The sequence below is a fragment of the Panicum hallii genome, chromosome 5 (genome assembly GCF_002211085.1).
Source record: "Panicum hallii strain FIL2 chromosome 5, PHallii_v3.1, whole genome shotgun sequence".
Taxonomy (NCBI): domain Eukaryota; kingdom Viridiplantae; phylum Streptophyta; class Magnoliopsida; order Poales; family Poaceae; genus Panicum; species Panicum hallii.
The window spans coordinates 22,041,280-22,111,838 of record NC_038046.1 but is presented as its reverse complement, the minus strand read 5'-3'; the positions used below and the strand labels follow the sequence as shown (position 1 = coordinate 22,111,838).

Sequence of the window (70,559 nt, the reverse complement as noted above, 5' to 3'; positions counted from 1 at the left end):
CCTTCTCGTGGGATCTCTTGGGCGCCATTTCCAGATCTGTTTGCCACGAGTTGCTCGGGGGCTGCGGAGATAGGGGTGGAGAGATTTGGCTAGTTTGGGAGTTCTCCAAGGGGGTGAAGTTGGAGCGCGGATTTGATTGGGGATTCGGAAATTTCTTGGTGGATTGAAGATTGGAAGCATGGATTTTACCTAGCGTTACCACGGGGTTAAATAACCAGCGGCCGGTTACAGGTTTACTGTTTCAAAGTTGAAGATTCGTCTCAGGGGATATTCCAAAGATGAGGGGTCGTTTGGTGGATTTTTTAGATACAATATTCGATTAATCATTTTTTTAGGGTTAATTGTCCCGAAAAAAGGGGTTTTTTGAATTCCAAATCTAACTTTCATCATCTGCACCATCACACCAATTATTTATCACGGGAACATTTTTTCACTGCATGCCACGACCTTTGGATCCTTATTTCCAAACCTGAGAGATTTGGATTCAAGGCTCGGGGGCTGCGGGATACGTGGCATCGATTACTTATTTTTCGAATTTATTTGAAAAGTAAGTAAGGAAGATTCAAGACTAATGTGACCCTCAGCTTGATTCTCTGATTCAACCTAAGGCTCGGGGGCTACTCCATATGGAGTGCGATTTTTCAATCGCACACCATACCAAAGAAGTTATTCGGGGCATGAGCACCTCATAGCTTCAACGCAACCAAGAAAGTACACGAAGAAGAACTTCAAGACGAAGCTTCAAAAAAAGCCGAAGACTACTTCGAAAGTACTCAAAGAGCCTGCAGTACTCAGCTATGAAGAGCTCGGGGGCTTGTTAGACCTAGGACTATGGGACTGTGTACATAACATAGTTCATACAGGATTAGGGGATAGGACTTGTCCTATACCTTATCTATGTTGTACTCTTCTCGTATGCGAAGTAGGACTAGTCGGTACAGAAGAAAACTACTCGAGCTGTACTCGAGTACGATTCCTTGGCTAGTATTGGAATAGAATTCATGTAACCCTATCCTCCCGGATATATAAGGATGGGCAGGGACCCTCTCAAAACATAACATGAACATCCAAGGCAATACAAACCACCATACAGGACGTAGGGTATTACGCACATCGCGGCCCGAACCTGTCTAAACCTTGTGTTCTTTGTACCTTCAAGTTCCTGATCTCGGTGTCTCCCAACCTAAACTTACCACCTTGGGTATACCCCTCAGTGGGCAGCCGGTAAAATACCGACAAGTACTAAACAAAGCGTTAACTACGCCAAGTCACCAGAAGTACTCGGGTCTGTCGCCGTGAGTCCTTTCTGAATGACTTCTTTTACACTTGCCCTACGGGCCAAAATGCAAAGACTACTTGCAACCGACTCCGACTACTTCAAGTACTAGCCTAATGGTTCGTAGGAACCAACGGCATGAGCCACTGCGAGAAAGTTGAAGAGGCTCCCATGCCTACAAAAGCAATCCAGCGTATTGCACGGTGCGGGCTAATCCTGATTCGCTTATTCTCCCTGTATGGGACTTTATGCTGGACTCCAAGTCATCGACTACCTCCAGAAGCGTGGCCTTCTGAGTAGTTCTGCATTGGGCATCCCACATTATTTATCTAAGTCCTATGATTTTTGGTATTAGTCTACAAGTAATTACACCGAACACATCAACAGGAAACAACAAATAAAACATATATACATGTAGAGTTGAATCAATCTCTGAGCCACCAGTTTTACTTCTTCGATATACCCTGAGAACTTCTCCTCAGAGTAATCAGCAGACATATCATCAACTAGTGGGTTCAGATTGGCCTTGAGCTAGTAGGACTATACGAGCCCAAGGATGTGCACTATATAAGTTTTGGTGGTCTCCGAGATGTATCCAGAAATCTTTTGTGGGGCATCACGGTGTCGCTCCAGCAGTGTCCTCTCATTGATTACCCCATCTTCTGGAGGATCCACCATGTCTACAACTACTTGCGCCGCACCCTTGAGCTCTTCAAGTTCCTTACCTTTCAACTCCTTCTCAGTGGCCATGTCCTTGATCTGAGTCATACACTCTACAAGTTGCTCATGTGCATCTTGGAGCGCTTTAATAAACTTCTCTGCATCATCTTTATATCTTATTATATTATTGAGTTCTGTGGGCAATCGACAATAGAAAGAACTCACACAAGTTCAGATACAAACAACTGGATAAAACAATGCAAGGCAAAAGCAATCAACAGATTGTTACCTTGGTGAGTTTTGGCCACACCTCCTGGGTACGCTCCTATTTCAAAGTATTGAGTTCATACTGAAGCTCAACATTTTTCATGATTTCCTCTCCAATTCGGCGGTCTTTCTCCTGCAATTGGTGAGCTCCATCTTCCACTTCCCTAAGCTTATCTGACTTGATCCTAAATTGATTGGCTAAGTCTGGAACTCCATCAAGGTCTCTGATGATAGCATTGGATCATCAATGAGTTCAGTCGGGATGGGATGTTGCCACTTGGGAGGTGTTACCAGAATACCACCTGAAGAAGGACCCACAGCGCTTTGATCTTCAGCGGCAGACTACTGCTACGGGTTATCTGAACCAGTGCGACTCGTAATCAGACATACGACGGTATCTATGGATGGAGGTGTTTCAATGTGCTCACCTGCAGGCATGATAGAAGGATGAGTCCCAATCTTTCGAGAGGTACGGTAAACTTGATTGGTGGAGAATTCGACGTTGATGAACAAAAACTCCGAACGAATAGAACCTCGCAATCACTACACTAATGCTCCGTTGGTTATCACCTGTGTCACACAAATGACCTCACCATGAAGGCTTATCCCTGCAAGCGCAATCAAGAACACAAGCAAGAACAGGAGATGCAATCAAACAAACTTGATTACGAGATGGGGTCTCACAAACCGATGCACGGCGACACTGTTTGATGATAGATTGAATCTAAGCAAAACCCAAAACCCAATATGGCGATGGCTACTGAATAAAAAGGAGTTAGGGGCGTGCAAGTTCCCTGGACGCAACTCTAATGGGTTCCAACACGGTACACGGGCCAACGGCCCAACAGACTGTGATATAGCACCCTGGTAGATTATGGATGCCCACTTGTGTCGACGATTCCTGTCGACTCAGAAGGAATTTTGAGGTGGTACTGGTTCCATTAGAAGCTCTATGAAATTCTGGTTCCAACTATATATAGAATGTCCAAATCCGACTCCGTATGTGGCCAGGACATCAATTTTGGTGAAGTCAGGTTCTGAAATCCGAGGTGGAGTCAAAGTCGAGTTGGACATGGACTCCTCCTTGGTGTGGACGTCCTAGCTCCTCCTCCTTTACTCCTTGGCCTTCTCTAAGTCCTTGCTGGTTCTCTCCATTTTCCCTAATCAAGAAAACATTCATGGAACCAGGCCTAACTTCTGAAAAACAATTGACAAGGTTAAAGCGTACCTGGAGATCAACCTGTCGCGCACTTGCTCTAGTGATCGGTCCTTGTATTGTATGCATTGGAGAGATGTCATCATCAAGGCATCTCTGGGTTTACGTCGCTGACCACAGGCTCTTCCTCGATGCCTGGCTGGTCTCCCGCTCCGATCGTGTCGAATTCAGCATCGGCAGACGTCGGGTTCTCGGGTGCCATGGTCACCGACACCGTGTCAGTTGCGGCAGCATCTAACATTTTCTCTAGCTCGGGGGCTAGAGTTCCCGTGGCATCGCCAGGTTGCTCCAGGCCTAGAGTTGAGGATTGCCTACACACAAAGAACAACTATGAGAGTTTTCACCTACAACAATGAACTACCATACACAAGGAAAAAGTAATTGGATACACACAGAGTGGATCTCTTCACTGATAATACTTTTGTTCTAAGTACCCTAAGTGCTGGAGCTGCACCTAGGGTACTCGCCAACACCGTTGTGCAGTCGAAGGTGGTGTCTGCCCCGGTGGGACAATCACAATGGTCACCATTGAACTTAAGCCAGCCGCGGGCGATGATTGCCCCAGCGCAGCCCCAACGGAACCTGACGACAGGTCCACTGTGATGGAGGGCACGCTCTGCTCCCTCATCGTATCATCCCCGGCAGCATCCTTGACCTTTTGCTTCGAGTGCTTGGGATTTGAGGAGCTACCAGAGCAGAGTCAGGAAAAAGGGAGATGTCAACAACACTCAACAACTGCAAATTGAGCAAGAGTACTCGCAAGTTTAGGAAAAGCTCTTACCTAGGTGTTTCTTCATCATTACCACCCGGCGAAGCGCTTGCCCTGCGCTTCCGGGTAGTAACCCGCGGCTTCTTTGGGTGACTCAGCAAAAGATCACCACCAGGAAAGCTTGCACCTTCCTAGGAGGTCTTCATGGATTTGCCCTTGATCACCTTAGCCAGGGTGCGGTCATCATCAGTTTCATCACCCTCCTCTTCCTCGCTTGATGCTGCGATGGCAAGAGGATGGGTGGAAGGCATCAAGTGGCTTGGGCGATCGATGTCCGGCATTGGAGGCATGCTTATATACACATTTACATCATCCTCTAACAGGTTTAAGTTATTGTCAGTACACGTCAACATCAGGGACTGAGAAGTACTTGACAGAAAGACACGACTACTTACCCTTACCTATTTGGGAGGATTTTTGACAGTGAACAACTTGGACGGCATATAAGGCACCGTCTCGGCATCAAGGAGTGCCCGGCTGACCTACCTCATGGCTTCAGCTTGATGAATTTTCTCTACAGAGAATGGAGACGGATCTTTGAGGCCCATGTAATCGAAACCAAAGCGAGTGCGCTGTTGCAGCGGTTGAATTCATCTGCCTATCCAAGAACACACCACCGAAGCTCCAATGACTCCCTCATCCCTGAGGACCATGATCTTTGTAAGCAGCTCATTGACATGGCTCAACTCGGGGGCTCTCTTTGTCCACCCACCAATTATCTTTGGGACTCCAGTGGTCCTCTCTAGGAGTGAAGGCGCGTGGTTCCCAATGTAGAACCAATGTTCTTTCCAGCCAGACAGGCTTGACGGAAACTTGTAAGGGATGTACTTTTTTCCATCCCCAACCTCAGTTGGAGACCAGCTCCTCCAACTACTTCTATCTGTTAGCACTGGGTTGAGCTCTCAGATGGAAAAGATGACAAAACAAGTCGAAATGGGGTTCTATCCCTAAGAAGGCTTCATAGAAATGTACAAAGATGGCTATGTTGAGGATTGAATTGGGATTCAAGTGGTGAAGCTGGATGCCATAGTGAAAAAGGAGACTGTGGAAGAAATCAGAAGTAGGCAATGCTAACCTGCGCTCAACAAAGTGCTGGAATAGCACTATCTCATCAGCCTCTTCGTATGGTCTCTTATCCCTAGTGGTGGCGCACCACTGGATGATCTCTTGGGACTGAGTCAATCCCTCGACAACAAGTGCTTTTAGAACAGCTCAAGAGCACTTACTTGTTCTCCATCCATCCCTAGCGGTGGTAGCGGGCTTGGATTCCTTCCCTTTCCCCTTGGAGGCGCATTTCTTGCCTACCATTCTTGATCACAAGATTTTTCACTCGCATACGCTCGGGGGCTGAGGACGGAGGCGGCAGAGATGCGCTCGGGGGGAGCAGGGGCTCTCAACAACTACTTTTCATACAGGGAAGGAGCTGGGAATAACCTAGAACTAATTCTAGGAGCGGCGGCGGCTGCTGGACACAGGAAGACAAAAGGCCAAGGCAGTAAGAATGCAAGCGAAGGGGTGAGTAAACCCTAAGTTACCGCATGGTTACATAACCAGCGGTTGCCCTGCAATTACTGTGTGGAATGCGAAGGGGTTTTTTCACTTGGGATAAGATTTATTTTGAGCGGTAATTTTAGGTTAATTTGGGAAAGTTATTTGCTTAACCATTTTTTTAGGGAGGTTATGCCAAAAAGGGGTTTTCGAATTTCTGAACTAATTTACTCATTTTAACCATCAAATTAAATTCTTATTTTTTCCACAATCTATGCCAGACTATTTGGATCCTTTTTTCCAAACTTTGGGATTTGGATTTAAGGCTCGGGGCTGCGGGACACGTGTCATCGATGGCTTATTTTTTGAACTTTTTGGAAGATAAGTAAAGAAGATTCGAGACTAATTTGACCCTCAACTTGATTCTTCGATTCAACCTAAAGCTCAGAGGCTACTCCATATAGAGTACGAGTTTAATCGCATCCCATATAAAAAAAGACTTGTAAACTATTTAGGGCTTGAGCACCTCATAGCCTTGATGCAGACAAGGAAGCACTTGGAAGACACCTTCAAGATGAAGTTCAGAAGAACTCGAAGACGCCTTCAGAAGTACTCGGAAGCCTGCGTACACGACTACGAAGAGCTCGGGGGCTTGTCAGACCCGGGGCCATGGGACTGCACACATGACGTGCATATTCTAGGATAAGGGATGGGACATGGCCCACATCCTAGACCAATTGTAACTACTCATACAAGAGTAGGACTAGTCGGAACAAAAGGAAACTATCGGAATAGTACTCCAGTAGGACTCCTAAGCTAGTATCGGGCTAGGACTTCCATGTAACCTTGTCCCACTAGACTTTATAAGTGCAGACATGGACCCCCTCCAAACATGACACATCTAAGACAATACAAACCACCACACAGGACCTAGGGTATTACGCATACTACGGCCCAAACCTATCTAAAGTTTCATGTTTCTTGCATCTTCGAGTTCCTAATCTGGGCGACACTCCACCTACAATCTATCACCTCGGGGGTATCCCTCGGTGGTCTTGGAGGTTAAATACCGATAGTCACACTTACATGGAGGGCCCACTTGGTAGACCAAACCAACATTCAAAGGCGGCAAACACATGAAGTCAGGAAGAGGACCCACCTATCGGCCAGTCAACCAAAGGCGGTAACCAGTGGGGCGAGCAGGGGGTTGTCCGACCCTGGCCTGCATCCTGTCCAGGTGCAGCTCTGTCGGGTCTTGTCACCGCTGGTCGCATTTGGTGGAACCCTTGCCGACGTTAGGATTCTCGGCGCCCGTCCTTGCTTGCCTCAGAGCTTGTGCGTCGCCCGCCATATGGCCTCACCTCAGCTGGCCCCCACCCTTCTTGGCTTGTCCAGCACTATCTCATCGAGCTCACTATTGCTGGCGAGGACGGGGGCAGTTGAGGGTCTTAACACTGGTCCACCGGTCGTGGCTTGCTCTTTGCCTTCGAGGTGCGCCCTACACGGCCACAACTATAATAGCGGCCCTAGGTTCTTGTTTTCTCATCAAGCTTGGCGAACTTAGCCTTTGATGTCTAATGGTAGGTTCAGTCTGGCTTGCTCAGGCTGGGTCTTGGTCCCTTTTCGGTTGCTGCTAGAGGATTGGCTGCGAGCGGTGGAGCATCAGGAAGGAGAACTCGTGCCTCCAGACCCTCGATGAAGCCGTCATGAGGCGGTTACCCTGGGTCTGGCGCCGGCATCCTTTGAGGGCGGGATTAGATCCACTCATCTTTGTTAAATCATTCGGTATGTGGTGATGCCCCGTGACCTTCCTGTTGGGAGGCACTAGTGGGTTTCACCGCGCTTGCCTGGATTTCGTGGAGGGGCACTGGATTTGCTCGGTGTCGCATGGACTCATTCATCAGATGCAGCAGTCATGGTTCGTGGCTCCAAATCTCTCTTTCCCATCCTCCTTGTTTCCGTTGTCTGGGCAACCCTGCTGATAGAGGATGGACTGCGATGTAGTCATCCGCCACGGCTTGCACCCGTGCAGAAGCAGACCCGCGACAACTTTCAGCACTATCCTTATCGGTAGCGCTGGCATTTTTTGTTCTTGTACACGGCCTGCAGCTGGTTATCATGTATCCAAACATCCTCTGTAATTGAATAAATGATTTGCCTCGTCGTGTTATTTTGCTTCACGCGTGATTTTTTTGTTGTTTTCGCTAGGGGTAGGGCCTGTCATCGGGCCTCCGCCCGTGTTCCTCCGCAGGTGAGCCGTGCACCATTTGCTGCATTCGCCAAACGGTGTGCTCATAGAGCATCGTCGAGTAGACCGACCGGAACCCGATCGCCTCCCTTTCCCGGGAGTTCCGCTATGCCTCGCTGGGAGATGTTCCATAAATCTCGACCACCACTCTTCTAGTTCCCAACCCCCTTCGCAGGGGGCTAAGGGTCTCGTCGGGGTCACCTAGAGTGGGAGCATAGTCTGAACTCGATCGCGAGCAGGCATGGTCGGGCGGCTTCGCGCAGGCCCGCTTCGCGGCCGCTGGGGTCTCTGCCATCCTGCCTCTAGCTCATTGTTCATTTGCGTGTCGAGGCAGCCTCATGCCTGTTGCGGATGGGCTTGCTTAAGAACCCCACACTCCATGGCCTGATTGCGCCATCGGCCTTGGGCCGGCTGGCGTGCTCCCTGGGGCACCTATGAGTGTTGATTAGTCGCGAAAGACGAAGCGCCTGGGCAGCGTGCGCCCTTCGGTCGTCATGCGCATTAACTGCGCCCACTGCGCATGCGTCCGGTGTCCTCCTCTCCCACTTACTAGGCAGTCCCTGCTCAATCGCGCCCACTCGGCTTCCGCGGGGGATGGGTATAAATGTCTTACCGCGAGTCCGGCCGTCGCTCTCCTTTCATAGCCTCTTGCCATTCAAACGAGCACAAGAGAGAAAGGGCAGCAAAGTGAAGGTGAGTGAGTAGCTTACTCCGAGTTCGCCATTGCAGCCTTCATCATCGTTCGCCACCCGCCTCCACTCTGGCTGATATGTCGTACTGGAAGAGCTCCATCATGTCGGGGGAGAAGATCCGGATCCTTGAGGAGAGGGATTTCCTTCCCCACGACACCGACTCGTGCCCCACGGAAGGGGTGCAATTTTTGTAGCCTCTTCCTTCCAAGGTGGTCGTGCTGGTGGAATTCTTCCACTATGGCTTCGGCATGCTGGCGCACGGCTTCCTCTGCTTGATCGTCCATGAGCTCGGCATCGGGCTCCATCATCTTCACCCGAATGGGCTACTCCAGCTCGCTGGGTTCATCTCCCTGTGCGAGGGGTTCCTTGGCGTCGCTCCAAGCCTCTCCCACTTCTGCCGGCTATTCGTGGCTGAGGACTGGAGAATGAACCCTGGCAATGCGATGCTCGCACATGTCAGGTGGGTGACGATGGCGGTCCGCCCGGATCTGGCCCAGGACTACCCTCGCTTCCAACTGGCGGGGCTAGTCCTAGGCTAGGAGAGGGAGTGGTTCTACGTTCACAATGACATCGATAGGCCCGTGCCAGAGTTCGCCATGCTGCCTCCAGCGAACCTGCCTGTTCCTCCATTGGTGTGTCCGGTGGAGGACCTCCCCTGGGTCGATGAGCCCATCGTGGTTATCCGTGATCGGGTCCTGGCCGGCCTTACCAGCATGGGTCTGGTGCGCGCGTTTGTCCGGCACCGGGTGCAGCCTCTCAAACATTACAAGCACATGCTCTGCAAGCTCCCTTCAGGGGAGGGCTCGCTGGAGGAGGAGGAGCAGGTCCTCGAGGGCCCGTCGTGGATCGGCGTCTGCAGGCGATTTTTGGTGAGGAGGACGATCCGAGCGCTGCGGGGGAACAGGCGCCATTTTGCCTTGAGAAGCCTCCTGGTCAGGTATGCTCTCGCTCAGTGTCTCCCTTTCCATGCGCAGTTGCTTTCGTGCCTTCCCCCGCATTCGCTCCATTTCCTCGGTCTTGCGATTTTCAGGGGTCTTCTCGCTCCGACGCCGCTGTGGTCGTTCCGGGGGTCCGGCCGGTCGTTTCCTTTCTGACGAGCGAGACAAGCATGATGCTCCCCGTCCGGGCGCCAGACCAGCCCTCAAGTGCCCGTGGTCGGATTCCGGTGCAGGCTCGGCCTGAGCTCTGCCGGCAGAACACGACTCCGGCACAAGCTCGCCTCCCCCGCCGCCGCCTCCACAGGGCGGCGTAGAAGGCGGGGTTGAGGAGTTGCCGCCAACCCCCACCGGCTCGCCTCCCCCTGGTGCGGAGGTGTGGAGGCCCTCGGCCGTCTCGGAGGTGGCCGCCGTGTGCGCTCGTGTCAAGACAAATCATTTGTTCAATTACAGAGGACGTTCGGATACATGAGAACTGGGTGCTTCCGGTGCTTCCCGATACGGCCAAGCCCTCCGCAGTTCATGACTTCATCGATTCAATTCTTGGAAGCAGCGCTGGTCATCTAGACTTACTAGATCCGCGCTTCCTGAGTCAGCCACATCCCACATCATCAGATGGTGTTGGACTTCGGGGCTAATTACTGCTCAACTATTCACGCGTACGCTGCTAGAGCACAGGGGTGGGCCCACCTGGTATTCAAGGGTATTCATTGGGTACCTATTATTTTTTAAAAAAATCAAGTATATATAATCATATACATGTATTTGCATTAAAAAAATGAGAAAATGATATATATCTCAGGCTGTTCACATCCAGCCAACCTCCCTTCTCGAACTGGGCCGAATAACCCAAAAAATCAGCCCACTAGCCGGCCTATTCCCTGCGTCCAGCCCACCGCCCTTCTCTGTCTCTCTCCCTAGCTCGACTCAACCCTACCCGAGTACCCGAGGCCGGCCAGCCGGCAGCGGCGGCGGACGGCTGCGGGCACCGAGCAGGCAGGCGGCGGCGGCCTTGCACCCAGCGGGGCGGCCTGTGGTGGCGGCACGGCGCAGCCTTGCGCGGGGAGGGGCCTATGGCGGGTGGCTGCGCGACTGCCGGCCTGCACCGCTGCGGGCACCTTAGCAGGGAGCAGGTAGCTCGCGCGTGGGCCGTTCAATTGCTCAATGTTCAATTGCTCGTAGCTTCTACTTCAATCTTCAATCAAGAACTCAAAATTGGACAATTGCTAAGGTAAATTTTTCAAATTCCCAATCCCATATTCCTATTTCTGCATATTAGTAATTTTATCTTCAGTGAATTTGTGTCAGTGAGCAGTCAACTTGAAAGAATTTTTTTATGTGTGTAATTAAGGCTGTCAAAAAAACTTTTTGGCACCCTGTACAATCTTGAATACCAAACTCAAAATCCTAGGCCCGCCCCTGCTGGAGCATGCCTGCGTGTCTCTGCGTATGAAATACCACAAATTGCTGCTCGAACTCCAAGTTACCAGCAAGAATCAAGCTAGAACTATTTGGATTTCGCGAGGATGCTCAGCAACCCACCGACGACTACTTTGACTACTCGTCTCGGCTAGAAAATTAGGTGGAAGCGGGCCTCACACGGTCAACAACTAGTCGGAATCGACTCCGGCTATAGCCGGGCTTCGTCAACTACCTAGCTTCATCGACGACCGCCACGGCTTCATCGACAATCGTTCACGAATCAAGCTAAATGACTTATACCTTCCCCAACTTATTCTCCGCAAGATTGCCTACTTATCTGTGTATGTCTCTCAACGGGCATTGAAACCCTCCAGAACTGTACTTCGCCACATACCTTTTGCACAACGCGCATTCTCATTATCGCAATACCGGCTACTTATTTCTGCACGTTGTCTTCTCTTAACGGTAACTGATCTACTCAGGTAGCAAATACCTTAATCCATGAAACCTCAAACCTTCAGTCATGACCTAAGCGACTCATGCATGTTATGAGCGAAGGTTAGCACAGGACCAGGTGATTAAATATAAAGGGTGGACTACTCGAAAGATTTAAATGGCCTAAACAAGAGATCGACAAATAAACTTTATTTTTACACCTAATTAATAAAATTCGGTATCTTCATATTATGCTACACTATATATGCATTATCTTTTTTCAGATCAAGCTTTAGCAACAACTCCAGTTCGCTCAGCACATCTCCGCTAGCTCCCAGGCTTGGGGGCTGGGAGCCAATAACTACATGACATGACTACTACGACTCACCTGGCTCAAAAGCTTAAGGGCTGGGTGCCACAAAACTATCTGGAAGACTCGTAAAAGAACCCGATTTAAGAGACTTTTAAGGATTTATCTTGGAAAGATAACTGTTTAACCATTATTTTATGGATTTTATCCTGAAACAAGGGGTTTTTAAAATTTTTAACCCAAAGATCTTATGTAGCCATTAAATCAGGGATAAGATTTGTTTTGAACGGTAATTTAGGATATTTTGGGAAAGTTATTTGATTAACCAGGGATATTATCCCGAAAATAGGGGGTTTTCGAATTTTAAACTAATTTTCCTATCTTAACCATCAGTTCAATTTCACAAGATATTCTACAATGCATGCCACGTTCTTTTGGATCCTTTTTCCAAACTCTAGGATTTGGATTCAAGGCTTGGGGGCTGCAGGGCACGTGTCATATTTTTAAATGGAAGATAAGGGAAGAGGAATGAAGATTAATTTGACCCTCAGCCTGATTCATGATTCAACGTATGGAGTGCAATTTTTCATCGTACCCCCTACAAAAAGACTATTTATGAAGACTTAAAAACTACTCGGGGCATGAGCACCTCATAGCCTCGAGGTAGCCAAGGAAGTACACAGAAGACATCCTGAAGATGGAGGTTCAGAAGATCTCGAGGTTGACTTAGGGACTCATTTGTAAACCTGGATCTAGAACTTTGAAAACCAATTTATTAACTTTGAAGATGCAAAACAACTCACAGAAAAATCCTAAAAATACAAGCTAAGATGTTCTGGACTCCTTAAGTTAAGATAAACAACTTTGTAAAAGGACCTTGGAACTGTTTCCATATAATTTTAACTGTAGATTTAAATCAAGTTTAAATAACTTTTAATTGTTCCAAGAGTTCTAAGAAAGAACTACTCATGAATTTTGGATGATAGCTTCTGTGCTAAGAAAAAAGTCTTCCATAAAATTTTCATGCTCTAAATCCAAGCCCAGCTAGTTGTTTCGAGTACTTTTGTGATACGCTAGATCCTTTTAAACTAAAATGTTAGCCTCTATTTCTTGCATAAGAAAAATCTGCAACATTTACAGTAGACTACTTGTGCGAGTAAGTCTGTTCAGTAAAATGTTGAGCACCAATTCTTGTATGAGTTGTTCTGTTCAAATAGATCTTAATCCTAGCAGTAGTCGTTTAATACATCTTTCAGGAATAACCTGCTGAATGAAAAGGGCTAAAAATTTTACAATGAGTCTGTACTTAAGTAAAAAGCTCTGCATAAAAAAAATCACAAACTACCTCTACGAGTAGTTTTGCATAAAAATCTCAACCCAGAAACTACCTCTACGCGTAGTTTTGCACGAGTTCTGCATAAAAATCTCAACCTAGAAACTGCCTCTACGAGTAGTTTTGTTTAACCCATGCTTCCTATGAGAAATGACCGTTTACAACATGCAAAACCACTCGGTCACTTAATGAAGTCAATTAATCCAGATAAGTACTCGATAAATAACTACCTAAGGAAAAGAAAATAAAGTGCTAGACTACTTAACTTAAGTTTTGACTACTTTCTAGTGAAATAATTATATCTTATATCAGTAAAACCACTCATACATGTGCATGCATATAGATTCAACTACTCCCGCGGATGGAACATACGACCTGGTGCCCAAGTCCGAGAGTGAGCAGCGCGAAGCTCAGGTTAATCTAACAGAAGTCGCTAAAGACCCAAACCAATATTCGGAGGAACCCCCGACTAGTTTTGCTCAAGAAGGCAAGCCCCGGTGCATGATCCTAGTGTTTTAATTTATACAACTATGGTTCCTTTTTACCTGTGCATTTAAGTTCATAAGAGTTGATTGGAACCCTAGTTGCATGATCCTAGGCACCTATGTATTGAATACTACAACTAGAAGTTCGGTAGATGCTATGCTAATAGGTATGGTAAAAGTCGAGTAGTTTCCTGCTACTCGTGAGAACTTTAGGAGTTGAATGATTTACCGCATACTGCAACTATAAGGTCGACGGACGGGGCTGTTCATGGTTGAAGCCCCGTCAGAGTAGAGAAAAATGCTAAGGCCGCGGTGTGTGGTAGCGGTGGTTAAGCGTTTGAACGTACTAACCACATGTCAAAAATATGGTACTTGATAAGCTAAGTACTCGATCGGCCCGGCAAGCGTTTGAACGTATTAACCACATATCAAAAATATGGTACTCGACAAGCTAAGTACTCGGTCGGCCCAGCAAGTGGACTTTACTTTCACCCTACTTGAATGAAGTTTAGATGGGTATACACATGCGGGTGCAGAGCGTGGCTCTGTAGTCGCGGAGGGTGATCCTACTCCACAACCCGGAAAGAAAGGGGAAAAGTTGCTTGGGGTGACCCTTCGGTACTCCAAGCGTGTCTGTTAGATTTGCCTTGCAAGGTTAAGAAATTCGATTCGAATCGTCCGTTTCTCGCGGTAATTGAGACTACTTAATACCCTTGCCACATAGAGTAATAAGAGAAACTATGGCTATAATGAAACCTTCCGATGCTTAAATATTTTCCACCATGTTTGCTTAGAGATAGATGCTCACTTAGACTGGTTAAATGAACTATAATATTGAAAGCTAAAACATGAAATTAAGGACTTACTCTTTATTGCTTTTCAGAAAAAAGAAACCCTAGAACCTTAGAGCTATGCATACTTAGTAGTCGGTATTTACATACCACTAGTCGGGTAAGCCTTGCTGAGTAATAGTATGCTCAGTCTTGCTTGTGGCAATGTTTTCAGGTGTGCCTTTTGAAGATGTGATAGCTGGTTTGGCTTGGACGAGTACTTTGCCGACTAGTTGGACCGTGGAGTGGGATCCATCCCTGGCCAACAATGACTCTGCCGAGTGATGTCACGTATGGGCTTCATCGTGGTATCCAAATCGACGATAGTTAATCGTGTTTTCTTTCCGCTGCTACTTAAAAGTTTCTATGTTTGAACTTAAAAGTACTCATTTGATGAACTCGACTTGTAATAATTGATGTCCGACTTGTGAGACAAAGTTGTGGAATGTTGTAATCTCTGGACTTGCCTTCGTGCGAGTTATGTGTACGCTTTGTTTCGATCGAAATATTAAGTGGTCGCATCGGGATTTACCCGACAGACTGTCGGAGGGATTACTCCGTTTGAAGTGCATGGTAGCCGGTTCATCTTTATGGATGATGGTTAGTGCACTTGAGCCGGGTAAATTCGGGTGGTTCTGCCACACTTATATACGTGTTGGGCTGAACTATATTGCGTGCGAGAAGGGTTGCCTTGCCCCCCGGGGTCGGCGTCCACAGGGGTGAGGTCGCCTATCCTACCCGTGTCCTGTCCGAGGCCCGCACCTGAATGTGCTCCGCCGCTTCCTGAAGCCAAGTCTCGTCTGCCCGGTCCACGACACCACCTGAAACATCCTCAATCCTATTCGCCATCCCTATGGCAGGGGATGGCGCCATCATCCTTGTAGCACACCTCTTCAGATGCGCCGGGGGCGGGCCTCTCATCTGGTCGGCAGATCCAGCCTCCCTTGCACCGGTCAGTAGGTCGGGCGCCTATGCTTTCGTTGCTGTCGGGTCTGCTGGTTGTTGTTGCCGGTGTTGTTGCTGCGGATGGGTACACGATTGGCTCCTGATAGATCTGGTCTTGGTCCATTCACCGAGTTGGAGAAGGCTGATGCTGCCGGCTTGTTGTTGGCATATGGACAGTTGGCAATGAAGTGCCCTGTCTCACGGCAGTTGAAGCATGCTCTGGCATTGTTGCTGGCAGTAACTTGGCTTGCATTGCTCTGTGGGGCCTTCATGGTGTTCTGGCTCTTGAACTGTCTAAACTGGGTGTTGGGGGTCTGAGAGCCAGTAGCTTGTGACTGGGTCCTATACTGCATAGGGGCTTGGGACCTAGGCACTAGAGGGCCGAAGTGCCTCGGCTTTTGGAAACGGTCCTGCTGGCGATCCTTGGTTTCCAGGAACTTACGCTTATTGTCTCTCTTTTCCTCTGCCATGGCACTCTCGATGATGATAGCCATGTTCATCAGTGTGTTGAAGTCTGGGTAGATGCATGGGGAAAGCAGCTTCTTAAGTTCTGCATTCAAACCCTTTCTGAACATGTCCTGCTTCTTTTCATCCTTGTCTACTTCCTCCGGGTGCATAGCGAGCTAGTTCTATGAACTGATATGTGTACTCCTCAACGGACTTGTTGCCTTGTTGCAGCTCACGGAACTCATCTGCCTTGTGCTTCATGGTGGCTGCTGGGATGTGATAGCGACGGAACTCATCCATAAATTCCTTCCAAGTGATAGTAGAGGCATCCTGAGCAGCTGCACAGTAGTTCTCCCACCAAACCAAAGCAGTTCCAGTGAGCTGGTGAGCAGCCAAACGGACCTTGTCACGGTCTCCATGCTCAAATGGTTCGAGTTTTCTCTTGATAACACGCAGCCAGTCATCTGCATCCAAGGGGTTGTGGGATCCTGCAAAGGTGGGTGGCTTGGTCCTCAGAAAAGCTGTCAGTTTGTCATTTGTACTCTGCTCACGGGGCCTTGGGTTGGTGATGACATTGGTCAAAGCTTCCAGTAGCAGGTTCTGGTTGTTCAACACTTGTACCAGGTCAATGGCCGGTGGGGGTGGGGCCTGACGTGCTCCTACTTGGCTTTCTCCTCCCTGCTTGCTTACTTCCTGATCTTCCTGATCTTCATGGCCGGGGGCTTGTCCTTGCACACCCTGCTGCCTCTCCGCACTTGGAGTGGTATGTGCCTGACTTTGGAAGGTCCTGGTGTTACACCTGGGGGCCATATGTGGATTGGGTAAAACTTTTATGACACTTAGATTTGGAATTAAGTGATGTTTAAGTTATTTATTTTCGTATTTTCGAAAAGGCAGAATCCACCTCCTGCCGACAAGCACACAGACTAACAAGCATCAAGCACAAACAATTTTATTTATTAAGCTGGGGGTACAACACTTGTGAGGGTACAGCCAAAACATGCACTACACGGTCGGGTACAAAGGGCACAACAGATGGGAGGGGCACACTCTAAACTTGGGGCCGGGACGGCTTCATTCTTGGGGACATCTCTGAGGCATGCTACTCGCGGGGCGAGCTATCTTCCGAGGCGGAGTGCACTTCCAGTGGAATGAGTAGCCCTTCCTCGTCGTCCTCGAGGATCCCATTTTCTTGGAGCTGTTCGACAGCTCCTTCTTCTGCGGCTGCAGCTGACCTTTCGGCACCTTCGGGTGGAGCTTGCTGGGTCCCAAAAAGTCCTCCCCATCCTATGATGGGTGTTCCAATTAGGACTTGGGTCTCCCCGATTGCCGGGATGGGCGTTCCACTACTGGTCCATTCCTGCATGCGCCGATCCTGGATCTGCCTGAGGTTCTCATGAGCGACGACTTCGCTACTTATAGCGGCTGCAGTCCTTGCTTCGGCTTGAGCCACCCGGATTTGGTGCATCCTCACTGCAAGCTCGGCTTGCTCGGCCCAGTGGGTTTGCTCCCTTAGGAATCGGGCTTGCTCATCGAAGAGCTTGTCCAAGAAGATGAGGTAGGCGACCACATGGTACAAGAGGTCTTCTTGATGGCGGCGCCATTCCAAGTTCCTCATGCGAGCCTGCCAGACTTGCGTCCTGATGACCGGGGGGGAAAGCCTCATCGGTGTGGGAATAAGGTGTTCCTCGAAGATCCGGCACAGGTAGCGGAGAGCCTTTCTGATGGCCAAGGGATAGGCATCCCGATGTTGAAATCATGTGGCAGTCACTCGCCACGGCACGATGTCGGGGTTGCGGGTGCTTCTGGCGATGGAAAGAACCACCCTACAGCGAAGAGTGCCGAGTGTCAGACCCGGGGCCACGGGACTGTATACATAACGTAGTTTAAACATGTTTAAGAGATTAAGTCCGTCTTATCTCTTATGCATCTCATTTATCTCTTATTTATCCCATTTAAATAGGAGATCAAGCTAACTGATACAGAAGGAATCTACTCGAGATATGTTCTGGTACGATTCCTTGGCTAGTGTTGGTTAGGATTTTTGTAACCCTGACCTCCCGGAAATATAAGGGGGGACAGGGACCCTCTCAAAACAAGATCATCAGATCATTCTACACCCAACGCAATACAAACCACCATACAGGACGTAGGGCATTACGCACCTCGCGACCCGAACCTATTTAAGTTTTGTGTTCCTTGCACCTTCGAGTTCCTGATCTCGGTGTCTCCTCACCTAAAACTTACCACCTTGGGCATATCCCTCGGTGGGCAGCCGGTAAAACACCGACACCGAGGTGTTCGTACTCTCTGTTGTAGTACCTTGGGCGCTCAGTAACACCGAGGCGCTCCAGGGAGTTGATCAAAAGGTGGGGGAAACCATTCTCTTCTTGGCAAACGGCCTGGGTCCAACCATTCTCAGCCATCTAAAAACAAAGATAGAGTGAACAAGCCTTGCACACATGGTAGGGTACAAGAAGGATAGACGGTCTTTATTTTTCAACAGGGTTGGGTACATCTCCCAAGGATACATTATTACTAGGATGATAGCTCTAGCTTAGGTACTCTACCCTTCCCAAGGGGATTCTTCCTCGATCTGGTTAGGGCGCTTCTTTGGTGGAAGACATTGCTCCAATACCTCATCTTCGGTCTGAGTGTCCTTATCCCAATGGGTTTCTTCGGGTTCTCCTTCCAGTAATCCAGCTTCTCTTCTGCATGCCACGATACATTCCCTCTCTCGAGCGTTGCTTCGCCATATGTCTTGGTGAGAGGCTAGGGAACTCTCATCTTGTGCCTCAGCTTCTATTGTTCTCCTCCATTGTATTTCCAACTCTTGTTCTGCCTTTTCTGCCCTGCGGATTTAGTGCTTCAGTTGTTTTGCCTGTTCGCGGTAAAGTCGCTCTAGGCCGGTTGAAAGCATCTAGGCCCCTAATTCAAGTTTTGGTAATTAATGACAACGGTTTGTGGATTAACAATTCCTTTTGAGAAAATGAGTATAGGTTGATCCACGGATGAATGAGTGTTATTTATGAACGTGTGGATTTTTGGAGACGATGAGCAAAGCTTGGGCTCAAGGCGAAGGTAAAAAATAGGGTCTTTTGAATTTTACCGGTCACAAGGTGTTTAGTGGATGAAAAGTGACCGGATTTGTTGGATAGATAGCCGTACTATCAAGAGGGGTCATGTACTCGTGCTTGACAGGTCTCTAGTGCCATTTTGCTCAAAATGTCTAGGTGCATGCATGAGGGCTAACTACGCTTTGTCGGGTTTTGAAAAAGAACAAGTTTGAGAGTGACTGCTCAAGCGCGGACGGTCCGCTCCATGAGCGCGGACGGTCCGCTACCGTTACAGAAGGTTCAGTGGGAATCTCATGTGGCTGGCGGACGGTCCGGCCCACTTGGGCGGACGGTCCGCCACTCTAACTCTCTTCGTTCCAGAAAGGGTGTTCTCTGGTCAGGCTTGTGGTCTGGTCTGCGGACGGTCCGCCGCTGGGGTGCGGACGGTCCGCAGGCCTTTTGATAAATTGAACCAGAAACATTGTTGTCTCTGCTTGTTCTTCTAGGATGAACTGCAGACGGTCCGCTCTTGGGGAGTGGACGGTCCGCTGGCTAATTTCAGTGTTGTTCCAGAGACTGTTTCGTCTTTGGAGTTGTGGAACTTTTTACTGCGGACGGTCCGCCGATTGTGCGCGGACGGTCCGCCAGGGCTGTAACGGCTAGTTCTAACACGCATTTAATGCACTCTGTCTCTCTGGCTTATAACGGCGGACGGTCCGGTTTTTGAAATTGGACGGTCCGCGATCTCGCAGAAAAGACTATAACAGCTAGTTTTTGATGGGATGTCCATATATACCCAATGCCCGGCCATTGGGTCTCCCTCTTGGCCATTTGGACTGCATTCTTGACCCTCTAGAGCTAAGACATCCCTCTCTCACACACACTTGCTAAGGATTTGCATTTTTTAGAGTGAGAGTGCTTCCTAGTGCATTGCATCAAGAGTTTGAGCTTTGTGGCACTAGTGAATCTTCAAGCAAGGATCATTGGCTTGTTACTCTTGGGAGTTGCCGCTCCCTAGACGGCTTGGAGAAGGTGATTTCGTGGAGCTTCTTGAAGGAGATTGTTGAGAAGCCCCGATTTCGGTTGTGAGAGGTTTTGTGCTCACCTTGCCGGAGTGGTGAAGAGTAACTCTAGTGAAATCGAGGTGTGGAGCGGTTCCTTGGTTCAAGCTGGCTCAAGATCAAGAGGTTCTTGATAGAGGAGCGGTTGATTCTTGGAATCTACCTCAACGTGGATTAGGGGTGACCGGCAAGTCATCGACACCACGGGATAAATTTGTGTGTCAAGCTTGGCTATCTCTCTTGCTCACTTTAATTGTTGTTTTATTTTGAGCAATTTACTTTACTAGAGCTTCAATTGTATCTTGTCACACTAGGTTGCAAACCCCTCTAGAGATAGTAGTAGCTTGACATAGGGCTTTCTTTTGTTACTAATAAAATTTCTCTAGTGTTGTTGGTTTTAGTTTTAAACCGCCTATTCACCCCCCTCTAGTCGGTGTTATTGATCCTACAAGTGGTATCAGAGCTAAGTACTCCATTAATTGCGGATTTAACCATCTTGGAGTAGAACAATGACTAGTGATAATGGAATTCATGTTGGGAAGCCACCGTTCTTTGATGGGAACAATTATGATTATTGGAAGACTAGGATGTCGGCTCATATCAAAGCCATGAGTAGAAAGCTATGGAGAGTAGTAAATGATGGATATGTCATTTTGGACTCAAAGAATTTGACACCCCTAGAAGAGGAAAATGAGATACTAAATGATCAAGGGGTCAATGTGCTTTTTAGTGCCCTTGGTGTGACTGAATTTAATAGAGTCAAGAGTCTCACAAATGCACATGACATATGGGAAAAGCTCATGGAAATTCATGAGGGCACATCAAGTGTGAAGGAGGCCAAGTTATATTTGCTTTAGGGCAATTTTAGTGAATTTACCATGAAGAAGGATGAGAGTATAGCCGAGATGTTCAACCGGCTAAATGACATTGTGAATGACCTCAAGGGACTTGGATTTAAGGTACCGGATGCGAATTTCAACCACAAGTTTCTTAGATGTCTTCCAGAAAGATATGACACAATTGTGACCTTGCTTGTAAGGTCAAATGTGAAGATCGCAACTCCCATACAAATATTGGGAGAAGTTCTCACCCATGACATGTTCAAGAAATCTCAAGATGAAGCTCATGGGGGAGAAATTGATATGAAAAAGAAAAGTGTGGCATTCAAAGCTCATAATAGCAAAAATAAAGAAGAAAGTGGGTGCCAAGAAGAAGAATCGGATGAAGAGATGGCTCTCTTTGTCAAGAGATTCAATAGAATGATGAACAAGAAGAACTTTGGCAAGAAAGGTCAATCATCAAGAAAAAATCCTTTTGTGGACAAGACTTGCTTCCAATATGGTGAAATGGGTCATATTAGTGTCAATTGTCCAAACAAGAAGGATGACAAGAACAAGAAGGACAAGAAAAATGATGAAAAGAAGAAGAAGAAGTTCATCAAGAAGAAGAAGAATGGTCAAGCTTATTTTGTTGAATGGGATTCCGATGCAAGCTCCGATGATGATGATGATGATGATGATGACAAGCCATCCAATGGAGTTGCCGGGATCAACATCAAGGAGGCTCCATCACTCTTCTCCACACCACATTGTCTTATGGCAAAGGGTGGTGCAAAGGTACAACAAGATGATGAACTTGATGAACTTTCATATGATGATCTTGTTGAAATGCTCAATGATGCCGATGAATTCATGACTAAAGAAAAGGCCAAGTTAAAGGACTTGAAGTTGAAGTTTTCTTCTCTTCAAGATTCCTATAAGGAGCTAAAGATTTCTCATGAGAATCTCAAAGAAACTCATGAGAAGCTTGAGGAAGCTCACAATACCTTACTTAATCATGAAAGAAAAGCAACATTGAGCGTTGGTGTTAGTTGTGATTTAATTGACGATAAACCTTGTGGCTCTAGCTCTACTAGTTCTTTTTGCACCACAATTGACAACTCATCTTGCAATGAATCTCTTATTATGGAAAATGATTTGTTAAAGAAAGAAGTTACTTGCTTGACTAATGATTTGAGAAAGTGCTATGATAGTAGAGCCATGTTTAATCATTGTTGGGCTAGCCAAAAATTCAGTTTGAACAAGCAAGGCTTTGGATACATTCCTAAGAAAGGGAAGAAGGCTTTTGTGCAAACCAAAACTACTTTTATGAAGAGTAGTGGTAAGTCATATTGTGAAAAATGCAAGAAGGTTGGTCATGTTGAGAAGAATTGCACCAATATGAAAGTCATATCCTTTGATTCAAGTTACATTCTTATGAGAAATTCAAATGGCAATGTTAGTGCAAAACTTGTTGGAATACCTATAGATGGTGCTAAAAAGAATGCCATTTTGGTGCCAAAAGTCTTGGTCGCTAACGTTCAAGGACCCAAGAAAGTTTAGGTACCTAAAAGAGTTATCTCTTTGTTGTAGGTGAACTACAAGTCCGGAGGAAGACATTGGGTGCTTGATAGTGGATGCACTCAACACATGACCGGAGATCCAATGATGTTTTCCTCTCTAGATGAGAATGTGGATGGCTATAGTGATATCATCTTTGGTGACAATAGCCGAGGCAAAGTCAAAAGAGTTGGTACAATTTCAATCTCAAGTGATCATTCTCTTTCAAAAGTATTGTTGGTTGATTCTCTAAAGTTTAATCTCTTGGCGGTCACTCAACTTTGTAATTTTGGATATAAGTGTAGTTTCACTAAAGATGATGTTGTAGTGACTAGCTTGGATGGAAAAAATCACATCTTTACGGGATTTAGATATGAGGATGTATATCTTGTGGATTTTGCTACTAAAGAGACAAACTTGTCTACATGTTTGTTCACTCAATCATCTTTGGGTTGGTTATGGCATAGAAGACTTGGTCATGTTGGCATGAAACAACTCAACCGTCTCATAAAGCATGATTTAGTAGTTGGCTTGAAGAATGTGAAGTTTGAGAAAGATAAGTTATGTAGCGCATGTCAAGCCGGAAAGCAAGTTGCAAATGCTCATCCCACTAAGAGTGTCAGGTCAACCGAGAGACCATTGGAATTATTGCATATTGATTTATTTGGTCCTACAACATATAGAAGTTTTGGTGGAAATTGCTATTGTCTTGTGGTAGTGGATGATTACTCAAGGTATACTTGGATTTTCTTTCTTCATGACAAAGCCGATACTTATGACATATTCAAGAAATTCTTGACAAGGGCCGAAAATGAGTTTGAACTCAAGGTGAAGAAAGTGAGGAGTGACAACGGAAGTGAATTTAAAAACACAAGAGTTGAAAAATGGTGTGATGAGAAAGGAATCAAGTATGAATTTTCAACCAAGTACACTCCGGAACAAAATGGTCTTGTTGAGCGGAAAAATAGAACCTTGATTGATATGGCAACATCAATGCTCTCCGAGTACAACGTTTCCGATAGCTCTTGGGCCGAAGCAATCAACACGGCTTGCCATGCGTCTAATAGATTGTATTGCCATAGATTTCATAACAAGACCCCATATGAGTTGCTCATTGGAAGGAAACCAAATATATCATATTTTAGAGTGTTTGGTTGCAAATGCTATATTCTCAAGAAGGGAACTCGGTTATCAAAGTTTCAAAGCAAATGTGATGAGGGTTTTCTTCTCGGGTATTCATCTTGTAGCAAGACTTATCGGGTCTACAACAAAACACATGGCCTTGTTGAAGAAGCATATGATGTTGAATTTGATGAAACAAATGGGTCTCATAATGAACAAGAAAATCTTGATGATGTGAGAAGTGATGGTTTAAGAAATGCAATGAAAAATATGTCAATTGGTGATGTTAGACCAAGAGAAGAAGATGAAGGTGATGATGGTCATTCTATCTCTATTAGAGTTAATCCTTCAACCTCTATCTCAAATGATCAAGCACAAAAAATTGTACAAGATTCTAGTAATGATGATTCTCAAGTACAAGATCGAGTTGGTTCATCAAGTGCACCTTCTCCATCAACTCAAGAACCCATTGTTCCTCAAAGAACTCATCATATTCTTGCAAAGGATCACCCCGTGGATCAAATTATGGGTGATATTAGTAAGGGTGTCCAAAATCGATCTCGCATTGCTTCATTTTGTGAACATTATTCTTTTATATCTTTTCTTGAATCTAACCGTGTAGATGATGCATTGAGAGATCCGGATTGGGTGAATGCTATGCATGAAGAATTAAATAATTTCACCCGGAATCAAGTTTGGGATCTAGTTGAGAGGCCTAGAAATTCTAATGTCATTGGCACTAAATGGGTTTTTAGAAACAAGCAAAATGAAGATGGATTGGTTGTGAGAAACAAGGCAAGATTGGTGGCTCAAGGCTTCACTCAAGTCGAAGGTTTGGATTTCGGTGAAACTTTTACCCCCGTTGCTAGACTAGAAGCTATTAGAATCTTAGTAGCTTATGCTTGCTCTCACAACATAAAACTTTTTAAAATGGATGTAAAAAGTGCTTTCTTGAATGGCAAGATTAGTGAACTTGTTTTTGTTGAGCAACCTCCCGGTTTTGAAGATCCCAAGAAGCCAAATCATGTATACAAGCTCTCTAAAGCTCTTTATGGTTTGAAGCAAGCTCCACGAGCTTGGTATGAAAGATTGAGGGACTTTCTTATTTTCAAAGGATTCAAAATTGGTAAGATTGACACTACCTTGTTCATTAAAACAATTGGTAAGGATTTGTTTGTTTGTCAAATTTATGTTGATGATATTATCTTTGGTTCAACTAACTCAAGTTTTTGTGAGGAATTTGGTGAGATGATGTCTAGGAAATTTGAGATGTCCATGATCGGTGAATTGAGTTTCTTTCTTGGACTTCAAATCAAGCAACTCAAGGAAGGCACCTTTGTGTGTCAATCAAAATATGTGAAGGATATCTTGAAAAAAATTGGTATGGAAGATGCAAAACCAATCAAGACTCCTATGGCCACCAATGGGCATCTCGACCTAGATGAGGGAGGTAATCCGGTTGATCAAAAGCTTTACCGTTCTATGATTGGTAGTTTGCTTTATTTGACCGCATCTAGGTCCGATATCATGTTTAGTGTTTGCATGTGTGCACGATTTCAAGCAGCACCTAGAGAGTGTCATTTGACCGCCGTCAAAAGGATTTTGAGATATTTGAAATATACTCCTAATATTGGTTTATGGTATCCCAAGGGTGCTCACTTTGATTTGGTTGGATTCTCAGATTCAGACTATGCGGGGTGCAAGGTTGATAGGAAGAGCACTTCTGGTGGTTGTCAATTTCTTGGTAGGTCTCTTGTTTCTTGGTCTTCAAAAAAACAAAATTCCGTGGCTCTTTCAACCGCCGAAGCGGAATATATTTCGGCCGGAAGTTGTTGTACACAATTGTTATGGATGAAGCAAACTCTTCTTGACTATGGTGTGAAATTTGATGAAATTCTCTTGTTGTGTGATAATGAAAGTGCCGTGAAGATTGCTACTAATCAGGTTCAACATTCAAGAACCAAGCATATTGATATCCGCCATCATTTTCTTAGAGATCATGTGAACAAGTGTGATATCAAGATTGATGGTATTGGCACGGATGATCAATTAGCCGATATATTTACTAAGCCCTTGGATGAATCTCGGTTTTGCAAGTTGAGAAATGAGTTAAACATCATTGACTTCTCAAATGTGGCTTGAAAACTACCACATGTGGCATATGGTTCTTCCATGTTTTCTTTGTTTCATTTTTCTGAATTTTTGAGGGATTTTTGAGCCGTTTATGAGTTTTCATTATTTCACTCGATTTATTTTTGAATTCTTGTTATAACTTGCTCATATGAGATTTTGGAAGGTTTTCATGCAAGATTTGAGATTTTTAGATTTTTATATGAGCGATGATCCCATATTGAAGTTGGAATTGTGAAAGTTGGCAAAATTCTGAACAGAATGAAATTTGGTACAGCGGACGGTCCGCGGGTAAGAGGCGGACGGTCCGCAGTTCATGAGAATTGTTCATCAGAGGCACTGCAAAGTTATTTTGGGCCGCAGAGTTGAGAAGCGGACGGTCCGCGGGTAAGAGGCGGACGGTCCGCATGTCACGAGAACTGTTCACCAGAGGCACTGCAAAGTTATTTTGGGCCGCAGAGTTGCGAAGCAGACGGTCCGCGGGTAAGAGGCGGACGGTCCGCCGTTCATTAGGATTGATCACCAGAGGCTCTGCAGAATTGATCTCAGCAGTGAAATTACAAAACGGACGGTCTGCCGGGATGTCGCGGACGGTCCGCCACTGGATAGAAAGATGGGGCCGACGAGACTTGGCTTATATTTGGCTGTCACTTTCTCTCCTCCCACCAAACCGAGCACTTCTCTCCAAAAGCACCCTCTCCTTCTCTCTCAAGCACGTGGGGAAGACTTCAAGGTCAAGGCTTTTTGGCGTGATTCGCGGACAGTCCGAGCACATCCCCGGACTCTTATCAAGATTCTTCATCATGTCCTCTCGGTATTTCGATGAATCCTTAACTCTTGTTCTTGGATTTCTTCATTGGAAAGAGTTAGGGTTAGTTGCTCTGATCTACTTTTGGGCCATGGATTCTTGTAAATACTTGGGGCATCTTGTTCCTAGTGATGAGGAGATGGTGTAGTTAAAATTTAGTTGGTGGATTTGAATCAAAACTCAAATTGTGGATGGATCAAATTTTGGGGCGACTGCTGTGTTCCTGCGCTGAACACATGAGTCGCGGACGGTCCGCTAGTGTCAAGCGGACGGTCCGCGAGTGTCAAATTTTTTCAGCAAGATTCTGAATTGACTTATATGATTATGGATTGGATCTCTTACTTTTGTAATTATTCTTATGGTCAATTCTTGATCTCAGGCCACCCCGGAAAATTCTCAAAGCATTCACATCAAAAATCAAGAAAGCTGGGACATCAAAGAGGCAAAGAGATGGTGATAATTCCGATGACTCAGACTATGATCCTAATCCTAGTGAGATGGCTGCAGCATCCTCAGTGGGTGGTGTTGGTGATGAATCTTCAGAGGAAGAATTTTGATCAATTTACTTTACTAGAGCTTGAATTGTATCTTGTCACCCTAGGTTGCAAACCTCTCTAGAGATAGTAGTAGCTTGACATAGGGCTTTCTTTTGTTACTAATTAAATTTCTCTAGTGTTGTTGGTTTTAGTTTTAAACCGCCTATTCACCCCCCTCTAGTCGGTGTTCTTGATCCTACATCGGTGAGGTAAATGGACAGGTGGGAAACTGTATCTTCTAGTTCTTCTTCCCTTCCCAATCTTCTCATCCGGGCAATCCATGAGCATCCTCTTCCTCCAGCAAGTGGGAAAAATCCCATAGGAGTTCGCTGGAGATGATGCTTATAGACCACGCGTAGGTGTCGCAGGGCTTTTCGGACAGCCTTTCGGTAGGTGTCTGGGAACCCAAAGCCAGTGGTGGAGATGAACCAGGGGTCCATGTCGGGGTAGAGTGTGCTTTTTCCCACGAAGATCATCAGGTCACACCGAAGGGTGCCTCTGAAGTTGTACTCCCGGTAGGTGTACTCCGGTGGGTCCACAACTCCGACGCGTTCTAGGCTGAGTAGCAATAACTTCGGAAAGCTAGGCTCTGCGGGGCAGATTCCGTCACTCTATCCATTGTCAGCCATCTGGAACCAGACAAGGGCCAAAGGTAAGTGCCGTGTGGAAAGGTGAGCTAAGTGGGGAAAGATCTAGTGGGAAACGGCTTAGAAAATGTTCCCGGTCCTAAGGGTCGCGTCCTACGGCCAACTTACGGCTCTGATACCACCTGAAGCATCCCCTCATCAAAGGTGACTAAATGTGATACAAATATCAGTCCCAGGAGGCTGATAACACATTTATTGCATCAGATGGTTTATTACCGTACAAACCGTCGAGGTAGCGGGCACTGAAGCGCCACTATCAAGAGGGATAACATAAGGACTATAAGCCAAACTAAAGTGCCAATGAAATTTAAGATAACATCAGAGTCTTGCGCCATGGTAAGTTTCCTGTGGAGACCCTGAACCACAGGCAAGGTTGGGTGCAGGACGGCGACCTACTAGACGTCTTCAGGAACGAAGTTCGGATCCTCCTCTGTAAAAACTAGGCAAGAGTGAGTACATACATACTCAACAAGTCCAACCACACCCACGGAGGGGAATAATAAAGATCATGCATAGGATATATCAAGGATAAGGCTAGGGTTCATTTGTGATAAAGCGAGATTTTACACATGCAAGGGTTCATTTAATAAAAGAGTTCTCTCAAAATATTTCTGTAGTGATCGAATAATAAGTGGGTTTGATCCTACACAAAGGATCCAAGTTTTAATGCTACCAGACTCCACATCCACAGTAGCTCACGGCACAACACCGGACACTATCAAAACAACTCATGCCATAAAACCAAGCATCCGAAAATGTCTATTGAAGTGACCATGCCGTAACTCGTCCAATACCGTGGACACGGCTATTCGAATAGATTTTACACTCTGCAGAGGTTGTACACTTTACCCACAAGTAGGGTACCGCACTACGAACACCTTAGTGTCGCTGCGGATCCTAACAAAGCCATTACCCACCTTAGCTGAATCTAACTAGCCAACACAGAAGCAACCATGGGGTTAATGACCTATCAACAAAGTCATAACCGGGACATAACTCACACAGATCATATTCCTTCTCCATGATCTTCCATTGCTCACCAGCTCTCCTTTTGGTTAGCAGAACAACTAGTGGGGTTTATGCTAAGCTGTTGCCCACACAATGGTCGAGTGGTTGTATGATAAGTGGGTCAGGCAAGATGACACCTCAGTTCATCCTTACATTGACAAGACGGACATCTCCCAACCATGCTCAACCACAAAGGTACAAGCTCACCAGTGGCATTTCATAGTGGAAACACCGTCCATCTCGTCAAGTTATATCTTTCTTTTATTTTCCCAAAATCCCGTTTTATCTTTTAAAACACTCACACCTTTATTTTCGATAAAGCGCGTTGTGGTCATGGTTAAAATAAAATAAAGAGAAAAAAAGGTTCTAAGCATCTCTAGCTGTAGTTAACGTCCAACAGAGCAAATCCTATATAGACATTAACCTAGGTTATCATGGAATAGTCATATCAATCAAGGGGTGGCTATCCAACCATGTCTTGCAATAAAACAATGTATTTTATAAAACAAGCCAATAGGTTGTGTTTATAAAACTGGGATAAATATGCATCAAAGGATGGGATTGGACTTGCCGTCCGCAAAGCCTTCCGGAAGCTCCTCCTTGAGGTACGGGTCTTCGGGATCCGGCTCGTGGTCCTGCTCCTCCTCGGTCACACCGTCGGCTACGACACACAAACAATCACACAATAAAAACAAAGTTCGCCGACGAGCTAAAAAAAAGAGAGAGAAATAGAGAGCTTCGATAAAAGAATAGAGAAGACTATTATATTTGTCGGATGTGGATCTTGAGACTTGGAGAAAATATTTGATGCGTGGTGGAGTTTGGAATCGATTCGGAACAAGATGTCGCATGAACTAATGAGTTAAAGGTCATTTAGGGAGTAGTTTAAAAGGATGAGGACCTATTTGTAATGAAATAAAGAGATAGAAAGAGCTCTGGTTAAATATTTGGGAGAGGGAGGTGGAGGGTTGCGGACTGCATAAGGAGGAAAAGTGGAGGGGGTTATGCACAAGTCTGCCTTTCTTCTTCCTCGAGGTAGAATAGGAGGGGGAGGGGAACGATAGAATTGGGGGGGGGGGGGCAGGCCATGGGCGTCGGTCCCCTGGTGCATGGCAACGCCCGGGGAGGAGGGGAAAACAGAGAGGAGGCTGAGGGGGTCTGATTCCGGCCATCACCTCGTGCGGAGACGGTCTACGGAGGGCTATCCAACGGGATGGGTGGCGGCTGGCAATGGTGAGCGGCGGTGGCGAGCTGCAACGTGAGGTAGAGGAGGGGAGGTGCTGGGGCGGGGTGGGCGTAGTGAGGGGCAGCTTGGGGTCTGATTTACAGGCCGAGAGGAAGAGGGGAGATGGCCGGCATGGGAGGGTCACGGGCAGTACAGGAACCTCACCATTAATGGCGGCCGGGATGCTCGGGGACAAGGCGCAAGCTGCGAGGGCAAGGGGACGGGACGGAGACGGGCCGGCACAGCAGCAGGCCGCACGCCGGCTTGGCGTGCATGGGCAGCAAGCACGCAGCGGCACAGCGAGTAGCAGCGGCCGCGACGGCCGTGGCGTGATGCGAGCATGCGTGCACAACCAGCAACGGGGGCAATGGCGGGTCGTGCGCTGGCCCACGCGTGCGCGCAAGGAGCGGGCTACAGCTCGAGCAGGCAGCAGGCAGCATAGGGGAGAAAAAGAAAGAGGAAGCCAGCAACAGGCTACAGCTCGAGCAGGCAGCACCGACGATCGCGGCCGGGCAGGCGCACGCGGCCGACCGCGACACGATGGTGATGCAACGGGACGGCGGGGCTAGTGGAAAAGGAAAAGGGACGGGCGGCTCCGCGGAAAAAGAGGAAGAGACTGCGCGATGTCAGAACGGCGGAAAATCGGGAGGTGGGCTTCGGGAGCTCAAGCGGCGGAAAGGTTTAAAAGATTTTTAAGCGAGTGATTGTTAGTGCAATTTAAATAAGATAAAAACGCAGGCGTTACACTTAGGCCTCTTAAGACGTGCTTCGGGGTACCCGTGGTATTTAACCCCGTCATATATGTTAAATTTCCTAAAGTTTGAGGGTACACGGGTATGCCCGCGGGCATAGGGTATCCGCGGATAGCGGGTACGATATGATTTTCTACCCATGGCAGGTAGCAGGCGCGGATGCAGGTATGAATTTTTACTCGCGGATTCGAGTATACAAAGTTTATATCCGCGCGGATTTTATCTGTTGCCATCTTTAATGTATCCATTTTCTCTGAGATTTTTTCTATTTTTGGGTAACTTGGAAAAAATCATTTCTTGCCATGTAGGTTCTCTCCAATGGTCAATAAGAAAACTCTAGCTTTCACTGCTGCTGCCGTTACCATCAAAGAAATAGATCCTTATTACAAATAATTATCTCGCACGGTAGAAGAAACTCTATCGTCTTTTACAGGATAAATAAAAAAAACTGTTACAAAAAGCCATCCAGTATGAGCATTTTTATAGTTAAACAATGCACACCGGTTTAGAGCATGTTAGATAAATAGGTATTTTCCGATACATTTTAATTCCAAAATTATACGTACAATTTATTAATAATTTCATGACTATGATGAGTGAAACAAGATATGTGCACTTGTTTAAATTTAACATAAATTTAATCAAATAAAGGAGTATCAGACTATACCCTGAGATGAGTCTAGTGCTGGAGGCACCGAATGCACCGATATCGACTGGAGCAGATATGCTCGACTGGCCTGCTTGAAGTAGTCGAACGAACTCGATGCAGTGCAGGTTTCGAGTTGTTTGAAGTAGTGGATCGAAGAGCCGAGTGGTCGTAGAGTTGAGGAAGTAGTCACACAGTTGTTGAAGTAGTCGTACAAGTTGTTTGAAGTAGTTGATCGAAGAGTTGTTGAAGTAGTCGTACGAGTTGTTTGAAGTAGTCGATCGTACTTTAGAAAGTAGTCTATCGTACTACAGAAAGTAGTCGATCGAGGCACCGAGTGATTGCGTTGTTGAAAAAGTAGTCGTACGAGTTGTTGAAGTACGGGCGGCGAAGTCGGCGGACAGAGTCGGTGCGCAGGGACTAATGGTGATGGTATGCCGGTGAAGACGTCACGATTCTGGGCGAGCAGTCACGTGAAGACGTCCCCAAAAATCTAATTGCCCCGCTATCCCGTGCAGGACCTTCAGCGGGCAATTGTTCCGGAGGCACCTGCTTTCGCCGGAGATGTGCGCACAGCACCGTCGATGGGAATGCAGGAAAGCAGCAGAGGGAGGAAGAGAGTTGTGTTCCTGTGCTTGAAAGGGAAGAAGACACCGGGTGATATACATGAGAGTCTAGGGACGAGAGGATGCACTTGGACATCATCAATGCCATCAAACACAGTGATAGCGATTAACTCGCGCAGAATCAATCACAATAATAAATGTTGTGAATGAATCGCGGTCATAATGTCCATTGCTTGGTTCAAAACATCCGCCCCACACTATAGCACTTCACGGTTGAAATCATCTTCCTCTTTCGTTATGAAATTAACAATAACTCCCTAGCATTTAATGGTGAGCTTTTAATTCTTTAATTGCAAATATTAGGCCAAAGGATCACATGTTCCAAGAGAGCATGCGTGGCAAATTCAACGATGACAAAGTATCTAAAGTAGCATAGCAATCTGGCTACCGATCGTCATCTCTGATCGAGATATCTGCAGTTCATAGCGATTAATAGAACTTTCCCTTTTGGAAACAGTGGTGTCGATATCCACCAATTGCATATTGGCACGCCTTTCTTGCCCAACCATTATATATCGTGCAGGTAGTAGTACTAGCCATGGTTTCGTGAGTACGACGGCCAAATTGAAACGTACGGATGATAGTATAATGGTTATTCATGCATTTTATTTACATGGAAAAAACCTATCGAAACCTGCAGATACGCGACCTGCATCGGCCGGGCTGATCGAAGACCGCTGATACATGTCCTTCTTATTCTATCTCCAAATGTCAACGCACCTTTAAGTAACCATCGTACTACGTCTTAGCAGCATTATTGAAAATTTGAAATAATAACCCATAGAGAACGAGGGTGGCACAACCACAAAGACTACCACCTCATCTAATTAACTAGCTTCTAGAAGCTAAGGTCAATGCTGCCTGGGGGCACACATCGATCCGGACGATACGGGCCTGCCGTTACAAAAACGAAATGCGTCAGTCTGTAGCCTGGGTTTCCTGTCATCGTTTTGTTTTCTTTTTTGAAAAATTAACTCGCGGATCGATCGATCGGACGCCCAAGAACAGTGCTGAAAATCTGCTGGGAGCACCATCCATGTTTGTCAGACGACAGAGCTGCCAACATATTTACTACTACACTAGCACGGTGAGTTTTAGAGAAAGTCCGATTTACACCCGTGAACTATCACAAAAGTCTGATTTTCAACTTTCAACTACAAAACCGGATAACATAGATCATCCAACTGTCGAAACCGGGCAAATTTGGCCAAATGGGTGATTTTGAAGGTGGTTTTCTATTTTATGAAAATTAAAATATTTAAATTTAAACTAAAAAATTTATAAGTAATTTATTTTAAATCAAAAATATAAAATAGGTATTAAAAGTTTTCTAAGAATGTAACATATCTATTGGCACTATCCTTGTCAGTTATTCAGATTCAATTTTTTCGTGTTCATAGTATTTGGTTGCTTGTAATTATACCTATTATTTTTTAATAACTAAAATTTAATTCGAGCAATAATAAATATGTTACATTTTTAGAAAAATTTTGGTACTATTTTCATATTTTTCTGATTTAAAATGAATTAGTTTTAATTTCTAGGTCTAATTAGAATTCCGATCACTGATTGATGGACCAAGAAATCATGATTTACTTTAAATATAAGTAGAAATAGAGATAGAGATAGAGATAGAGAAAGATAAAGATATATGGGATAACAAACAAAGTAACAAACCGACAGGCCGCATCTCGTCGATCGTCATGCCCACGCTGGCAGCGGATGATAGACTCTTCTGACTTGGAGCCCAAGCACGCACAAGTCGTGACTCGATCGTGAGGCCCCTTTTATATGCCATGCGCACCCGGCGTCAAGCGTACCGCCGCCCCGGCCGCGCGCGCGCCCTAGATGGGAGCTCGTCAAGCAGCAGCCTCCATCAGCAAGCAAATAACATAGCCCCCACTAACAAGTCGCGAATCAAGACTGCATGCATCGCTCATCTCTCTCGCCTCTCGGGATCCAAGAAACTTAGTTAATTCTCATCGATCAGCTCGTTCCTTCGTCGTTGACCACCACCATGGTAGGGAGGAGGGGGGAGGGGGCTGAAGATCGTAGCAGCCGGGTGGGGAACGACGACGCCGCCGGTGGCGATGGAGGAGGAGGAATAGGGGCGGGAGCTGGCCCTACGAAGCCGCCGGTGGCGGCGGCGCCCGTGACGGCGGGGCGCGTGCCGCTGCACCGGCTCTTCGCGTTCGCGGACCGGACGGACGCCCTGCTCATGGCCGTGGGCGCCCTCGCCGCGGTGGCCAACGGGATGGCGCAGCCGCTCATGACCTTCATCTTCGGCGACGTCATCGACGCCTTCGGCTCCGCCGAGTCCTCCAACCACGTGCTCCACAGGGTCGTCAAGGTGCCACAGATCGAGTCCTCCAAACCTTCATATTGCTTCATTTAGTTTTCCTTTCTTTCCTTTATTTACCTCTATTATATCTATAAGAAAAGGTCAGCTTCTTTTAGAGTTGTGTAAAACAGCGATTCATTTAGCTTCAAATTAGTCAGGTACACATGGCAATACATACGTTGATTGAAAGAACTATTCTTGTCTTTTTAGGGGGGGGGGGAACTATTCTTGTTTTTCACTCCCTCTATTTTTAGATATATAATGTCTAGAATACATAAACTTTTAGTTTATTTTTGAATTAATTATTTATCTTAAAATATTTATATATTTAAAAACATGGGGTACAAAATAAAGCTATCGTTGCCATAACCCGCGGGCCGCCGCAAACCAGCCCACGAATATATTCCAGCTCTTCAATCGACCTGCTCCTCCATCCATCCTCAGTTCCTCACTTCAGCACCAGTGGGCCATCGCCAGTAGAAAAATTGCATGAATCATGATGCAAGCAAGCTGCCTTTTGTTTTAGCATAGGCTGACACAGCTCGGATTTGTTTACTGTGTGCCTTCAAACTAAATCATGAGCGGCAAGTAAAGCTATGGGTTAGTTTGACTCGTTCGTTTGTGGTGTTTGGCGCATATAAGTATATTATAACTTTAAAGAGAGAATAATCCAGAATGGGAGGGGCAGCTGGACTGTTACATCACCACTCGCATCTTTGCATACTCTTTCCGTTTTAAATATATGAAATGAACTAATTAGTTAATCCGTTTTAAATAAATATAGTATATTAGATGTGAAGAAAGTCAAAATAGGAGTTGAAATTAAGACGCTCCTTATTGGACCTAAATACCGCACATGAATTTTAGATAAACCGCAATAGTTCATGCGCATCAATATGTCATGCTTATTTAGTTATTTATGGAACTATTTTATAACAAGAATATGAATATCATATAGTTTTAGATTATTTTAGTGGTTGTTTACTTATAATATAAATTAAAAAGCTCAAAATACCAATTGTAAGAGCGGTCTTGATGGGGGTGTTATGAGAGTTTCGTGCTATTAAATTCAATAAAACATTAGCACTTTCGCTAACTTGGCAAGTTATTATGAGGAGAGAGAATGGAAGAGTTCCATCCTCATGAAATCTAGTGGGCTTGGTTACCAAATCCCATGAAATATAATGAAACATGCACTAAGGATGTTATCATTTCATGAAAAGATACATACATTTGATTACAACATGTAATGATTAAATGCTGCAACATGTCTACGAAACAGTGTCATAAAATGGTGCACCGAGAAAGACCAGTTTTATTTCATAGCAAAGCTGACGTGACAGTTTTGGTAACAGAGCAATAGAACTGGGTACTGAGACTGGCCTAATAGAATTCATTTGGCCCACTTCTTCTGTAACCACCTCGCGCTTTATTTAGTATAACCCAAAAACTACATGGAGAGGCCTCTCAATTTTAGGGTAAATTGAGAGGGCTCTTGTTACTTCTAGGAGCATACATGAGGAAACAACTCCACTATAAGAAGAAAGTAACAAAGGGGAGGAAAAAAAGAGTTCCGGCGATGGCGGCGCTCCGACAAGTTAGGGTTCGGGCTTCGGGTTATCTATATGCTTCCTGGGTCTAAGAGAGCTCTGGGAGGTGGGAGGTAGGCGGCGAGGTGAGGCGGTGACAACGCCGCCAGTGGAGGCTGCGGAAGACAACCAATGGGCGGTGTCGGGACGGAAGCATACGCCGAAGACGAAGAAGATGACGATGATGATGGTAGCAGCGTGGTTTCTCTAGATCTAGACGGAGGGGATAGGGAGGGAAGGGGAGGGGAGGGGTGGGATGGGGTGGGGTGGGTGGAGAGCGGTCCTCGCGCGGTGTTCGAGGTGGCACTCCGATGCCGCACAAGGCAGGCGATGGGTCAGAGGTGGGGTTAGGAGCGAGCAGTGGCCGGATGGCTTGGAGGAGGGGGTGGGGAGTGGAGGGAAGGGAAGGGAAGGGAAGGGGTGGAAGGAGGGCTGTCCTCACCGACATTGACACTAGCGAGGCGGATGGTGGGGTGTGCGGACAGAGGCAGCGTAGAGCATATACACAGTAAAGATAGGAGTATAATGGATAATTTTTTTATTATGAATAGGAATAGGAGATTCCCTCTGCCTAGATATATCCGTAGGAGATAGTGCCTCCCAGGACAAGAGTTCTTCCAAAATATATCCCGTAATGTAGCCTCCTGGCAGAAGAGTAGGCCCATAGGGTATTTTGGCCCGACCAAATGCTCAAGACTACTTCTCTGTCCTCTGTTTTGCTCTGCTTCCTGAGGAACATGGCTTTGCCCTTGCCGCCAGCTCGTCGCCGCCGCGAAGGCGATGAGGAGTCTGCGAATATGCAGCGGCAGCCTCCTTGTGCGGCAGGATGATTTGATCCGTCGATTGCTGCAATATGGTAATACCCAAATCAACATCCACAATCAGATCTCCTAGGAAGTCTGTTCGTCTTTTTGTTTGTCAAATTTGCAATCTTCCGCGATAATGATTTCTTTTAGAAAATAAGTTCGACTTGCACATGTAGATAGGACTTTTTCGCGCGTTTGACATGAAATAATTTCGTAGTATGTTAGGGCCTGGGCATTTAGACTGTAGAAACGTTGTTCTGTTGAGCAATCATGGATTTAAGTATGCTTTGATAGGAATTTTCACCCCTACAGACTACAATGCCACAATCAGAATAATCCTGTAGAAATATTTTTAGTATTTTCTTGGCGGCAACTAAGATGTGTTTGCTTTTTTTTACTCTATTCAAATTCCTGTTCTATTCTTTCTCTTTGATATATGTTCCGTTTCTTATTTCCAGGTGATCATGAACTTTGTCTACCTTGCCATCGGATCAGGGCTTGCTTCAACACTTCGTAAGTGGAATTCCTATTCAAAATTAATATATCATATCCATTTGTGGACACAAATTTTATTTACTGCTAACTAATAGAAAAGGAGTACTTCTACATTATACCCAAGTACTGTTATTTAGAATTTCTTTTTAAGGAATGTTATTACTAGAAAGAAACCTACTTCCATTTAATAATTTAGTATTTGTACTAGAGGTATCTTGTTGGACAATAACTGGAGAAAGGCAGGCAGCACGAATCAGAGCCTTGTACCTCGAGGCAATTCTGAGACAGGATATCACATTTTTTGACATGGAGATGAGCACTGGGCAAGTCATTGAGAGGATGGCGGGAGACACATTCCTCATTCAAGATGCCATTGGAGAAAAGGTACGCTGTTTTGAGATGATAAGAAGTGAAAGGCTAACAGAAAGACCATTACTAAGCTGTTAGATAACATGGCTATCTACGATCATTATACTAGAGCTTGTGGAAAAGCCTATATCTTTAAGTCCATTGTTTGATGGTATAGATCTCTATGAATAATGTAGCAAAGCTTTTGTATTTTTTTCACATAAAAGCTGATTATACAACGATTCTACATACACTTGTGCACCTACCTTTCACCAGTACAAAAACTGAAAACTTCTTCCTAGAAATGATCAACTAGTAAGAAATAGGAACATATTGTTCTTATTTTGTATTTAGAAAGAAAGTTTACTTTATTTTTTGTGCATGGCGTGCAGGGTTTGGGTTAACTACTCAAGTTATTTTTCAGATAACAATATGAATTTGTTACAAAAAATAAAATGAGTTTTGATTCAACTCTTCTCTAAAAAGCAGTGTACCTAATAGTTATGCATGGATACACAAAAAAGTTGACAAGCTGCACATGCCTCCAAATTGAGAAATACTGACTTCATACTAATCATTATTTAATAGTAAAAATTCACTTTATTGTGATACTTTCAAAAAGTAATTAGATAGAGTTGCCAAAGCCAAAGCGGAGACTGGTTTTAGACAGACAATATTGATGGCATGAACTTGCTATGCAACGTTTCGAGGTGTTGTATTTAGTATTCGTACAGAAAAATAAATATGTACTTGTTTTGTGTGTGAGCATCTGATAAAATATAGGCAGTGCTTCATTGTTAATTCTTTGTAGTGTTTCGGCACATGCTCTATTTAGGTTGGAAAGTCCATACAACTCCTTTCTACTTTTATTGGTGGCTTCATTATTGCATTCGTGAGAGGATGGCTCTTAGCCCTTGTTATGCTCTCAAGCATTCCTCCGATCGCAATTGCTGGTGCGATTGTATCAAAGCTTATGACAAGACTCTCCACCCGCATGCAAGCAAAATACGGTGATGCTGGCAATGTTGTTGAACAAACACTTGGAGCCATTCGAACGGTTAGTGCTACTAGGCACATGTTTATGGTTAGTCATCCTTGGGTCTGTCGCTACTAAAGTCCTGATGTTCTTTCTACCTGGTTTATCTTCTTATGCTTTGAAGGTTGTTTCATTCAATGGTGAGAAGCAGGCTATAACAACGTATAACAAGTTCATAAGAAAAGCATATGAATCTGCTCTACAAGAAGGTGCTGTAAATGGACTTGGATTGGGTTCTGTAATGGCAATCTTATTTTGCAGTTATGGTTTGGCAGTTTGGTACGGATCTAGATTGATAGTTGAGCGAGGATACAATGGTGGCATGATTATTTCTGTCATAATGGCTGTCATGATCGGTGCAATGTAAGTTTCAAAAGTTAATTATGATCCACTGAAAAATCCTTTTTCTGAAAAACTCACTGAAGAATTCATAAATGAGCAATGACGATGATGATAAATGAGCCATGTTTCTGCGTGGATGTGCCTAACACCTTCAATGTGTTAAAACGCAAAGTATAGTGTTTGCACTTCAGAGGACAACATTATAACTTCTAATATCAAAAAGACTTCCCAGCAGATTTAGAATAAGTTCTTTTCATCTCTGTTCTTTGGACCATGGGCTTTCTAATTTCAGTTTCATACTTCTCTTCTGCAGGTCCTTAGGTCAGGCAACCCCATCAGTGACCGCTTTTGCAGAAGGTCAAGGGGCAGCATATAGAATGTTCAAGATAATTGAACGGAAACCAGATATCGATATATATGATACCACAGGTATTATATTGGATGACATAAAGGGTGATGTTGAACTGAAGGATGTGTACTTCAGCTATCCTACAAGATCTGAACATTTAGTATTTGATGGATTCTCATTGCGCATACCAAGTGGTACAACTATGGCCCTAGTTGGAGAGAGCGGCAGTGGGAAGTCAACAGTGATCAGTTTGGTGGAGAGGTTCTATGATCCACAGGCTGGAGAAGTTTTGATTGATGGTGTTGACATCAGAAGAATGAAGCTTGGATGGATAAGAGGAAAAATTAGTCTTGTCAGCCAAGAACCAGTGTTGTTCTCAACTACAATCAGGGAAAACATTGCTTATGGGATGGAAAATCTAACACTTGATGAGATCAAGAGAGCAATCGAGCTTGCAAACGCTGCTAAATTCATTGATAAGCTGCCAAATGTACACATAAAAACTAACGCAGCCCTATTTAACTTACTTGCTAACTTTCTTCCATACAATGATTAAGCAGTAATTTTGTGAAACATTACAGGGTCTTGACACAATGGTTGGGGAACGTGGAACTCAACTGTCTGGAGGGCAGAAACAAAGAATAGCAATTGCTAGAGCAATTGTAAAGAACCCTAGGATCTTACTACTTGATGAAGCAACCAGCGCACTGGATTTGGAATCTGAGAGGGTAGTTCAAGAAGCATTGAATAGGATAATGTTAGAAAGGACTACAATTATCGTTGCTCATCGCCTAAGCACAGTGAAGAATGCTGATGTGATATCCGTCCTACAACATGGGAAGATGGTGGAACAAGGTATACCATGTGAAAGTGGGAGACTAAATAAAAGCCTAGAAATGGATATATTTTCCTATAACCTCTAGAAGATTTATCATTCATATGTTGTCCCCATGTGCTGTGCTGTAAGATTTTAGGTCCCATGGTACCATATTTATGCCACATAAAACTATAAATATACACAAGTCACGTCATATTTTTGCAGCCTACTATTGTCAGCACAGTTCATCTAGATAAATTGAAGTTTCCTATAAGGTACCAAATGGAATATGTTCTGAGAACTAATGGACAAATACCTGACATTCTTTTTTGCTCAGCATATCTGCAAGCTAAGGTATATAACATGTTGCTTGTGTGAATTCTGAACAGGTTCACATGTAGAACTGATGAAGGTACCTGAAGGTGCTTACTCTCAGCTGGTACATCTGCAAGACACTCGGCAAGCGGAAGAATCTTCTAATGTCGACCCTGATATGATAGTAACAAATGGTTTTGGCTCAAGATCTATTAGTAACAAACCAAGAAGCCAAAGTATCTCCAGGAGATCAACTAGTAAAGGCTCTTCCTCTTTTGGGCATAGTGGTAGGCACTCTTTCCCTGCTCCACTTGGCCTACCTGATCCAATGGAATTCACTGAAGCTCCTGATATAGAGGAGACTAGAGACAAAATGGCCAGTACTCCAAAGAAAGCTCCAATTGGTAGACTCTTCTATCTGAACAAACCAGAAGCTTTTGTGCTTGCACTTGGTTCCATAACTGCTGCGATGCATGGAGTCATTTTTCCAATATATGGAACATTGATTTCAACGGCGATAAAAGTGTTTTATGAGCCACCAGCAGAACTACGGAAGGATTCCAGGTTCTGGGCAAGCATGTTTGTTGTGCTAGGTGCTTGTGCCTTTATTCTGATTCCAATAGAATACTTCCTGTTTGGATTAGCTGGTGGGAAGCTTGTGGAACGCGTACGGTCACTGACATTTCAGAGTGTGATGCGTCAAGAGATCAACTGGTTTGATAAACCTGAACACTCGAGGTATGTGTTCAATCTTTCAAAACAAAATGCTTTCCTGTTATTCTAAGAAACATTCATCCAGTTTGTCTTTTTCAAAATTTTCCAAGTATGAAATCATAGTTGTTTCTCTAACTAGAACTTTGACATATATCCTTAATCCTGCAAATGCATAAATCTTATAACCCATCTTCCTATTTTAAAATTCTTAACACTACAAAATTCATAAATTGTGATGACCTGACAGTAAACGGTAATATTATTGTCTTACCACTATTGTGGTGCCAAATATTCTTGTACGTGCTTTTGGCGAACAGATTGTATGCTAGTTAGCACTAATACCCATCAACTTTACTCATACCGCAAGTTTCATTTTTGCTTCAGTGGATCGATTGGTGCAAGACTATCCACTGATGCTCTGAATGTTAAGCGACTTGTTGGGGACAATTTAGCACTGAATGTCCAGACTCTTTCAACTGTCATATCAGGCTTCACAATAGCAATGGTGGCAAACTGGAAGTTGGCACTGATTATCACTGTGGTGGTTCCTTTAGTTGGTTTCCAAGGCTATGCTCAAGTGAAGTTCCTGAAAGGTCTCAATAAAAATGCAAAGGTACATACAATGCATTAATCATAAGTGTTGTTCCTACAAGCATTTATGCTATGGCAAATATTTTATGTCTAATTCTTGGTGGGATGCAGTTGAAGTATGAAGAAGCAAGTCAAGTAGCAACTGATGCAGTCGGTGGCATCAGAACTGTGGCGGCATTTTCTGCCGAGAAGAAGGTGATGGAGACCTATGAGAAGAAATGTGAATCTCCAATAAAGCAAGGAATAAGGGAAGGTGTCGTTGGTGGCTTGGGGTTTGGGTTCTCATTCCTTGCCTTCTACTTTACATATGCTCTCTGCTTCTATGTTGGTGCCAAGTTTGTTCAGCAAGGAACAGCCACATTTCCTGAAGTGTTTAGGGTGAGATCAAACTTTTATCTATTCTGCATAGGATTTGTCGTTTCACATGTTGTGGTTAACTGATCAAGTAGCTTTCAGGTCTTTTTCGTATTAGTTTTAGCAACAAGTGGAATCTCACGAACAAGTGCAGTTGGTGCAGACAGCACCAAGGCTAATGATGCGGCTGCATCTGTCTTCGAAATTCTTGATCGTAAATCCAAGATCAATTACGGCAGCGAGGAAGGTGTGATCATCACAAGTGTGAGGGGTGACATTGATTTCCAGAATGTGTGCTTCAAGTATCCCTCACGACCAAATGTTCATATTTTCAAGGATCTATCATTGAGCATTCCGTCTGGAAAGGTCAAATTCGATCAGAAAAAAGCAGTAATTTACACATTTGTTGCTGAACTAAATTTTAGTAACGTTATCCTTGCAGACTGTTGCACTAGTTGGGGAGAGTGGGAGTGGGAAGTCCACAGTGATCGCACTGCTAGAAAGGTTTTATGACACGGACTCCGGTAAGATCCTCTTTGACGATGTGGAACTTCAAGCCCTAAAAGTAAGCTGGCTTAGGCAGCAAGTCGGGCTAGTTGCCCAAGAGCCAGTGCTGTTCAATGACACCATCCGCGCCAACATAGCTTATGGGAAGCAAGGGGAAGCATCTGAAGAAGAGGTTGTTGCTGCTGCTGAAGCAGCCAATGCACATCAGTTCATCTCCGCCTTGCCTGACGGGTACAACACCATTGTCGGGGAAAGAGGGATCCAATTGTCAGGCGGGCAGAAGCAGCGTGTTGCCATTGCGAGGGCTGTCATAAAGGACCCCAAGGTGCTGCTGCTGGATGAGGCAACAAGCGCGCTAGACGCGGAGTCAGAGCGAGTGGTGCAGGAGGCTCTGGACCAGGTGATGGTCGGTAGAACGACCGTGGTGGTGGCACATCGTTTATCAACGATCAGAGGTGCAGACATCATAGCTGTACTGAAGAACGGGGCTGTAGCCGAGAAAGGCAGGCACGAAGAGTTGATGCGGATAAAGGGTGGAACCTACGCTTCGCTTGTTCAGCTAAGCTCTAGTTCTGCATGACCTGATGAAAGCTTGGGCATTATTCAAAACTTAGATCATCGTGCTCACATGGATTGGATAGGGATAATATGTAAAAAGGTTGGTACTCAAGGTTCTACTTGAAGTAATTCTTATTCTGTTGAGAAGCGACGGGCCTCAGCATGTACCACTCGTTTCTGTGAGCAATGTATGTGAATTGACTAGTTAGGAAAAGTTTGGATAGGGATAAATATTTTGTAAGTGTCCAAAAGCAAAAGCACCTTAGCATGTTCAGCCTTCAAGTAGAGCGGCCAGCCACCATGTCGAAACCTTTCGACCCAATGGACAAATAACAGCTCCCCATTAAGCCAACGACCATATCAAACGCTATGCAAGGCCTCCAAAGGGATGTCATTGAGAAGGACATGACATTGAAGGCGTTGCAATGGTCAGTCCATGAATATGACACAGTCACTAAGAGAATCTTACAAGATTAAAGGTGTGCCTTGACAACACCTTCATAAAGGAGTGCAATGCACAAGCCGTCTCCATGTCCGAACCGGCCGGTGAGGCCTATGCCACACCTGTCCACAGCCTGTCACCATTGCGCTCAAGCATATTATTTCTTACCACTAGTGTTGCCTTAATCTTCGCCATTGTTGTAGCCTCGTGCTAGCACCAAGCACGCTACCTTGCATCCCTAAATCTACCATGACTGTAGTCTTAGACATACTCCTTCCCTTCCATAAAATAAGTCATTCTATGATTTAAATTTTTTTCCAACAAACAAATCATTTTACCCTATTTGCTAGGTGCATGCAACAATCAAAATCAATTAGTATCAAATATGGCTAATAAATAGGAGCAATATGGCTAATAAATAGGAGCAATAAGGCCATTTTATCTCCATATAAGTTAGTCATAAACTTTCTAAAATAATTTATTTTTTAGGATAGAGGGATACAACACACCACTGCTACATGCATACTTTCCTGCCACACCTTGACCCTAGCTCTCCTACCCATTGTGCCATCGTGGCCATAGATCGCCACCACAAAGCCTGCGATGGCTTTGATATCAAACCATCGACCTCTATTATTAGGGGCATCTGCCCTACATAATCTGGATAATTTTGCTAATTCCGCCACAGAGGTGTCAAATCTAGCCACACCATCATCCCTATCATAGATAGATACAATGGGGGATTCACAATTTTTTTAGAGCTTGGACAAATATAGTAACCGATAATAAATTCGCGCAAATGCAGCAGCCACTGATATCAGAAAAGTTGATGGTACAAACCAAATTTGGTTGTATCTGATCAGTACTTCCCAAGCCCATCTCCATTTGATTTTATTTATAATTTCGTATCTTCCATGATCACCATGCCGATTCGCTATGTCAACTAAGAAAGACCACACTTCTTCAATGCTTCTTGATGAGACTTTGCGCTGTTGTGTGCCAACATGAGGCCAATGCGCAGCTACTATTGGACCGTGCTCGGCTCACGGAGTCATTGTATTTTCTTTTGCCAGGTTGAACAGGACATCCAGGTGCACTTCCGTCGGGAGCGTAAGCAGCGGCCAGGGCCCTAGGCCCAGCACATCTCTGGATAGATATCACTAGTCGACGTGAATGTGAGGAGGGAGGAGGGAGGAGACTACCACCGTTGGGAGCGGTGGTTGTATTTGTTATCATATTTTTTCTATTTACGATATATATGTAAATTATTTTGTATAATTGATATTGTTATATTATATTAATACGTTCTCAATTTTTTCTCAATTTTAACTTATAGATCATTTTAACTTTTCTATATTATGGCAACTAGAGTGAGATCTCTCAATTTACCTTAAATTGAGATCTTATGGTTCATCATATTTCTGTTCCCGCGTCGAGCCATCAATAGAATGTCTCATCTCATTCTACATTGAGTTAGCCTCCTCCTCTTCTTTCCCTGCACTTGTTGGTTCCCCACTGATTGCCGCCGCCATCCACCTGGCTCACTTACCAGCAGCCACCGGCACCTCCCGGCGTTGTCGCTGCTCACCCCACCACCTTTTTGTCGCCGCCTAATGCCACTGCGCGGCCGCCTCGCCGCACCACCCATAAACCTCAACCCTGACCCTTGATCGCGCCCTACACGGACCACTTGGTGAGATCCCATGCCCCAACGCCAGCCAAACCGCATGCTCCCACCACTGCAGCCTATGGCACATCATCGTCTTGCCATCTCGCTCGTCATCCACCACCGAGCCAGCCCGCTTCCAACTTATATAGTCAGAGAGAGAAGCTCACATCAAACCAAAATACCTCAGCTCTAAAGTTCTGAGATTGGAGAAGACAACGAGTTCAACGGAAGAGAAAAATAATATATAAGAAGATTCGCCATCTCAATCGTACGTCGGCTCCATATCCTACAGTGGATCGGGGATTCTCAGCTTAAGATAAAAAGGAGAAGTCTCTTATTTTAATTTTTCTTTTTGTAGATACATAATTTTTATTATATATTTAGGTATAGAGTATATTTAGATGTACGGTAAAAATTATATATTTATAAACTAAAATATCTATATTTTGATTTAGTATGGAGTTTGGAACGGAAGGAGATGTACATGGCGATCAAACCGGACTACCGGAGTCGAGTGTGAATTGGAGTCGGGAGTGTCGGAGCTCCCCCTTGCTCATAAAACCGATGCCCTCCGATCGCATCAGCCTAGTAGAGAGATACACGGACACAGCTGCGTAGTCACTGACCGTCCGGGCTCGCTACGCCGTGGCCATCCCGTGCGTCACACAACACGCACGCACGCCATCCCTCGCGAAGCTTCCTCTTCCTCCTCCGGCCGCCACCGACCCGAACCCACCCCGCCGCGGCGCCTCCCTTACCACCATATATTCCTCCCAACCTCTCGCCGTCGAGGATCGGTGAGAGGAGAGGAGCCGAGGAGAAATCGAAACGCGTTTCGGATCGGATCGGAAGGGGAGGGAGAGAGGATTTCAGGATGGATTTCGAGCTGCGGCAGGCGCGGGAGAAGCTGGAGCGCGAGCAGCGGGAGCGGATGCAGCGCGCCAAGGCCAAGGCCGAGCGCGAGCGCCGGGCCAAGGCCGAGGCCGCGCGCCGCCAGGAGGCGCTCGAGGCGTCCCACCGCGAGCGACGCCTCGACGCCGCGCGCGTCCAGGAAGAGGTAACCCTCACCACCACGCCCTAGTTTCGTAGGCGCTGATAACTGCCATGCCTGTGTGAGAAATATTATGTTGCAAGCGCCGAACCCTTAACCCTTGATTCGGTTTGCGTGCTTTAATTTCTCGCTCCTGTTTTATCGGCAAACTGTTTGATAGGTTGCTTCCTAATTCGATCGACAAAATCCTCCCAATTTAAAAAGGAACAGAAACATTTTGATCCAAAAACCTGATTGGGGGCTCAGGGTGAAGTGCCCTTTATTGGCTTAATTTTTGTTTCTATTCACTTAATGGGAATAGCGCAAACCCTTATACTAATGTCTTGTTAGGATTCCCTTTTACTGATTGTTGCAATTAACCTACTTTCATTGTCCATTTTCACTACTTGCAGCAGATAATAAGTTCCTGAATACTGAATATGTTTGTACTGCTCATCTCTAGTGGCTCTAGCCTCTGTCTTCTCTTTTGTTACTGGGTGCTGATTAAATTGTCTTTGTGCTCCTGATAGGCTGACCAGAAAATGGAAGAGGTAATGCAGCTGGGGAAGGGGGTTTCATTCTCGCACATGTTTGAGGCACTTCGATATGATGGCCCTGGGGATAAGATCAAGCTACCACCATCTTCGTTTAAGGAATTATCAGATGAGGGAGCCCTGGATAAAGGTCCCATGTACTTCAGGTTGTCCAAGGTTAGGGACACAGTCCCGGGTGCCACTATGGAACAAGACACCGAGGAGGCAACCTGTTCCGGTGTTCTTGAATTCACTGCCAGGGAAGGCTCTGCTGAACTCCCACTGCATGTTTGGAACAACCTGTTCCGGAGTGACACCCCAGACATCCCTCTGATTGAAGTCAAGTATGTCAGTTTGCCCAAAGGAACATATGCGAAGTTGAAGCCAGAAGGAGCTGGGTTTTCAGATCTCCCTAACCATAGAGCAGTCCTTGAAACGGCACTCCGCAATCACGCAACACTATCTGAAAACGATATTGTTGTGGTGAACTATGGGCTACTGCAGTACAAGTTAAAGGTTCTTGAACTGAAGCCCGCGTCAAGTGTATCTGTCCTAGAGACAGATGTTGAAGTTGACATAGAGGGATCAGATTCAGTTTTGGACAACGAAGAGAACCAACATGTGCTTGCGCCGCTTGCAATTGGAAAGGTTGAATCCAGTGTTGTGGAAGAAGGAAAGTTCAGGTATTACAAATTTTCAGTTGAAGAAAGTGTGGGTGAGAAAGTAGCTTCTGGGCGTGTTAATATTGAGGTTAAGATAGACACGGATGCAAGCGGTGGCGACACTGATATCTACATTTCAAGGCATCCTTTAGTATTCCCGACTCAGCATCGACATGAGTGGTCTTCTCATGAAATGGGATCAAAAGTTCTTATACTCAAACCACGGGATTCCAATTTGGTCAGTGGTGTTTACAGTATTGGAGTTTATGGTTTCAAAGGGACTTCTAAGTACCAGCTCTCTGTAGCTATTAAGGATGTTAATGGCCAAAGGATTGGTGAACATGCTAGTGCTTCAGGAAGTGTCGATGCTGATTCAGTACTGTGTAGTAACTGTAAGCGCCATATAGCCAGCCGATCTGCTCATCTTCACGAGGCATACTGCATGAGACACAATGTTGCCTGCCCGCATGATGGCTGCGGAGTTGTTCTTCGGAAAGAAGAAGCAGCAGATCATGTGCACTGCAACAAGTGCGGGCGAGCTTTCCAACAGAGGGAAATGGAGAAACATATGAAAGTCTTCCATGAGCCACTGCAGTGTCCCTGTGGGGTGGTTCTGGAAAAGGAAGATATGGTATGTCCTGCCTTCTCTCTTCATTATACTAGCTGCACACTGGTAACTTACTTTCTGAAGCATAATTTTCTTACGAAATTGACTTCATTTTTGTTAATTTTCAGGTCCAACACCAATCCTCAACCTGCCCTTTGCGCTTGATTGTGTGCCGGTTCTGCGGTGACACGGTCCATGCTGGTGGAGAACCAGTTGATGCTCGTGACCGACTCCGAAACATGTGTGAGCATGAGAGTATCTGTGGATCCAGGACGGCACCATGTGACTCTTGTGGGCGGTCAGTCATGCTGAAGGAGATGGACATTCACCTCATCGCCGTTCATCAGAAGAGCTGATCACCCAGTGGCCCAGGGGTGACCTGAGCTGAGACTGTTGCTTACTCAAAGCTACGAAGTTATTGAATTTCAGCACTGCTGGATCGAACAAGGCCCCATGGAACTGCAAATATGTGATGTGTTATGGTTTGTTATTTGTGGTGTTCCCATGAAGGAAACACACTGGCGTTGGTGTTGTGTCTGTATCTTGTTCCTGTGTACATTATTTACAAATCTTCTTTGACATGTTAGTATTATTTATTTGTTAAAACGAAATATATTCCCTCTGATAGACCGCGTAATATGCGTCCCCTGTCATTTTAGATTGTACGGGTACTCCATGTATCAACTGTTCACTCGGTTCAGATTCAGTAGGACTCTGGGCTTGCACTTCTTTTTAATACGGAGCATGTACTGTTAGTAGCAGGCGTGCGCTTGTTGGTCATCTGTCCAGCCGCCAGCGAGTTGTTCCTTCAGTTCAGCCAGCGCTCGTTTCTGATCGCCACCTGCGTATCCCGCTACTAGTCTTCTAATCCTTTTCAGAGGCTCTGAAACCACTACTGGGCAGTGGGCAAGCAAAGATGAAGGCGCTTCGCTGCTGAAGCAGAGACACAGTAACAACCCATCGTTAGACGCCGCATACTCCACCGATTGAATCCACCAATCATTCGTCTCCATTTCTTCCAAAGTGCCATCAGGATTCAGGAGAGGGTGTGGGCGGCGTGCTAGGCAAACAAGAAAGGACCAATGTTGCGAACACATATATGCTATTTATCGGGGAGCCAGGAATGCGAACAAATTTTGGCCAAACATGGTCAAACGCACAGAAAACTACATGAAAAATAATAAAGACAATAAAATGTAAATGAACTCAAACCGATTGGCTCCTGGGAACGAGCCTAGCTCCAATAAACATTAAATTAAACCCTCTCATTTTAATCCCATAACGAAACTAATACAACAACAACAACAATAACAACTTAGCCTTTTGTCCCAAGCAAGTTGGGGTAGGCTAGAGATGAAACCCACAGAAAACAAGAATAAGAAACACAAAAGGTGCACAAGCCAAAGGAAGACTTAGGGGTTAAACAAAAAGTAACAAAGGTCACGGTTCAGGTACATTAATTGCTAATCTCCAAGCGCTCCTATCCATAGCTAATTCCTTAGCGATATTCCACTCCTTAAGGTCTCTCTTAACCGTCTCGTCCCAAGTTAGTCTAGGTCTACCTCTACCTCTCTTTACATTATCGCCCCGCTTTAAAACTCCACTATGCGCCGGGAGGCCTCCGTTGTACATATCCAAACCATCTCAACCGATGTTGAATCAACTTCTCATCGATAGGTGCCACCCCGACCCTATCTCGAATCTCTTCGTTCCGGATTCTGTCCCTTCTTGTATGCCCGCAGAACCAACGCAGCATACGCATCTCTGCTACACTCAGTTGCTGAACATGTCGCCTTTTTGTAGGCCAACATTCAGCACCGTATAGCATCGCTGGGCGAATCGCCGTCCTATAGAACTTATCTTTTAGCCTCTGTGGCACCTTCTTGTCACAGAGGACGCCCGAAGCCTGCCGCCACTTCAACCACCCGGCTGAAATTCTATGTCTAACATCTTCATCAATGTCTCCATCTTTCTGAAGCATTGATCCTAGATACCGGAAAGTATCCTTCTTAGCCACCACTTGACCTTCGAGGCTAACGTCCCCATCCTCATGCCTAGTCGGGCTAAAGTCGCACATCATATACTCGGTCTTGGTCCTACTCAGTCTGAACCCCCTCGACTCTAACGTGTGTCTCCACAGCTCTAACTTCATATTAACCCCTACCCTACTCTCATCAACTAGCACCATATCATCAGCAAAGAGCATACACCAAGGGATATCACCCTGTATGTCCCTTGTGACCTCATCCATCACCAAAGCAAATAGATAAGGGCTCAATGCTGACCCCTGATGTAGTCCAATTTTAATTGGAAAGTCACTGGTATCGCCATCACATGTTCGAACACAAGTCATCGCATCCTTGTACATATCCTTGATGAGGGTAATATACTTAGTTGGAACTTTGTGTTTTTCCAAGGCCCACCACATGACGTCTCTCGGTACTTTATCATACGCCTTCTCTAGGTCAATAAAGACCATGTGTAAGTCCTTCTTCTCCTCTCTATATCTCTCCATCAACTGTCGTACTAAGAAAATCGCCTCCATGGTCGACCTCCCAGGCATGAACCCAAACTGGTTTTGGGTCACCCTTGTCAATCCTCTTAGGCGATGCTCGATAACCCTCTCCCAAAGTTTCATCGTATGGCTCATCAGCTTAATCCCCCGGTAGTTAGTACAACTTTGAACATCTCCCTTATTCTTGAAGATCGGTACTAATATACTTCTCCTCCATTCCTCCGGCATCTCGTTTGACTGGAAAATTAGGTTAAAAAGCTTAGTTAACCATACTACCGCCCTCTCGCCCAGGCATCTCCACACCTCAATGGGGATGCCATCGGGACCCATCGCTTTACCTCCCTTCATCCTCTTCAAAGCCTCCCCGATCTCTGCCTCCTGAATCCTCCTCACAAAGCGTCTGTTGGTATCATCAAATAACGAAACTAATAACAGCAGCAAAATATAGTGCAAGAACACAGGCACGCAGAAATATCCATGGAGCAAATTGAAATGAACAAGAACAAAATATGGTGCGAAAGGACAGCAACATCCATGGAGCAAACTAAACTGAACCGTCCTCAGAAACAATAGAGTATCCGAATTTCAGTTGCATCCTATATCCCAGCAACAACTTCACGAGTGAAGAATTCACGGGAATAGGTAGAACACACCAGGCAAAAGAACCATACATGCAAAAATATATATTGGCCATTACTCCTTATTTGTATAAACTAGAGGTACTCAAAAGCATTATTGTGCCCTTCACTTAATATACAATGGAAAACTGCAGAACTTTCTACAGCCGCTGATCATTTACAATTTCAGGCAGAGAAGGTGAATCCGAGCCATTGTATTTACTAGGGACAGGGGTGTTCCTCCTGGATTGCCGCTTGGTTGCCACCAGGACTTGCTCTGCCTCTGGTTCATCGGCAATTGAGAACTTCTCATCGTCGTCATCACCTTTAAAAACTGGGTGGATGTAGGCATTCATCAGATATCCTTTGAGATCAAATCCTGGCTCTCTTGCACGTTCTAGGGTATCCTTCTTCATTGCCTCCTGGAGAAGGAAATGGAAATGTATTACTACTTCTAGTTATGTTCCATAGTGTGACTGTTGTAAACATGTTGAATTTATGCCATTTTTAATCTAATCGTATTTAGGTCATATGTTTATTATAGATATATACAGGTTGCGTAAACAGTTGGTCTAATGGAATCCATTTAAAGTATTTAATATAACAATAGTCAATTCTTACAACAAGCCTTAAGCCTTCAAAAACACTAATGATAGTTCAGAAACAATTTAATGTGACAACAAATGTACTACAAAACATATAAGCATGAGTTGAATCCTAGCTCTCCAAACAAAAACATCTCCTAACAATTAGATGGTCCTGGAACCATGTTTTCCCAGTCAAGAGTAAACTTCATATCACTTATTACAAGCTTCTAGTGCAAATCAAACAGTAAACTTCGAATGGCATTAGCTATAAACCTTTACTCCCTCCATTCCAAATGTAGGTCATTTTAGGATTCTATCCAGTCAAACTTTATTAACTTGGCACATCAATGAACAGTTGGTAATGTTACTAGATTCATCATGTTAAGTACTTTCATAATATATAATCTTCACTATTTAAATCGGTATACTTTTATAAAAATTGCAAAAGTGACACATCAGAGACCATGTCAGTGTCCTAAACGACCTACACACTTGGGATCAGAGGGAGTAATTGACACCTTCATTTGTCAATCTATCTTGCCAAACTAACAATCCGAATCTAAATGGAAAAAATCTGAGCACACAAGTCAATGAGTTTTTAAGCAACATTATTCATGTTTCTTTGAAGACCCATTCTAATATTATTCATATATTAACTCCAAAATTTGGAAAAGAAACTTTACCTGTAACGGGCATTTCACAAAAGTAGGTTCATAGCGATTCTTGCAATACTTGTGGAAATAAAAGGTTACAACCGGAAGAACAAGGAGCACCGGAGTTGACTGGCCAGCACCTTTTGTGCTAAGCAATCCAAGGAGGAGGAGCTGTGATATGATCAATGCTGTGATTATACGTCCATGAACACTTGGCCAAAATGCTGCTGCACTCTCATATTCTTGATTGTACACATTTATTATCTGAAACAGTGTAAACGTGTGCATAAGGATAGTTACAGACCACGGTCAGAACATGTGATAAACTAGTAACTCAATCCATAAAAATTACATGCAACACTCCAATTAGATGAACAAGAACATATCTAAATAATGCTCTTGCTAATATAGCACAGCCCCATGAGACACAAGATGACCAGATACAATGGTTAAAAAAATTACGTTAAAATACCAAGCATCTAAGATATGCTTGCTTACCTGGTGGCGGTATACAATGTATGCAAACCCGAAGAATATCAATATGAAAGGGAGCAAAAATGGTGTCACCGCAGCATAGACAAGACCAAGTAAGAAATAGAGCTGAATTTGAGGTTCATTTGAGTCAAAACCAATACTTCCAGGATCCATTGCCTCTTCTCTGTCTTTCTCAGTCTTTACCAAGAAAAAGTTTTTCAAGTGGAAGATTACCAGTGGCTTCAATCTTAATATTTCACCAGCTACCCCAGCCCAACCATCGACCATTACATATGTTATAAAAAAGGTTGCCTTCATTGGAATTGCTTCACCAACTGTCCTTGGTATTCTGCAAAAGACGCAAATTAGATACTAGGAATAAAAACATACACAGTTTAAAAGGAGAAATGATGAAATGAAAGGGGTTCAAATATAACCTTTTAATAGCAAGATCTTCAAACTATTACCAGATAATAAAGAAGGAAAATACGGAAAATACACTGAAAAATAGCATGCAAATAAAATAATTTCATAACAGAGTAAACAGGAGTATTATTACGCCTTATTTAGAAAGTAAATAAATGAATTGTTTAAGGGATATTCTCCATCCAAATTAAGTCCTTACCATGAGCATTTAAAGTATATCATGGCAAATACAATAAACACTAGATTCCGAAGAACGGTGCAACATTTATAGTACAGGTCATTGCAATTCTTAAGTACAATCATTTCATCAAGCCAAGCTCCCTCCTTTTCTTTTTTGTAGAGCACACACAACCCAATATTTGACCAACATTTAGTCTAAGGATTTGTAGATTATACCATACAAATTTGGTATTATTGGATTCAATTTGAACATAGTTTCATATGATGTCATATTTCATGGATATAAACAATAATGTATAACATATTAATGGTCAAAATGTGGAGTTGGAGACAACACCGGGTCAAACCACGCCTTACAAAAAGAAAAGGAAGGAGTACGTTATTACATCTCTAATGTTTCAGTACATACAAGACCGACAATGATCAATGGTGCAGCACAAAGGATAGACAAATATGAGAAGGACATACTCATTTGCGGATTGATGAAGATAGCTTTTTAGCTGCTCTAAAGCAGATCCTGCAATAATGCTTGCCAGAAACACATTGAAGAAGATGAAGATATAATATTTGGATGCAGATCTTCTCTCCAATGAAGATATTGATGTCAATCCTTCAACCTTAGACATGAACATTAATATGCTTGGGAGCAGTATAAGGAAGATCTTCAGAGCAATTCCAGGAAGGAAACCCTGGATGAATGATTTAATAGTAGGTCTGATAAAAAAAAGTTGAAGTAAAAGGTGTCATAGATCAGGAACATGCCCACAGAACAATGCACAAGAAATAAATGGATGGGTATGCAAATTTGGTACTGAAATTTAACTATGCCAGTAACTTGTTTTGTTCCAGTAAAATCAGTTAGATGACAGAATGTATGCAGCAGCACTGCAGCAGTGACCTAAATGGCACACATAAATTAGTCTGGGCTGTCATGTCATTTTTTGTTTCACCTGACTAATGGTTGGAGCAAAGTGGAATAAATAGGGAAGTTCAAAAACTATCAATCTTTAAACTGAATGTTTAACACTTAGGTGGGATACACAAATTAGGAATAGTAAAAGTACGCATGCAAAAACATAGAATGGAAGACTAGTACAAACACATTGCAATGGGAATTCAAGTATGCTGCACACAAATATAAAACATCACAACAAAGCGCCACCAGAACTGTACACCTCAGCATAGCTACAGCAGCAAATCTATGCCTCTAAGTATCCCATGATTTCTGTGCTAAACAGGTATTTTCATTTGGCAATAGAAATTAGAGGTTTAATCGGATCAGTCTGTCTTTTTACCCCGCATACAGTTTCCCAAATGCTTTTGATAATTATAAAAAAACTCTATACAGTGTGTACTTCAAAATGTAGATTAACATTGGACATTGATAGAATTTGTTACATCATTTTTGCAATATATCTTATTCTCAAACACCAGTGCAGTCATATATGTTCTCATCCATACCAGAGTTATGATCAATTTCACTGGTCCGATTCGTCATCGTAGTGCTGCTTTTTCCTTTTTAACAAAAGGTCACACTTTTTTAGATGGTGAACATAGAGATATGAGCCTACGACATATTCATATACGTCCAACAGAAGGCAAGTTTAAAACTAACAGCATACTACTAAGTAGAACTGAAAATAAAAACATTTCTGGAGAAGGAATGGCATGTAAACATAGACGTACATTTCAATCAGAGGCTTCAGAAATGGAACTGCCTTCTCAATCCCTTCAAGATTTGCAAGAGACTGAACAAATGCTATTGGGATCACATAAAAGAAGTTCAGGAAGAAGAATGCCACTGCCACTATCAACCTTCGAACTGTAAGGGAGACAAATGGAATAGACAAATTATCCCAGTACACATCTCGAGGTTCTGGAGCCCATTCAGTCAACCAAACAGTTGGATTACTGGTTTGTTGTGTCTGAGCACAAACTGCTGCACCCCAACGTGATCGGAAGGAAACAAATGCTGCTGGGACAACTGATTTGGGATCCTTTACAATCTTTTCACGCTCTTCTGCTTCCTAAATATCATTTACATGAGGTGGTAAATCTTACAGTTTGTGATAGGTACCCTTTGTTTAAAGAGATATGGAATTGTAACATTGTGGAAGACAAATATATTACTGACAGTCCTATCAAAATTTCATTTTCTATTGCATGCAAAATACCTATGTGAGAAAGACCACTTCAGTGCATATTTAGTATCATTACATACCCAAGACTACACTTAAGAAAACGATACACACAGACACAGCCAACTAGACCTTTCTTAATGTGTGTATGTTTGAAAATTAGGAAGAAGTCCATTTTGACCCACTAACTATTGCCGGAGTAATTTCATTTTCTATTGCATGCAAAATACCTATGTGAGCAAGACCACTTCAGTGCATATTTAGTATCATTACATACCCAAGACTACACTTAAGAAAATGATACACACAGACACAGCCAACTAGACCTTTCTTAATGTGTGTATGTTTGAAAATTAGGAAGAAGTCCATTTTGACCCACTAACTATTGCCGGAGTCAGATTTTGACCCTAGAACTCCAAAACCCAATTTCTTTGGCACCATGACTAGTCGAAACTATTTGTTTATCACCCTTCGTAGATTTCTAAGGTGGCTTTGCCCAGTTTTGTGCCATGTCATCTATCACCACCACATCAACATCATTTCATCCTTTTCTTCCACCCTATCTCTCCCGTGTTTGAGAGATGTTGCTCTCATTACTTGAAGGGCTAGAGCACTACCCAGCTGCACCTCGCTTATGATGTGTGCCCTCACGCACACCACCTTGCTCCTCCACCATGCAACAGCTTGCACCTGACTGACATCCGACGTCAGGTCTGCCCAAGCTGAGTTGCCGGTGGGCTTTCTAGGAGCATGCAGAAGCTCGTGTGCTGTGTCTGTGCAAGTCCAGGCAGTGCATCAAGCACAGTAGCAGGCAGCAGCAGGAGGCCTCTGGCAGAAGAGTGGTAGTTGGGAGCGGTCAACAGGAAGAAGTGAGACCTGGGTCTTTTTTTATTGAAGCTCAACAGGACAAAGTGAGACGGGGTGTTTTTCTTATTGAAGCTCAATGGGAAGAAGTGAGACCTGGGTGTTTTTTTATTGAAAAAGGTGGCATTTTGGTCAACCATGTCGATACCATGCAAGATGACGTGGCTCAAAACCAGGCAAAACCACCTATGAAACCAGCTAAGGGTGCAAAGCAAACTGTTTTGACAGTGCCAAAGATAGTTGAAGGACCGAAATCAAACTTCAATGATAGTTGTATGGTCAAAAATGAACTTCTTCCATAGTATGTATTTGATACACACCATCAATACATTCTATTAAAAAATTTGGTTACTGTGATTCTATCAAACCAAATGGTTTACATCTATATTTTCAATGACACAATTATAACTCAAGATGAATATTAATTCATTAAATGATGAGCACTCAGCAGATGGTGTGACTCACTTCATTTTCTATCCTCTCAATTTCTGATTTGTAGTATTCAATAGCATCCACCTTGGCACCAAAACAACCAAGAAAACCAGTCTGTAGCAGAAGAATTAGAATGAAATAATAAAAAAGGTTACTATTCTGATTGGAAGATAACAAAACTATACACTACGGTTTTGTGGAATAACCTTAGTAGTAGGCCTCTTAGATGCATTTCTTTCAAACTTCAGCTGATAGTAGTCAAGCCAATTCTGCATCTTCTTCTTCTCTTTAACCAATTTTGCAAGCTTATTTGCATTGTAAACAACCTGCAAAAGTGCATCAGTGAATTTATCATAGCAGCCTTGTTATGTTTTACAGCATAATAAGAAATAAATCAAAATACCAGATAAGCTGTACTTTATGAGGAATTGAATAAAATTCTATCTGAACTGGAACCAAAGTGAAGATAACATGGGTCCACATAAATATATGAAACATGCATTTTTGTACAATCATGGAATCACCAAACCATACTAATCAGGAAGATGGTATGCCGGAGAACCAACATAGATAAATTGGAGGAACAAAATAAGGATCCTAACATGGATATTCATGACATATGTAATTATTACCTGGTGCGTCAGATAGTGATCAGGATGATTCACAAGAAAGAAATGTTCAACAAGCTCACCAATTGATTCATCTGGATCAGGCGGTATATTACGCACAAGGACCTAAAACAAACACTTACATTGGTTAATTACATTCAACAGGTAACTATCAAAACAACAAAATCCACTTGATTTTTTTTTAAAAAAGGAGGAAACAAGTTCTCATTTCAAAATCTACATGAAATGAAGTAAAGGAATGAATATCAAGTTTAACTCAGTTAAGCATCTGGCTAGCATTAGGTGCTCGATGCATAGTTTAATCAATTGGTACAAATATTGTCTGCACTTCATCCTAGTATTGTGTGGTCATGTGGGAAAAATGATAAAATATATTTTTCCCTCTGCTAACCTGCTCTCAACTGATACACAACCCATCACTACTGTAATACAAACAGTATGTTGTATATCTATCTTGCCCATATACTAACTTATAATTTCCCCCCACTTTCTCTGCAGTTGATAAATACCTCACCAATATTAAATGGAACAAAGTACTGAAGCACACAATTCTTTTAACGATCATACTGATTGGTGTAAAAGACTCAAGCACACCATGAACTGGATTTCATCTATTCAATTGAATTAAATAGAAAGGACCTCAACAGGTTCACAGAGTCATACCGTGAACTGGTCTGGTCTGCGTTTCTCTGATGCAAGAAAACGCAGTCTCATTTGTGCAACGATTTCATACTCATGTAACAGTACATAGCAGGTCCAAAATGTGAAAACATAAGCCATAGTCAAATGGGCTATAAACCTTCACAAAGAGAAATAAGTTAGGACTCCTGAGCAGTCATTCTAAACTAAAATACAATCTATAATTTGAATAACAGGGTGTACCATGTACTGTAAACTTTGAAAGTAATTTTAGCATCTGAACCCATTTCCCTAAATCTAATGCTAGAACTTGAATTATTTTACGTGCAAATTTATCTTATTTATTCCATATTATGAATTTTAGATCCTAAGTTTCCTCACTTGCAATCTACCAGATCTTCCTCTCCCAAATCAGTTTCTGTCAGAGGCTGGGTAGTAGTTCATGTTGCACAGTTCCATCCATATATCTTGATGACTTCAGTTTCACAACATCCCTGACTCTAGTGGAAAAAGATACCAGGCAGTGGTCATCACTCTTTCACATGTAGCACCTTCTACCTCAGGCAACCCCGTAGGCTATGTTGAAAAACTCTGGTTGTTTTAATTATCAAATCATGCATATGGCATGCATAAATAACTAGCCCTGGTAGCCAACACTTCCCCAAAGAATCGTGGTTTTATAACATAAGCATTATATAGAGACGTAAATACATTTTAAAACAAAGAAGAAATCACCAAGTGCTAACCTTTTTGATCCAACAGGTATATTTGATATCGAAAGTTTATCAATGTTGCTGTGCTGTACCTTCGAGAATTCCAGAGAATCATTGGTCCAATTAACAGGTACAAGAACACTGAATGCTAGAATTGAGATTGGAGCAAATATTTTAAGCCTGCAACGCTTGAAACAAAGTAAATAAGTAAAGCTAAGGAAAAATGGAGGTAGGCATCAGTCAGTGAACAATAGAAATATAAAGCAAGTGGGAACTGCAAATGTTTTGATTCAGTGAAACATATTGAAGTGAATGAATTCCCTTTTATTTTATCAAGAAATCCTGGAGGCTAGATGCCCAGATATAGAGTAGCCGACATAACCAGACAGAGCAAAGACCTATAGCTGAACTAGCCAACTTAGCTAGCAACAAAGTTGGTAGCACCAGTTTGCCTAGCTCATCAAATGCGTTTTGATATTGCAGAGTAATAAAATAATTGCTGACACTATGATGTCAATTGCCCATTTGTAAACCCTTCTATCCCAGGTGCAATTGGAGAGATAGATACTGATATGACGAACAAAAGCAATTAAACATGACCAAAGAATATGGAATACAAATCACATACCCAACTAAGTAAATCCGCAGATAGACAGCTGAATCAAGCCCTGCATGGCTAATCAACTCATCCTCAGGCATTTTGAGAGCAGCGGGCATCCAACTTAAGAACTTCAAGTACGACCGCATGTCCAAATTGACAAATTTCCGAACAAATGTACCCCCATGACTTGGGCTCTCTCTTGCACCTTTGAGGTACCATTTTGGGAAGTAAACCCTATCATTGATTGGCTGCAGTCGTAGGAAAGCAAATGCTAGCAGGAATGCTATGGCCCCCAATACATTGATAACCGCAGAGAGGCCTATATCTTTAATAGTAGCCATAGTTGTCCTTTAAATAGCTTGGGAGAATTCCTATAGAATTTATCTGCAAGATGTAAGGAAGAACACAATTATTTACCACTAGACAATATGATGTCACGAGAACACACTTCTAAACAAGACCAAATAGAGTACATGACCTACTAAAGGACAAACACTTCACATGGCGTGAGTTAGTGTAAATTGCAAAAAGAAACACAAAATCACTCTGAAACACACAAAACAATACAAATCTAGTTTGTAGTTAGGCATTTGAGATTGGAGAACCATTTGTAAGTTCCTACGAGTTGAATGGAACTGTTCATAAGTGATTTTGAACTCTTTGAGTGCCAAGAATGTTGGCATAAATCACAAACAAAAAGGTATATATCCATTTACAATACTATGCAACTAATCAGCAGTGTGTATGTAAATTAGTCATTCCTAGATATATGACATATTGCGCCAATTTTGATTCATCAGCACAGAAACGAGTCAACAAAAACGGTGAACAAAAGTAAAAGATAGGTATAGCCAACCCATGAAACATTGATTCATGGTTGAACAACTGTGAAACAGAATTCTAAGTTTCACACGATAAACCATGTTTTAACTCTAGGATACAGATGGCGCTTCTATCTGACATACAAAAAAAAACTATTTTGTGCCAAAGAGCTAAAGGATTGAAGCCAAGATTGTGATCCGTAGCTAGTGTAATCCAACCCAGACTCCTGTTCCTTTCCTATAGGCTATGAGATATTCAATGGATAAGTAACATACTTCATGCTGTGAAGTGTCAGCATCAAACCCAAAAGATACTAGCTGAGCAGCGACCGCACTAGATCACAACATATAGTGGGAAGAAGAATCAAATATTTATATTCTCCATACCAGATGAAATTGGTCGATTGTAAGCAGGCATCCAGGCTCAAAAATTGCAAACTAAATTCATACTGCCATCAGTTGGATTATAGTAGACTGCTAATTGGATTATTTGCCAACGTATTCTAACGCAACAATAATAGTATTAATAAACCTCCCGGGTTTCAAGTGCGGAATTTAAGGCGTGAGCCAGTGACAGCTCAAAAGCTCATAAAACTTTGCATAAATTCGTTCCGCCCGGAAACGTCCGTGTGAAGCGTTAAGCCATCCTGGAAATGTTGAAGCGGCGCCACCGCCAAGAAAGGTTATACCCGACAAATCTTTAAAGTGGCATTAGGCAGGCCAAGTTGTGGACTTTAATTAAGTTGTCAGTTGAAGGGGAAAAGGCGCAAGGAAAATAAAATTGCGATGGAAGCCAAATTCATTTGTCCTCCTACTTTTCTCAAAAATAGACACGTACTATGTACTGGAGTAGTTTTCTCAAAAATTGACACATGGACGCAGTTTTTTAAAAAAAAAAGGTGCGATTTTCCTCTAAAAGTAGTAGTGCATGGTACACAGAACTATATGCAGTAGCAAATTCTCCAGTGGACAACTGGAGCGGAACAAAATTCGGCGTGTTGCGAAATTGCGACAGTGCCTACGAAGAGACGAAACAGCGGGCCCGAACGTTGCGACTTGATGCAATTTCCCCATCAATCTTTTGGTGGAACAAAGGCCCTTTGTGTGGCTCCTTCCTCCATTCTAACCGCCGGCAACTCGAGCGCGATTGGACTGGAGGCAGATTTTCGTCCCCCAAACGGCAGCGAGAAGAGACGAGGAGAAATCGGTCCAAAATGTTGGGAACAGACAAGACAAGGTAGCAGCGAAGCAGGAATAGAGGAAACGGAGCGTCGTGCGAGCCAGATCTGGCCCCCGACCCGAAGCAGCAGAGCGAGAGATAGCGGAGCAGGCCACGAGACAAGAGGGGGGGAGGGAGGAGCAACAAGCAGCAGACGACCAGACGGCACATACCTCGGCCACGAACAAGAGAAGAGTCCCGGAGAAGAGGAGAGGAGAGAAGAGAAGCAGGAGGAAGAACCGAAGAAGCACCGACTCGCCCTCCTTGGGCCTTAACCGCCGGCGCGGCGGTCTGTCATCTTCCCCGAATGCAGGCGGCTCCCTCAGTCCCTCCCCTGTCTTCCTGCTCCCCGGTCTCGGCGCTCGCTCGCACTTCCCTCTCCCGATACTCCTCCAATGGGGCGAACGCCCTGCCTGCGCCGCCTGCTGCTGCACACACAGTACGCACCCAGCACGGGCACTGGCACTGCCTGCGAGAGCGGAGAGGGAGGGGGACGGGACGGGACGGGACGGTTGGAGAGCGACGAGCGGCACGGAAATCTTTTTTATCTCCCTCTCGCGCGCGGACCCTTTCGTTGCTCGTGGTCGCTGGGGCCGACGACGACGGGGCGCTGGGGCTGCTGTGCTGGCAGAAGGGAGACGCCACTGCCGGCTGCTGTGCTGGCACTGGCAGTGGAGAGACGGGGTGGATGCCGTTACGAGTTTCCTCCCCGCCCACCTTTCCTTTATAGAGTATTTACCGGCGGCCGCCAACGCCAGGAGAGGAGAGAGGAAAGGAGAGGAGCGGAGAGGGGAGAGACCGAGCCTGCCTGTAGGCGTGGCGTGGATGTGCGCGTGCAAAAGGAAGGGAACTGGCTTTGGCTGTAGCCGTCCCACTACCAGTAACGGAGGACAGCTAGCTCCGCTGCCTTCCGTTGCTGCGCGTTTCTTTCTCCTGACAGCGTGGCCAGGCCAGCCGAGCTGCGAGCACGGGAAGGGGCCAAGGGGGTGAAAAGGCGTGGGACGGAAGCGTCCATGAGTTTTTTTTTTGGGGGGGGGGGGGGGGGGGGGGGGCGCGCGCAGAGATCGAGCCAGGTTAAACAGATCAAGGGAGAGAGGGAGGGTATATGCCGAATTGATCGACGCGATCGCCCTGCCTGTTTAGCGCGGCCACGTACATGGTACGCGATCGCTGCCGGTGGTCGAAGCAAAGCGATGCCCGGTGCATTGGTGAGGGTGACCGGCATTTGCGTTCTCCGTCGACAACCGGGCGCCAGACATTCTAGCTGCTGGAGTATTCAAGCCTGGGCAGAAATAATAGTGCTATTAACTCTTGCCGCCTCTTCGGGTCAAGCGGCAGTTTGTTATTGCTCATGCTACAGTACCGCGCGGTATGATCTGTAGCTGTTACTGCACAGGAGCAGTAACATCTTTCCCTCCCCTGTGTGCGCGGCAAAACAAGTGCCCGATGCTTCGGCCGCCGAAAGCTAATTAGTCGCCGGCCTGTGTGTGGTATCGTCATCACGACATTTCCGCCTAGACTACAGCTTGTAACCTGAGCGTTGTATCCATTCCGATTTGGTTCGTTTCAAAAAAAAAATCTATTCAGATTTGGTAAACGAAAGGTTGGGTCGGTAAACAGAAACATGTACATGTAGTACCGCAAAGTCAAGCTATGCGTGTCCCAGGAGGCTAACAGTAATCGGCGTGTGCTTTCTGGAGTGGCGTGGTCAGGAGAGGCCGGTAGGCCGACACGTCGGCCACGCTGAAAAAAATCCACTTGAGAAATCACGGACGCCGCCGCCTGTCGCCGTCCGCGATCTCCTACGGCTTCCTGTCGGCTGCGCCCAACTGCCCCCACGACCTGGGGGCTATTCCCCTGGGAGCCAAAGCCTCGTAGAAGGTTCTACCGCTGTGGGCTGTCGTGAGCCGGTGCTGCTTCAGCGCCTCCGCCGCCGTCTTCCTCCGCCATCACGCAAGCTCTCTTCTTCTTCAACTCCGACCGACCTCTTCCATCCACCATCCTTGCCTGGCCGCCGTCCCCCACCGTCCCGCCTTGCCGCCATCTCGACCGGCCTACCGCCGGTCCGACGATCTTCCACCGTCCTTCTACAGTCCGACAGTACAGCAGCTCCGACAATCTCAAACCTTAATCTCGGCAACCCCAGAACGCTAACTCCAGCTGCCGCCGCGGTGGACCGCCAGTGGATCTTCCGCGAGCGGTCAGATCATACCCGCGCATGTGACTGCTAACATTAGCGACGGCCCGCGCCACGAATATGTCGCTGGTCTTCCGAAGCTGATCGAGGGATCTCTCGCTCGCTACTTCTCCGTCTCGCTGGGCCTTTTCTTCTTTTTACCGTAACCCGACACGGCCTCACGCTCAGACGTCGCCACCCGCCAGAGCGGCTATGGCTCAGAAGGTCAACGCGCTGACGAACGGCCGCACGGGGATAAACACGCGCTGGCGATGGAGCACGTACGTGTGGAGGGCTTTGCGTGAGCGCACGTGTGTGCGCGTTGATCGCCTCGCCCCGGATCCCGGCGGCGTGTTCTGTTGCTCCCCACCACCGCCGCCGCAAGAGATGGCGGCCCGCCGGCCAGGACGACGCCGCGTGGGGGCGGGCGCGTCGCCACGCGGCAGGGGCAGGCAACCCCAGGCCGCAGCCGGTAGGTTTGATCCGCGGATCGGCTGGCCGACCCGTCCGCTTCTCATTCGCGGGTCGGCTACCTACGGGGTCTTGGTGTGCCGGTGGATGACGCAGGCCTCAGGTTGTTTTTCCTTGTCGTGTCCCCTGCGAGTGAGGCCGGGCGCGCGGCGTCCCGTGGCCGGCCCGGACTCAACGGCGGATGCCTGGCAGTTGGATGTCGATCCACCACGTTGCTCTTAGGTGCATCCACGAGCGTAGGTATGGGCACATTTAAAAGCATACCTCAACGGCCGAACCTGTACACGGACCACATGCATCTCCTGCTCGGAGCCTTTCCAATCGGCGAGCGCGCGCCAGGAGGGCTGCTGGCGTGCCATCTCCGACAGCTCTTTTTCGGGAATTTTCCTGCAGCTTTCTATTTTTAGAAATTTATAGCTTATGAACGTAAATTTTACATATAAATATTTTCTAAAACAACTTCTCAAAAATACTTTTTAGCGCAACTTTTGTGATGTGTAAAATTTGTACGGATAATTTCTTCAAATCAACTTCTCAGAAGATACTTTTAACTTAACTTTCCATGATATACAACCTACATATATAATCTTTTTTGAAAAAACTTATTAGAGGATATTTTTTAGCACAACTTCCACCATAATATTATCAGGAAGACTTCTCACATAACTTTTACGCATAAGTTCACTATCCAACTTTCCGTGGAACTTTTTAGATAATTTCAATAAAACATTTATCAAATAAAAACTCTTCAGGAGACAACATAATAGAAGATAAAAGTATTGAAAAACAAAAAAGATAACGCTTAGCTTAACAGAACTTAAAGGAACATATTAGAAAGGAAAAGAGAAAAAAAGAATGTAACCAATCTTGTGCCCATCACCGTTAAGCCCGTTAGCTACGGGATACGGCGACGCCATGCTCACATGAACCGATTCTGATTCCTGTGGCGCACGTAGAAATGATATTTTTTTCTCTTTTTGGGAACGTAGAAATGATATTTCTGACCTTTGAATCAAACCAACATTTTGCTGTTACTAGTAATAAATTAGTAAAAATTGTGTAACTATTATTTCCTGCGATCCTGCGCGAAGCAGCAGCCATTTGTTTACATGGAGGGAGACGGATGGGACAAAATAAGCCAGCTTGGCGGCAACCAACAGCCGGATCGGAACGACCTTACGCTAGCACGGTAGCAGAAAATGATGATGGATGTGTGTCCTGCTTGTCCACCTAAGGCGCCTTTCGGTTTTCTTCGAAATGGGCCGTTCCGGGTGGGACGGAGCAGGCTGTTTTGAAAACCGGAGTGCTCTGGCTAGGATCGAAACCTTGATCCGGCCGCAACGAACCCTTTGGCGGCTACCAACGGTAGTTAAAAAAAGAAAAGAAAAGAATGGAAGGCCCAAACCCAACCATGACTTGTGGACTTGCGCTGCCTGTGCGCGACCGGGGATGAGCCCTTCCTTCCCCTGCTTCCCGGGGCTGCTGGCTGCGGTCAACCGCACACATCTGCTGTCCTGCTGGTGCTAGGCATAGTGCACCAAAGTTTTGATTCAGCTTCGCGATCCGTGTGCCCCAAGTGCAATGTGCCCCTTCTTTAGTTTTCCACCCAGCCCAGCCCGAAAAGTGCGGTTGATCCACTGTCTTCATTTGGTTTCAAGACATGGAACCGTCAACCGTGTGTGGATAACGACTGCCAGTCTGCCACGCACCGGTCTGTGCCGTTGCTACTTGTTAGGGAGAGAGATGGCGGAAGGTTAACCGACCGATTCTCCAGCGGCATCCGCGACCGCGCAGGACAGATGATTGTTCGGACTTCGGACCCTGCCGAATTTTCTGCCGTCGGTCATGTGGCCGTTTTTTTTCTAGGCCTGTACCATCGCCAAACGAAACAAAAACAAGCCAGCACACCGGACACATGCATGGGCTAGGCCCTAGATCAATGGCCGTCTTCTTGGCGTTCGTGGGAACTATCAGCCGCGTCTCTGTCGATGCACAACCCCAGCTGAGTAGCTACCAATTGATTAGCAGCAGGTTGGTCGATGGCGACGTTGCTGGCTAACGAGCATCCATGGACAATGACGCCCACTGCTCTCCATGGATATTAGGGCGTAGTGTATGCTAGCCGCCCCCTTGGATGGCTGGCTGCTTTGTGGACAAAAACGAGCGATTTGGTTGCCATTCTAAAGCCAGCCTCTCCAGTGTAGGAACTAACCGGAGGAGAATTGAGCGTGTTGGATCATGGAACAAGTCGAGTAACCAACTGATGAGAGGATACGATAGTTGCCGCTGTACGTCTGCAGCGTGCAAAGTGTTTCGTTGCTCCTGGCTGGTGTCCCGCATGCCGCAAGACGTGGCGGGCGTGCAGTGCTATACACCTATATGTACGGAGCACATACTACGACATCATGCTTTGTTCGTTAAGCCCGTTATTAGTAGCTGCGGCGACGCCATGCTCACAGCATGAACCCATCGATTCTGGCTCCAGCGGTGAGCACACAAATAATGACATCTCTGACCTGTGTGAATCTAGCAAACCTTTTTCTTGTTACTCATGTAACCATGGGTTTGTGCTCATCTCATTTTCCATTCTAATTCCGCATGAACCTGGGCGTAATCAGATTACTCATGTAACCTACACGTTATGAAATAGCACACACAATGATTTGGATCTCTCGTTAGCTTTGGCACCCTCCCGCGGGCTGCAGCCGCCACGGCCAGCGGCGGCGTACTGCCACCAAAAGCGCCCGTGCTAGGCAAGTCACACAGCAAGCTCGTTCGCATCACATCATGGAGCAGGGTGTCCCGCTTGCTTATGCTCCGGCGGGATCCCGCCCAGTCCCCCTCACCACCGTGCTCGACATCTGCGGCCATCACGCCGTCCGAGTCCGGCATCGGCGCATTCCCGGCGAAGAAGCGACAAAGCCCACGAAGAAGAAGGAAGCGACGATGACCCCAGCAACGAGACTGGGATAGGTCGCCGGGGATATGGTTGGAAGCCAAAGGCGATCTTCCTAGCCAAAGAATGTCAATCAGATTTCTTCCCCTCAGATGTGGCAGCGCGCAGCAGAGTGGGAAACGACGGTGGAAGTAGATCGATTCTATGTAGTAGATGAGGCGGAGCAGGGAAGAGCGGATGCATGTTATGTGAGGAGGTACTGGATGAAAGACGCGGCGATGGAGCGCACGGACTGGACGAAGACGACGAGGAAGACGAAGGGTGCGGACGACGCAATCTGATTACGCCCAGGTTCGAGCGGTATCACGGTTCTTCTAATCTATATCGCTTTACAGCGTGATCCGATTACTGAGGACCTAAAACAAACATAAACTAACGGTATCAGCGTCCAACTCGAAAGAAATTAAGTTTAAAATTTTTTGTTTTTTCTTTTTCTATTTTCGGGCAACATCTCTTTCAAACATCTCCTTCAAGCAAGTAAATAGGCTGTCGGGAGAAGAAAGAAGGTTTGCGCCCAAATTTTTATGGGTATTTTTAGGGGCGGGTGAAGGCGCCACCCGTCCCTGGAAATTCCATCTTTAGGGAGGCTCATTTTTAAGTGTAGGTGATGGCGTCCCGCTCCACAGGTGGGTCAACTGCTACAGTAACACTGCTCCTTTTATAGAAACGGGTTACATTTTGACCCGTCCCTAAAATAAATAATAGGGTGTTGCTACAAATCGTTTTCATAGTGAGCTAACCTCCGTAATCAGATTAAGTTAGAACAAGTTTAACCAAACGCTATTTAAGAGTCACCAATTTGCACCGCTATGCTACAGGTTTGTGTTCAGCTTTGCATTCGGGACGGCTTCATTTGACGAAAGAGAGATAGATATATGGAGCCCCCTTTTGGGAGGGCTCCTGCTTCAGCTGCTTCACCAGCTCCTGCTGGAGCCCTACCAAACGGGGCGGAGCAAAATGGCTCCGATGATGAAGCCCCCAAAATCCCGCTCTCTAGAACCATTTGGTGGGGAGGAACCCAAAAAACTAGCTCCATGCGGTTTCTCCTCCTCGCTTAGTGTTTTTAACCTCAAGAAGAACTCACGAGTGGCGTGGGCGGAGGCTGGCGGCGCGGCAAGCCGGCGGGGGTCGCCTACGCGAGCCCAAGGTGGAGGCAGGCGTGACCGGCGGCCAGCACAGAGGTGGCGTGCGCCAGGCGCGGGGGCTAGCCGGCGCGGAGGCGGCCCGTGGTAGGCGTGCGGGGCAGCCGCCGTGGAGGCGGCTTGCAGCAGCGCATAGGAGCATGGCTGCCGTCGGACGCCGAGAAGGCCGGCGACAGGCATGGAGGCGGATGGCGGCGAGTGCGGGAGGCAGGGGTACAGGGGAATCGGGAGGTGACCCGTGAAGAAGGATAAGGTAGACAGAGAAGGGAAGGAAGAAAATAGAAAAAGTGGAAAATAAGAGTATTTTGATCATTTGATCTTTTCTACCTCTTTTAAACAACTAGAAGGAGCTGTTTTGCCTGATATTTATTTTTAAAAAATAGTTGCACCACAAAACCCGCTCCATCGAAGAAGCAAGAGCCGGAGTTGTTTCAGCTAAAGCCGGAGCTCCAGCAAACATGCCCGGAAGGGATCTCGGTTGGCTCACGCATGCGTGCGCGGGAGGTGCGTGACGACGCAGAGGGATCGCCCGCCAGTCACCCGTCGGCGCGCAGCGGCCACCGGCCAACAGGGTCGCCCAGCGATCTTCGCTGCACATCTCTCGATCGCATCTCTTGGTGGTGGGTCGGCGAGCCGTTGGGTTGGGGGTCCTGACTTACTGGCTGCTCCGGCCACGTGACGGACAAACGCAAGTTGGGAGGAGGGAGAGGCGGGGACGGGGACCGCCATCGACAAAAGGGTCGTTTTTCCAACAACCAGCTGCAGGTTTTGCGCGCGGCATGACCAAAGGGGCTCGCAGGCTACATGCCCTTTCGCAGGCCTGTGTGTACCATCACAAAACGAAACAAATTAATCGAGCGCATTGGACAGATGGCGCTGCTTGGGCCCTCCTAGATCGAGGGCCTTTTTGTTTTTGGCCCTGCGTGTAAATATCAGTCGCCTCTCTCTCTCTCTCTCTCTCTCTCTCTCTCTCTCTCTCTCTCTCTCTCTCTCTCTCTCTCTCTCTCTCTCTCTCTGCACAACAGCAGCTGATGAGCGCTGCACCTCTCTCTGCCGTCATTTGCTGGTAGGACCCACCAGTTGATCAGCAGCTGGTTGATGGCGACGCTGCCGGCTAACGAGCGAGCATCCATCGACAACGACGCCCACTGCTCTTCTTCGCGGACAAATGTAGTAGTAGTCGCCCACTTGCATGCATTGGATGGCTTCATTTGTGGACGATTTGGTTGCCTCGATGATGATCGGTCGAGTGGCGTTTTGTCAGATGGAGAAACAAATCAGAGAAAATCAGCCCCTACTAGGATATTTGCGTACATGTTGCTACTACAAAACGAGCCTGTGCAATGTAGGAACCGGACTTTTTTTTTAAAAGGGATAAAAAAAATAAAATTCAAAAAAGGGAGCCGGATGGGAGAAATTAGGAAAATGGGTACCTCCCGCCCTTTGAACGGGCGGAAATGGACATCCCGCCCAACCATCGTGCGGGAGGCTCCAAAAAAATTTTCAGGGGCCTCTTCGCGAATAAAAAAGTTTCTCATTCGCGAAGAGGTCCCTGAAGCCGGCCTCCCGCCCGGCCAGTGGGCGGGATGCCTCACTCAGCCTTCATTTTTTTTTTCACGAGACAATGAAAGCGCTGAAAATGAAAGCAAGCTCAAACAAGTGCCTCCAATAAAACCAACCCACGTGCGCAGCCCAACGCTCTGTCTCTCTCCCTATGTTTTCTGTTACACTTTTTCTTAGAATTTATATTTCAGAAACTATTTGAAATTCAGACTTTTTTCAAATACAAAATTTATTCGTCATACTCTTGTGTATGCATATAAAATTTTAATTAAATTTTACGAAGAAGATTACGGTATCTAAAACTCGTACGAAGATAATTAAACGATAACGTTTTGCAACGTAGAATCTAAATATTACGATAGTACAATACATGAAGCCATTAAAAATAAAATAATATGATAACAAACATTACAAATATTACAAATACATGAATCCAAATATTCTGTCTTCAGTCAATGCGGCAAATATTACGAATACGCATTCAGGTCCGATACAATCTCAACGCGGCAAATATTACATATAAGTAAACAACGTTCAAATAAAATTACAACTAAATGATGCCTGATGACGTACTAGCACTCGATCGGTGACATCTTGTAACATTCTTGTAATTAGAATATAGACGCTAGGTATGGGTGTATTATATGTAAGCATGTTATAGTGTATACAAGTTGTACAAAACATTAGGGGTATCATTGTAATTTAGGAATTGTGTAATTACTTGAGTATAAGTGTGTAAAATTACTTTTAAGTGGTAAACCTAAATCATTGTACGGAAGAACAGAGCAAAAGTTAAACAAAATATAAGAAAAATAGACTTTATTGGAAACTAGGGATCCATGTGTAATTAACACAAATATAAGGGGTTTACATGTGAAATGGTTA

General features: G+C 45.2%; 3 protein-coding genes and 1 long non-coding RNA gene across 8 annotated transcripts; 3 read left to right on the top strand and 1 right to left on the bottom strand.

Annotated features, from left to right (window-relative positions):
• Positions 1-10,452: 10,452 nt before the first annotated feature.
• On the top strand, positions 10,453-14,820 carry LOC112894804. Its single transcript, XR_003229077.1, has 2 exons — positions 10,453-10,782; positions 14,542-14,820. It is a non-coding gene; the product is annotated as an uncharacterized LOC112894804 (long non-coding RNA).
• Positions 14,821-33,587: 18,767 nt separating this feature from the next.
• On the top strand, positions 33,588-43,067 carry LOC112891382 (ABC transporter B family member 4-like). 3 transcript variants are annotated; one of them, XR_003228542.1, is made up of 12 exons: positions 33,588-34,103; positions 36,948-37,002; positions 37,193-37,368; positions 38,168-38,389; positions 38,493-38,731; positions 39,024-39,549; positions 39,641-39,914; positions 40,266-40,929; positions 41,290-41,518; positions 41,608-41,874; positions 42,005-42,216; positions 42,293-42,698. XR_003228542.1 is itself a non-coding variant. In XM_025958224.1 (12 exons), the coding sequence occupies exons 1-12, from the start codon at positions 33,771-33,773 to the stop codon at positions 42,935-42,937; spliced, it is 3,894 nt and encodes a 1,297-aa protein (XP_025814009.1). In that variant the 5' UTR covers positions 33,588-33,770; the 3' UTR covers positions 42,938-43,067. The 3 variants fall into 3 exon arrangements, 2 of the variants coding, with proteins under 2 accessions (XP_025814009.1, XP_025814011.1); XM_025958224.1 differs by having other exon boundaries at positions 41,953-42,216; positions 42,293-43,067; XM_025958226.1 differs by lacking the exons at positions 33,588-34,103; positions 36,948-37,002 and having other exon boundaries at positions 37,282-37,368; positions 38,144-38,389; positions 41,953-42,216; positions 42,293-43,067.
• Positions 43,068-45,619: 2,552 nt separating this feature from the next.
• Positions 45,620-48,523, top strand: LOC112893957. Of its 2 annotated transcripts, XM_025961496.1 has the most exons (4): positions 46,034-46,083; positions 46,423-46,472; positions 46,587-47,882; positions 47,987-48,523. In XM_025961496.1, the coding sequence occupies exons 3-4, from the start codon at positions 46,599-46,601 to the stop codon at positions 48,212-48,214; spliced, it is 1,512 nt and encodes a 503-aa protein (XP_025817281.1). In that variant the 5' UTR covers positions 46,034-46,083; positions 46,423-46,472; positions 46,587-46,598; the 3' UTR covers positions 48,215-48,523. The 2 variants fall into 2 exon arrangements, with proteins under 2 accessions (XP_025817280.1, XP_025817281.1); XM_025961495.1 differs by lacking the exon at positions 46,423-46,472 and having other exon boundaries at positions 45,620-46,083.
• A 2,425-nt stretch (positions 48,524-50,948) lies between these two features.
• On the bottom strand, positions 50,949-62,052 carry LOC112892318 (calcium permeable stress-gated cation channel 1-like). 2 transcript variants are annotated; one of them, XM_025959484.1, is made up of 12 exons: positions 61,540-62,052; positions 59,354-59,710; positions 58,759-58,905; positions 58,037-58,172; positions 57,377-57,478; positions 56,951-57,070; positions 56,778-56,858; positions 54,997-55,337; positions 53,779-54,024; positions 52,729-53,053; positions 52,261-52,494; positions 50,949-51,412 (listed from the first exon to the last, which is right to left on the bottom strand). In XM_025959484.1, the coding sequence occupies exons 2-12, from the start codon at positions 59,665-59,667 to the stop codon at positions 51,152-51,154; spliced, it is 2,307 nt and encodes a 768-aa protein (XP_025815269.1). In that variant the 5' UTR covers positions 59,668-59,710; positions 61,540-62,052; the 3' UTR covers positions 50,949-51,151. The 2 variants fall into 2 exon arrangements, with proteins under 2 accessions (XP_025815269.1, XP_025815270.1); XM_025959485.1 differs by lacking the exon at positions 61,540-62,052 and having other exon boundaries at positions 58,759-58,913; positions 59,354-59,490.
• Between the last annotated feature and the right edge of the window lie 8,507 nt (positions 62,053-70,559).

Excerpts from the sequence above, each read along its gene's own strand:
- LOC112891382 (XM_025958224.1), top strand. The coding sequence starts at position 33,771 with ATGGTAGGGAGGAGGGGGGAGGGGGCTGAAGATCGTAGCAGCCGGGTG. Across the intron at positions 37,003-37,192 it reads AGGGCTTGCTTCAACACTTC|AGGTATCTTGTTGGACAATA; the intron begins GTAAGTGGAATT and ends TATTTGTACTAG. Across the intron at positions 39,550-39,640 it reads TCATTGATAAGCTGCCAAAT|GGTCTTGACACAATGGTTGG; the intron begins GTACACATAAAA and ends GAAACATTACAG.
- LOC112893957 (XM_025961495.1), top strand. The coding sequence starts at position 45,901 with ATGGATTTCGAGCTGCGGCAGGCGCGGGAGAAGCTGGAGCGCGAGCAG. Across the intron at positions 46,084-46,586 it reads CCGCGCGCGTCCAGGAAGAG|GCTGACCAGAAAATGGAAGA; the intron begins GTAACCCTCACC and ends TGCTCCTGATAG. Across the intron at positions 47,883-47,986 it reads TTCTGGAAAAGGAAGATATG|GTCCAACACCAATCCTCAAC; the intron begins GTATGTCCTGCC and ends GTTAATTTTCAG.
- LOC112892318 (XM_025959484.1), bottom strand. The coding sequence starts at position 59,667 with ATGGCTACTATTAAAGATATAGGCCTCTCTGCGGTTATCAATGTATTG. Across the intron at positions 54,025-54,996 it reads CTGAAGCCTCTGATTGAAAT|ACCTACTATTAAATCATTCA; the intron begins GTACGTCTATGT and ends TTTTTTTATCAG. Across the intron at positions 53,054-53,778 it reads CTTCATCAATCCGCAAATGA|AATACCAAGGACAGTTGGTG; the intron begins GTATGTCCTTCT and ends CGTCTTTTGCAG.